Below are 72,089 nucleotides of genomic sequence, written 5' to 3'. Positions count from 1 at the left end.
CAAACTCTTTAGAGATGGTTTTGTAATCTTTTCCAGCCTGAAGAGCATCAACAATGCTTTTTTTTTTTCTGAGGTCCTCAGAAATCTCATTTGTTTGTGCCATGATACACTTCCACAAATGTGTGTTGTGAAGATCAGACTTTGATAGATCCCTGTTCTTTAAATAAAACAGGGTGCCCACTCAGACCTGATTGTCATCCTATTGATTGAAAACACCTGATTCTAATTTCACCTTCAAATTAACTGCTAATCCAAGAGGTTCACATTCTTTTGCCACTCACAGATATGTAATATTGGATCATTTTCTTCAATAAATAAATGACCAAGTATAATATTTTTGTCTCATTTGTTTAACTGGGCTCTCTTTATCTACTTTTAGGAGTTATGTGAAAATCTGATGATGTTTAGGTCATATTTATGCAGAAATATAGAAAATTCTAAAGGGTTCACAAACTTTCAAGCACCACTGTATATATATATAATATTCCCACACTGATTTTTCTTCTTCTTCTTCTTCTTCTTCTCTTCTTCTTCTCCTTCTTATTATTATTAGTCATAGTCCATAGTTGTCGTAGTAGTAGTGTTTTGGATCCAAGCAACCAAGCTGCTGTTTTTGTATTGATGTTTTCTGTATTTTCTGTTTTGCTTTTGTAATAATGAGTAGGGGTTCCAATAGCCAAGCTATTGGAACCCATTAGGACTTCTAAGGATTATTATTCATGTTTCCATTTTTCTTTTGGAAAAGGGTATTGTCAACAAATACTATAAGTTGTACAGGCATCAAATTTGGTATATAGGTTCCTGAACTAGGAGAGATCTCACAAAAGTGTAATTAACAGTGCATGGCTCCATGAGATGCAATAATATGGGTATTTATATTTTTGCTCATATCTCTGGAAATCTCAGATATCCATTTCAAAGTTATGTCCCCATAAAATTTGAAGGTGTGGGCCATAATAATTGGCTCGCCAACATTTTGTGATTTTGGCACACCAAATTTTGTGAAATTTCCAGCCACGAACCTGCTGGAGTATCTGGACCTGAAGCAGGCCATTCTGGATTGAGTCAGCCACACCGCAGAACAACACTGTCAGTGCTTCTGTGTGCTGGCATGCATTGAGATTGACCATCCTTTCCCCTTTGCCTAACAGCTCTGAAATGCCTGCCAGCAATGGCTGCAGACAGAAGAGTGCAACTTTGATGACATCACTGACCAAGAGATACTGGAGCAGTTCATGGTTTGGCTGCTGGAAGGAATAGCATCCAGGGTTCAATGCCACCATGGAGCATCACTAGAGGAGGCAGTCCAGCTAGTGGAAGACCATCTGGCAGTGTTTCTGGAAGCAGGCACACCTGCCCCTTATCTCTGTCTCTTTCTCCCTTTGTGTTTTTTTTTCACCCCTACCTTTCCATGCACCACAGAAGCAAGGGCCAATTCCACCAAAGCCTGCTCCCTGAACCCATGTTCCTCCCCTTTTTCCCCTCACTCTTTGTGCCTCAATGCCAATGTTGCCATTAACTCCCTCACTTTCTCCACAGGTGGAATGGTTCATGCTCACCAGGACTGGGACAAAGTCTGGGCAGGTTTGCAGGTGTGGTGGGAAAGCTGGGCATTTCTGGAATCAGCATCCCCTTAAGGAGATCTGTTTTCCTGATGTGGCTTGGGTCTCCTACAATCAAGCAGGAATGTACAGAGTGGCAGTGCATATTCAGGGCAATACACATGGTGGACTCAGGTTGTCATCAGACCACAGTTCATCAAAGGTTGATTCAATGCAGGGAAATGCACAATTGGTGCAGGTGAGGTGTGTACACGGGAATGTTCATGAATATCCGCTGGTGTCATCACTATTCAATTTAAGGGCAAACAGCATAGTGTTGTGGTAGCAGTTGCCTCAACCATCCACTAATTCTGGGGATAAATTGGACAGGGGTTGAAGTTTTAAGAAAGCATTTATTTGTGGATGGGTCCCACTGCAGCAAAACTTGGAGGAATTCCAGTGCAGCATTATCTGGGGAGGCAGTACCAGGAGCATTTTTGTCAGCTCCACATCAGGTGGACATGGTGGGGGGGTGAGGAGGGCTCTGCCCCTCCTCTCTCCACAGGGATTTCCCTTTGGGATTTCTCTTTGGAGCAGTTGTGAGACGAAACACTGATGCACACTTTTGACCAAGTGAGAGTAACTGATGGTCAAAACCTCGAGCCTAATGTTGTACTCCCAGAATCAGAACTGAGTTTATTGCCAAGTACATTCTGACATACAAAGAATTTGATTTGGTGGTTAGTGCATGAAAATTTAAGATAAAATAATTTTCATAAGAGACAATAGAATTATTATATATCTCTCTCTCTGTGTATATATAAATGTGTGTGTGTGTGTGTGTGTGTGTGTGTGTGTGTGTGTGTGTGTGTGTGTAGAAATCTAAAATATACAATTCAAAAAACAGACATATTTAAAGAGTATGTGCATCGATTATTTAAAAGTCCAAGTGGTAAAGTATGTCCCGGAATGTGCAATAACAGGTCACAGGATGAAGATGAAGAGTCATGACATGAAATGCGCAAGAAGAAGACAATAGGTGCAGTGGGTTATTTAAATATCCAAGCTGTACAGTGTGTGCTGGAATGTGTAACATTAGTTCACAGAAAGAAGATGGTATGACATGACCATGAAATGTCCAAACAGCAGGCAAGAGAGGAAGTGCATGAATGCTACACATTGACAGTGTGAGTTTAGAGTTGGGGGGAGGGGGGTCTCTGACGTTATTGATAAGGCCCACTGCATCTAAAAATACCCGGATGTTTTTATTTATTAAATAGAGATTACAACCCCAATTCAAAAAAGTTGGAACGCTCTGCAAACTGTAATTAAAAACAGAATGCAAGAATTTGTAAATGATGGAAACCCTGTATTTAATTGAAAATAGTATAAAGACAACATATCAAATGTTGAAACTGAGAAATTTATTTATTTTTATTTATTTTTTTAAATCTATGCTTATTTTGAATTCGATGTCAGCAACATCTTTCAAAAAGTTGGGACAGGGGCATGTTTACCATTGTGTTGCATCATCTCTACTTTTAACAGCACTCTGTAAACGTCTGGGAACTGAGTCAACCAATTGGTGTAGTTTTTAAAGAGAAATATTGTCCCATTCTTGCCTGATATACAATTTCAGTTGCTCAACAGTTCAGGGTCTCCTTTGTGGTATTTTGCACTTCATAATGTGCCAAATGTTTTAAATGGGAGACATGTCTGGACTGCAGGCAGGTCAGTTTAGCACCTGGACATTTTACTATGGAGCATGCAGTTTTAATATGTGCATAACACGGTTTGGCATTATCTTGGTGAAAGAAGGAAGGCCTTCCCTGAAAAAGATTTTGTCTGAATGGCAGCATATTGCTCTGAAACGTGTATATCACATTCAGCATTAATGATGCCTTCCCAGATGTACAAGTTACCCTCTGTCATGTGCACTAATGCACCCTCATACCATCACAGATGCTGGCTTTTGAACTGTGCATTGATAACAAGCCGGATGGTCCCTCTCCTCTTTATCCTGGAGGACGTGGTGTCCATGATTTCTAAAATGAATTCCTACTTTTGATTCATCAGTCCTTGGACAATTTTCCACTTTGCCTCACTCCATTGTAAAAGATCTTGAGCCCAGAGAAGATGGCAATATTTGTGCATATTGTTTATATTTGGTTTTAACTTGCATTTGCGGATGGAGTGATTAACTGTTTTCACAGTCAATGGCTTTCTGTAGTGTTCCTGAGCCCATATAGTGATTTCCACAACAGACACATGTCTGCTTTTAATGCAGTGTCGCCTCAGGGCCTGAAGATCATAAGCATCCAATGTCAGTTTTCAGCCTTGTCTCTTGCATACAGCGATTTCTCCAGATTCTCTGAATCTTTTAAAGACAATATGTACAATAGATGATGTGATCCCCAAATTCTTTGCAGTTTTACATTGAGAAACATTCTTAAATTGCATTCTTAAATTGTTGCACTCTTTGCCCATGCAGTCTTTCACAGAGCGGTGAACCTCTCCCCATCTTTACTCCTGTGAGCCTCTGCCTCTCTGGGACACTTTTTTTATACCCATACTCATCTTACTGACCTGTTGCCAATTAACCAAATAATAATAATAATTATTATTATTATTATTATTATTATTATAATTATTATTATTATTATTAGTTTGTTTGTTTGTTTGTAGCATTACAAAAATTTTTCTGTCTTTTCTTGGCCCTGTTCCCACATTTCTGAAGAATGTTGTGTGACATCAAATTCAAAATGAGCATACATTTTTCAAAAAAACAATTAAATTTCTCACTTTCAAAATTTAGTGTTGTTTTTGTACTACAGTGGTGCTTGAAAGTTTGTGAACCCTTTAGAATTTTCTATATTTCTGCATAAATATGACCTAAAACATCATCAGATTTTCACACAAGTCCTAAAAGTAGATAAAGAGAACCCAGTTAAACAAATGAGACAAAATATTATACTTGGTCATTTATGTATTGAGGAAAATGATCCAATATTGCATATCTGTGAGTGGCAAAAGTATGTGAACCTCTAGGATTAGCAGTTAATTTGAAGGTGAAATTAGAGTCAGGTGTTTTCAATCAATGGGATGACAATCAGGTGTGAGTGGGCACCCTGTTTTATTTAAAGAACAGGGATCTATCAAAGTCTGATCTTCACAACACGTTTGTGGAAGTGTATCATGGCACGAACAAAGGAGATTTCTGAGGACCTCAGAAAAATCGTTGTTGATGCTCATCAGGCTGGAAAAGGTTACAAAACCATCTCTAAAGAGTTTGGACTCCACCAATCCACAGTCAGACAGATTGTGTACAAATGGAGGAAATTCAAGACCATTGTTACCCTCCCCAGGAGTGGTCGACCAACAAAGATCACTCCAAAAGCAAGGTGTGTAATAGTTGGTGAGGTCACAAAGGACCCCAGGATAACTTCTAAGCAACTGAAGGCCTTTCTCACATTGGCTAATGTTAATGTTCATGAGTCCACCATCAGGAGAACACTGAACAACAATGGTGTGCATGGCAGGGTTGCAAGGAGAAAGCCACTGCTCTCCAAAAAGAACATTGCTGATCATCTGCAGTTTGCTAAAGATCACGTGGACAAGCCAGAAGGCTATTGAAAAAATGTTTTGTGGACGGATGAGACCAAAGTAGGACTTTTTGGTTTAAATGAGAAGCGTTATGTTTGGAGAAAGGAAAACACTGCATTCCAGCATAAGAACCTGATCCCATCTGTGAAACATGGTGGTGGTAGTATCATGGTTTGGGCCTGTTTTGCTGCATCTGGGCCAGGACGGCTTGCCATCATTGATGGAACAATGAATTCTGAATTATACCAGTGAATTCTAAAGGAAAATATCAGGACATCTGTCCATGAACTGAATCTCAAGAGAAGGTGGGTCATGCAGCAAGACAACAACCCTAAGCACACAAGTCGTTCTACCAAAGAATGGTTAAAGAAGAATAAAGTTAAATGTTTTGGAATGGCCAAGTCAAAGTCCTGACCTTAATCCAATCAAAATGTTGTGGAAGGACCTGAAGTGAGCAGTTCATGTGAGGAAACCCACCAACATCCCAGAGTTGAAGCTGTTCTGTACGGAGGAACGGGCTAAAATTCCTCCAAGCCGGTGTGCAGGACTGATCAACAGTTACCGGAAATGTTTAGTTGCAGTTATTGCTGCACAAGGGGGTCACACCAGATAATGAAAGCAAAGGTTCACATACTTTTGCCACTCACAGATATGTAATATTGGATCATTTTCCTCAATAAATAAATGACCAAGTATAATATTTTTGTTGTGTTTAACTGGGTTCTCTTTATCTACTTTTAGGACTTGTGTGAAAATCTGATGTTTTAGGTCATATTTATGCAGAAATATAGAAAATTCTAAAGGGTTCACAAACTTTCAAGCACCACTGTATTTTCAATTAAATATAGGGTTTCCGGCGGCATGGTGGTGTAGTGGTTAGCGCTGTCGCCTCACAGCAAGAAGGTCCGGGTTCGAGCCCCGTGGCTGGCAAGGGCCTTTCTGTGTGGAGTTTGCATGTTCTCCCCTTGTCTGCATGGGTTTCCTCCAGGTGCTCCAGTTTCCCCCACAGTCCAAAGACATGCAGGTTAGGTGAGGTTAACTGGTGACTCTAAATTGACTGTAGGTGTGAATGTGAGTGTGAATGGTTGTCTGTGTCTGTGTCAGCCCTGTGATGACCTGGTGACTTGTCCAGGGTGTACCCTGCCTTTCACCCGTAGTCAGCTGGGATAGGCTCCAGCTTGCCTGCGACCCTGTAGAACAAGATAAAGCGGCTAGAGATAATGAGATGAGATGAGATATAGGGTCTCCATGATCTGCAAATCTTCACATTCTGTGAAGCGAACCGCCATCATGGAGTATTACCCATTCAAGGAGTTGGTCCATGCCCTTGCCACAACCCAGCAGAACCAGCACCAGGCACTGGCCATGATGTGCAATGAACAGGACCAGTGCTTCGAGGTCCTGTCGCAGGCCCAGCAGGAGGACTGCCATGCACTTCTACATCTCATCACGCTTGCACGTGCACCAACCACAGAGTCAGTAGGATTCCCCCACATCACCCTCATGAAAATTGGGCCACCTGATGACTCCAATGCCTTCATAGCACACTTTTAGTGAGCCACAGAGGTGTGGGGATGGCCAGAGGAGCAGCAAGTGGCTCACCTACTGCCGCTACTCACCAGCAAAGCACAGCTTGCAGCCCAGCAACTGCCCATTTACAACAGGCTGGTCTATGCAGATCTGAAGCATGCTATCCTACAGCGAGTTGGCCATATCCCCAAGCAACTCTGTCAATGCTTCTGGGCACTGATGCTGGAGGAAGTCAGATGGTCATTCACCTGTGGCCAGCAGCTGTAGGATGCCTGCTGCTGGTGGCTGGGGCAGAGGACTGTGACATTGAGAGGATCATTGATGTGGTGGAACTCAAGCAGTTCATCACTTGACTGCTGAGGGGAGTGGGTCCAGTGCCACCGGCCAGCATTGCTGGATCGAGCAATCGAGCTGGAGGAGGACCATCTGGCAGTGGTTCCAATGTCAGGTGGACATCTGCCTCTTCTTTCTCTCTCTCGTCCTGCCCCTCCTCCCATTCTGTCCTCCCTCCTCTTCTCTCCCTGTACCATGGAAGTGGGGGCCAATTCCCCATGGACCCAGCTCCCCAAACCTGTGGTTCCCCTTCCCCTTATGCTTCTGTGTCTTCCCCTCAAGTGAGTGATCCTCATCCCAGCAGTGCAGAGGTGAGGCCTGGGCTGGTGTGCTGGTATTGCTTGGAGCCTGGGCACTTCCAGGACCAGTGCCATGTCATGGAGGTGGGAGCAGTGGTCTGTATCCCTGATGCACCAGAAACTACCCCCAATTGAGCTGGAATGTACCGCATACTGGTGAGTATCCAAGGGGGTACATATCATGCATTGGTGGATTCAGGCTGTAATCAGATCTCCATCTGTCAAAGCTTGGTACAAGGTGAGGTATTGGGTACAGCATGTTTGGTGAAGGTCCTGTGTGTGCATGGAGATGTTCATGAGTATCCACTGGTGGCTATCCAGATCCAATTTTTGGGGAAAAAGCAAAATGTAGATGTGGAGGTTAGTCCACAAATCACCTACCCACTAATTCTGGAAACCGATTAGCTGGGGTTTAAGTATTTAATAGAGCAAGTAATGGTGGGTGAGTCCTGCAGTAATGTGTCACGGGTGGATACTGTCATAGCGTTGTCTGGAGAGGCTGTCCCAGGGCCATCTGCTTCATCTCCATGTCATAGTGATATGGAGAGTGGGGAGTGCTCCAGCCATCCTCTCTCACTCTGCGATTTCCCAGGGGATTCTCTTCTTGAGCAGGGGTGGCATGGGCCTTTGCAACATGCTTTTGACCAAGCGAGAGTAGTCAATGGTCAAACCCTCCAGCCCAACGTTGCGCTTGCCTGCCCGTACTTTTCAATAATTACTTTTAGACTGTATCAAATGATGGAGGACATGCAGATTGGCAAAAAAGTGACACAGTTGTTGGTCACAAAGAGCCACAGGGAACACATATTCATGCGGCTCATTATAATCTTCTGACAGGACACCTAGGGCAAGATAAAACATTAGCCTGCCTCATGGCTCATTTCTACTGGCCAGAGATTCGTGGGGATGTCCGCAGTTGGTGTGCAGCATGTTGTGAATGCTAGCTGGTGAATCCAGTGGCCACCCTAAAAGTGCAATTGTGCACTCTACCCCAAATTGAGACCCCATTTGAAACCCGAGATGGTGGTAGTAGACTACTTCTCCCATACTCCGTGGGAGTATGTGGCAGTGGGGGCATGGTCGAATGCTGTGAATGGAAAGCAAAGCCAGGGAAGGTTAGTGACAGAGTGAGTGCACCTGTCTGTAATTAATGTGCTGTGTGTGCATTTCCCCAGTGACAGAGAGTAGATAAAAGGGTGGAGAGGAGAGAAGGAGGAGAGAGCTTCCTTGCATGCTGTTTTGTGTGTGCACATATGTGTGAGTGAGTATTTTTGAAAGCTGAAAAGCTAAAATAAAAGGTGCCAAAGTACAGAACCCACCTGTCTGATTGCTTTAGTGTCCCACCACTCCCGAAAAGAGTGGTACACAGATATAGCAGCCCTGCCAAGAACAGCCAGTAGACGGAGATTTAATTTTTTTTTTGCATACTTTATTAATCCCTGAGGGAAAATTAGGCTTTCATTTAACCTATCTGAAGCAGTGAACACACACACACACACAAGTGAACAGTGAGCACACACATACTCAGAGAAGTGGGCAGCTATTTTGCTGCCTATAAACACTACGTACAGAAAAGTGATGTTTTTAGATGGCAAGAATCGTGTTTGTGCAAAGACAATGGAAATTGTTTCTTAGTATCTGTGTCAGTACTGTGCATGCATTACCTAGCCAAGTTAGGGTTATATTTCATAAAAGTGAAGTCTGTTGATTCCTGTATTTTGTTGCTTGTCAAAATCACATGGGTACAGAAAATTTCTGATTAGACTTTTAGAATTAGAAGCCTTTATTAGTCACATATACATTACAGCAAGGGGAAATTATTTCTCTGTATCTCACCCATCTGAAGTAGTGAAAACACACACACACACACACACACACACAAGTGAACAGTGAGCATTTATTTATTTTTTCATTCATTCATTATTAGAATTAGAAGCCTTATTTTGATGGCTCTGTCTTATGAAGGTATACAGTGTACTCATGAGTAAGCTATATCACAAGCAGATATCAACTTTCAGTGCAAATGTCTGTGCACAGGGACACCTATTTTTAGCAATATCACAATGTTTAAAATGGATAAATTGTTGTGATAAAGTCTCATCTCATGCTCATTATCTCTAGCCGCTTTATCCTGTTCTACAGGGTCACAGTCAAGCTGGAGCCTATCCCAGCTGACTACGGGCGAAAGGCGGGGTACACCCTGGACAAGTTGCCAGGTCATCACAGGGCTGACACATAGACACAGACAACCATTCACACTCACATTCACACCTACGGTCAATTTAGAGTCACCAGTTAACCTAACCTGCATGTCTTTGGACTGTGGGGGAAACCGGAGCACCCAGAAGAAACCCACACAGACACAGGGAGAACATGCAAACTCCACACAGAAAGGCCCTCGCTGGCCACAGGGCTTGAACCTGGACCTTCCTACTGTGAGGCGACAGCGCTAACCACTACACCACCGTGCCGCCCCTGTGATAAAGTGATATTATTATTATTATTATTATTATTATTATTCTAAACATGCAGGGGTATCAGTGTACTTGCTGTGATCAGCAAACAGATTATTTTTTTAAAGAAACCTTTATTTGTCAGATGCACACTCAAGCACAGTGAGATTCATCCTCTGCATTTAACCCATCTGAATCAGTGAACACATGCACCCAGAGTAGTGGGCAGCCATACTACAGCATCCAGGGTTAGGTACCTTGTTCAAGGGCACTTCAACCCAAGGTCACCACATGTTAACCTAACTGCATGTCTTTGAACTGTGGGGGAAATCGAAGTACCTGGAGGAAACCCACACAGAGCGAACATGCAAACTCCACACAGAAAGGCCCCCAGACTTGAACCCAGAACCTTCTTGCTGTGAGGCAATAGCGCTAACCACTACACCACCTTGCCACCCATGGTTTTAAGGCTTGGTTTGGCTTTGAACATCTAAAAAGTGAGATGTGATGGGAGATTGCATGATAGAACAGCCAAAGGATTTTCTGCCGTAATTTTTTTTTTTAAGGTCAAAGTGGGCATTATCAAGTTATAATCAGCTCCCCAAAATTAATGGACTGATTAATTTTGGCTGTTGAGTCAGGACATCCAGTGGCCAGTGATATCAATTTTTTTCAGGGGGTTCTCACTTCGATGGAAAGATGGAACATTCTGTACTATCACATGATTCCTTGTCATTAGATTTGTAAAACTAAGCAAGCATTCTTTAGCTTGCTTTCAGATATCACATGATTGACTTAGCATATTTGTATCTAGAATTTGTATGTACAGGGGGCATGGTGCTGTAGTGGTTAGCACTGTCGCCTCACAGCAAGAAGGTCCTGGGTTTGAGCCCAGCAACTGATGAGGGCATTTCTGTGTGGAGTTTGCATGTTCTCCCTGTGTCTGCCCGGGTTTTCTCCAGGTGCTCCGGTTTCCCCCACAGTCCAAAGATATGCAGGTTAGGCAAATTGGTGGCTCTAAATTGACTAATGGGTGAATGGTTGTTTATCTCTATGTGTCAGCCCTGCGATGACCAGGCAACTTGTCCAGGCTGTACCCTGCCTTTCTCCCATAGTCAGCTGGGATAGGCTCCAACTTGTCTGCGACCCTATACAGAATAAGGGGCTACAGATAATGGCTGGATGGATGGAATTTGTATGTACACTTAAAACTGAGCCCTGTGATGACCTGGCGACTTGTCCAGGGTGTACCCTACCTATCTCCCATAGTCAGCTGGGATAGGCTCCAGCTTGCCTGCGACCCTGTAGAACAGGATAAAGTGGCTAGAGATAATGAGATGAGATATTTTATATATATATATATATATATATATATATATATATATATATATATATATGCATATGCTAAGCTTGGGTCTAAAATGTTATATAGCTGACGTTAATTGTAAGAGTCACATGCTTGAAAAGGATAAAAGGGCATACTAAAACAAATAAGGCTACTCCTTCAAATAACTTTGCCCATCTTTTGCTTTTTAGTATTTTTCTCAGGTTTTAGTATTATGATTTAGCTTTCTTTCAGCTCAGAAATACTGCTAAGATAAGAAATTTAATGTTACTACATGACGCAGAAAAACTAGTTCGTGCTTTCGTTACCTCCAGGTTGGATTATTGTAATGCCTTACTGTCTGGATGTTCCAATAAATGCAGAAAAATGCTCCAGATAGTTCAAAATGCAGCAGCAAGTGTCCTTACTAGAACTAGAAAATATGACCACATCACCCTTGTCTTATCCACACTGCATTGGCTCCCAATCAAATTTCGTATTGATTATAAAGTATTACTATTGACCTTTAAAGCACTGAATGGTCTGACACCACAGTACCTGAGTGAACTTCTGCTCCTCTATGACCCGACATGCATACTTAGTTCAAATGGTGCAGGCTATCTGCTGGTACCTCGTATAGTGGAGGCTACATCAGGGGGCAAAGCCTTTTCTTACAAAGCCCCACAGTTATGGAACAGCCTTCCAAGTAGTGTTTGGGAATCAAACACAGTCTCAGTGTTTAAGTCTAGGCTGAAAACATATATTTTTAGTCAAGCCTTTTGTTAATGGTGTTTATGAGGTAAAGGTGTAGATCTGGAGGGTCCTCAGACAAAGAGTGTTTTGGTAAACTGGGATGTATGGATGCTGTCAGTCCCCACTCGTTTGCTCACACAAGTTTGTTGATGGTGTTGTGGCTGGCTGCTTTATGTCCCGGGGCTCCCTCATGCCTGTGTTAACTTCTGGCTCTCCCCTTTTAGTTATGCTGTCATAGTTAGTTGCCGGAGTCCCTGCTTATACTCAGTGCAATATGTATTGCATATGACACACTTCCTACTTATTCAGGTGACATTGGGCATACCTAACAACCTGTGTTTTCTCCCCCCCCCCCCAAATCTGTCCCTCTGAGTTACATGCTGGTCCTGGGATCGAGCTGCTGATCTCTTCTGCTCCTCGAACCTGCCTGATCCATCCTGGTGCCTTGTGTCTGGTTGGAGTCTCATTGCATCACTCCTGTGGAGGGTGGCCCCATGTGGACAGTTGGGGGTCGCGCCTTGAGGATGCTCTGGAGTCTTGCAGTGGTGCTTTTGTGGCTGGGGACTGCAGTTGACTTGCTGACTTTGGGACGATGGTTGTCGTGAATGGTTTTGCGCTCAGGTTTCCATCGGTGGGGGGTTTATAGCATCAATGAAGCTGACTTTATGTTAGAACTGTTAATGTTATAGTCATATTGTCTGTTGTTGCCCAGATGGGGATGGGTTCCCTTTTGAGTCTGGTTCCTCTCGAGGTTTCTTCCTTGTGTCATCTGGGGGGGGGGGGGTCCTTGCCACCGTCACCACAGGCATGCTCATTGGGGATAGATTAAGGATAAAATTAGCTCATATTTTAAGTTGTTCAAATTCTGTAAAGCTGCTTTGCGAAAATGTTTATTGTTAAAAGTGCTATACAAATAAACTTGACTTGACTTGACATTACATGACATCACACTTTGGAAGAAATATACAGAATAATAAGCCAATGCTTGATGCTAAAATGGCAAATATATCTACAGCTACAGAGAATTTTCCAGGAGAGCTGACATAAGCTGGAACGAAAGTCAGCCAAACTGCACAGAAGATCAGCATACTAAATGTGATAAATTTGGCTTAATTAAAATTATCAGGCAACTTCCTAGCCAGAAAAGCCAAAATAAAACATAAGAGCCAAAAAAACTTATATAACTCAGCACAGCCTAGAAACCTAGGTTTGAACCCAAGTGATATTCGAGAATGATTTTTTTCCTGATAGCTCCTGAGGTTTTTAAAAGGGAATGGAGGAGATATTGTCAACCAAATCACACAAATAAGGGCCTGTATGAGACTGAAAAAAGAACACTGAATCTCTGTTGTGGGGGCCCAAACTGTTTCATGACATTACTGCCTGGAAGTGTAGCCCTGAAAGCCATCAACACCACTAATGCTTTTCCCAGTACACAGGAGATGCAGATGATGAAGGTGATCCCAAACATTGTGTGCCGCAGCATACAGGACCACTCAGAGGGCTGACCAATGAAAGTAATTGAACAATGAAAACACAGTCAGAGAGAAGAGCAGTAGGAAGCTCAGCTCAGAGTTGTTGGCCTTGACAATTGGGGTATTGTTATGTCTAAAGAATATGATAGCTATTACCGTTGTCGTAAATGCCCCAACAATAGAAAAAGTTGTTAGCAAAATTCCCATAGTTTCTTTGTAAGACAACTATTCAATTTCCTTCTTCACACATTCATCTCTCTGAGGATTTGACCAGTTGTCTTGATAGCATTGTTTACATTCAATGGAATGTCACAAAATAAAAGAGGAAATAATCAGCAGGAAAAGAGATGTTTATTGTATGTATACTGCATGTAGGCAAAATAATCAACATATACTAGTGCATCTCAAACAATTAGAATATTGTGAAAATGTTCAATATTTTCCATCATTCATTTCAGAAAGAGAGAATTTAATATATTCTTGACTAATTACACAAACTAAAATATTTCAAGCATTTTTCTTTTTTAATTTTGCTAATTATAGCCTTCAGTAAAAAAAAAAATCTAAAAATATTGGAATATTTAATTTCGAGTTTGAGTAAAACAGTATAAATACCATGTTTCTTTTGGTTTAGTTCACTACACATAACCACAATCATGGTGAAGACTGCTGACTTGATAGTTGTCCAGAAGACGATGATCGACACACAGAGTCAGTGGGGGTGTCTGACCTTATTGATGAGGCCAACTGTAGCAGGAAAAAAAATCTGACCTTTTGGCGTGAGGTTTTGTTCCTGATGGACTGCAACCTCTTACCAGAGGGGAGTGTCTTAAAAGTTTGTGTTTGGGGTGGGAGGGGTTGGCCATAATCCTTTCTGCCCTCCTTAGGGTCCTGGAATAATACAGGTCCTGAAGTGATCAAAGATCACAGCTAATCACCTTCATGGTAGAGTGAATGATATGCTGAAATCTGCCGTTATCCTAGGCAGTGAAAGCAGTGTATCTGACGGTGATGGAGGAAGTGAGGATGGACCCAATAATTGCAGTGTAAAAGTGCACCATCATTGACTTTGGCAGGTTGAACTTCAACTGCCACAGGAAGTCCATCCTCTGCTGTGCTTTCTTGGTGAAAGAGAGCTAATGTTCATCTCCCACATGAGGTCCTGTGTGATGGTCATGCTCAAGAAGTGGAAACACTCCACAGAGGTCACTGGGAAACAGGGTGATAGGGCAGGTGTGGCAGAGCTCTTCCTGAAGTCGACAGTCATCTCCACTGTCTTTAGAGCACTGCACTCCAAGTTGTTCTGCCTGCACCAGGTCATAAGATGGTCAATTTTCCATCCACAGGCAAACTTATCCTCATCAGAGATGAGTCCAATGAGGATAGTGTTGTCTGTGAACTTCAGGAGCTTGACAGACTGATGACTGCAGGTGCAGCTGTCACTGTACAGGGAGAGGAGAAGAGGAGAGGGGGTGCAGCTTTGGGGGATCTGGTGCTGATAGTCTGGTAGTCAGAGACATGCTTCCCCAGCTTCACATGCTGCTTCCTGTCAGACAGAAAGTCAGTGAGCCACCTGCAGGTGGAATCAGGCACACTCAGATGGGAGAGCTTGTCCTGCAGAAGATCTGGGATGATAGTGTTGAAGGCAGAGCTACAACCCCGATTCCAAAAAAGTTGGGACAAAGTACACATTGTACATAAAAACAGAATGCAATGATGTGGAAGTTTCAAAATTCCATATTTTATTCAGAATAGAACATAGATGACATATCAAATGTTTAAACTGAGAAAATGTATCATTTAAAGAGAAAAATTAGGTGATTTTAAATTTCATGACAACAACACATCTCAAAAAAGTTGGGACAAGGCCATGTTTGCCACTGTGAGACATCCCCTTTTCTCTTTACAACAGTCTGTAAACATCTGGGGACTGAGGAGACAAGTTGCTCAAGTTTAGGGATAGGAATGCAAACGCATTCTTGTCTAATGTAGGATTCTAGTTGCTCAACTGTCTTAGGTCTTTTTTGTCGTATCTTCCGTTTTATGATGCGCCAAATGTTTTCCATGGATGAAAGATCTGGACTGCAGGCTGGCCAGTTCAGTACCCGGACCCTTCTTCTACGCAGCCATGATGCTGTAATTGATGCAGTATGTGGTTTGGCATTGTCATGTTGGAAAATGCAAGGTCTTCCCTGAAAGAGACATCGTCTGGATGGGAGCATATGTTGCTCTAGAACCTGGATATACCTTTCAGCATTGATGGTGTCTTTCCAGATGTGTAAGCTACCCATGCCACACGCACTAATGCAACCCCATACCATCAGAGATGCAGGCTTTTGAAGTGAGCGCTGATAACAACTTGGGTCGTCCTTCTCCTCTTTAGTCCGCATGACACGGCGTCCCTGATTTCCATAAAGAACTTCAAATTTTGATTCGTCTGACCAGAGAACAGTTTTCCACTTTCCCACAGTCCATTTTAAATGAGCCTTGGCCCAGAGAAGATGTCTGCGCTTCTGGATCATGTTTATATATGGCTTCTTCTTTGAACTATAGAGTTTTAGCTGGCAACGGTGGATGGCACAGTGAACTGTGTTCACAGATAATGTTCTCTGGAAATATTCCTGAGCCCATTTTGTGATTTCCAATACAGAAGCATGCCTGTATGTGATGCAGTGTCATCTAAGGGCCCGAAGATCATGGGCACCCAGTATGGTTTTCTGGCCTTGACCCTTACGCACAGAGATTCTTCCAGATTCTCTGAATCTTTTGATGATATTGTGCACTGTAGATGATGATATGTTCAAACTCTTTGCAATTTTACACTGTCGAACTCCTTTCTGATATTGCTCCACTATTTGTCGGCACAGAATTAGGGGGATTGGTGATCCTCTTCCCATCTTTACTTCTGAGAGCCGCTGCCACTCCAAGATGCTCTTTTTATACCCAGTCATGTTAATGACCTATTGCCAATTGACCTAATGAGTTGCAATTTGGTCCTCCAGCTGTTCCTTTTTTGTACCTTTAACTTTTCCAGCCTCTTATTGCTCCGTCCCAACTTTGAGATGTGTTGCTGTCATGAAATTTCAAATGAGCCAATATTTGGCATGAAATTTCAAAATGTCTCACTTTCGACATTTGATATATTGTCTATGTTCTATTGTGAATACAATATCAGTTTTTGAGATTTGTAAATTATTGCATTCCTTTTTTATTTACAATTTGTACTTTGTCCCAACTTTTTTGGAATTGGGGTTGTAAAATCCACAAATAGGATCCTAGCGTAGGTTCCTGGTGAGTCCAAGTCCTGGAGAAATGCAGAGCCATGTTGACAGCATTGTCTACAGACCTGTTGTCTCCATAGGTGAACTGCAAGGGATCCAGGAGCAGGTCAGTGATGTATTTAAGATGAGAAAGCACAAGGTGCTAAAATGACTGCATAACCACAGAGGTCAGGGCAGTGCATCTGTAGTCATTAAATCCTGTGATCCTTGGGGTTTGTTTTGGGGGGGGGGACAGGGATAATAGTGGAGGCTTTGAAGCAGGCTGGCACATGGCATACCTCCAGGGAGGTGTTAAAGATGTCTGTGAATGCTGAAGACCACTGATCAGCACAGTGCTTCACGGTGGATGGATAGACAGTCAGGACCTGCTGCTTTGCAGGGTTTCAGCCTCTTGAAGCACGTGCTAAGGATTTTCTCCAGAATGGAGAGAGTTCTGGCTTTGGTGGGGAGGAAATGGCCTCCAAGGTGTGAAGTTGCAGAGAGGCCCTGGCTGCAGCTGAGGAGAAGGGTGGGGGTGGTGGACAGGAATTCGTGTATAGACCCTTTTCAGTCACGTGACCTTTGTAAACGCGACCGCCATTTTGGACATGTAGTGGACTTCGGCTCGAATCGGTTTGAATGCGAGGAAGGTGACAAACATAAAAGAAAAAGGAGCGAGATGCAGAAAACTGTATTTACTAGTTTACTGTAATTATGATCTGGCAGCTACTTACACCGGATCCAGTGTAAATAGCTGCTGGAGCCGCCGGCCGCGAGCTAGCGCGCGCGCGCGCTCCCCGGCCGGCCGCGAGCTAGCGCGCGCTCCGGAACCTCGGACGTTGGCTCCGGCAGCTATTTACACTGGATCCAGTGTAAATAGCTGCCAGATCATAATTACAGTAAACTAGAATGGAATGTTAACAGCAATGTAATGCCTTTTCTGGCTAATTTTATTCGTCTTACCGCCAACAAAGTGGTCACTACACAAGCGTTGGTATGCCGCTATCCATCTTCTCCGTCGGTCAGCATCTACCGGGATCCGACAAAATGATAACCCTTGCCTTGTTTGTTGATGGTTACTACATCCAGGTACACAACAATATAGTGGCATGATGGAAGTCTTGCTGAAAATAAACACTTTCTTTGCTGCCGTTCCTCAATGTTGGCTGTGGTAAACTACTGGTAGTACATGTCCAAAATGGCAGCCGCGTTTGTCGTGATGTCACGTGAAAAGGGTCCATAGAATCACAGGGTGACAGTGTCAGGTCAGTCCCATTGCCTTTCAAAGTGACAATAGAACTCTTTCAGTTGGTTGGCAAGGTGCAAGTCATTAATAGAGTAGGGGGCTGTAGGTTTGTAGTTTGTGATCTGTTTGAGCTTTTTCCAGACAGATGCAGAGTCGTTGGCTGAGAACTGGTCTTGGAGTTTCTCGGAGTACAGTTGTGTATTTTCTCTCACCACCTTGCTAAACCTATTCCTTGACACTTTAAAGCAGGGGTGTCAAACCTGATCCATAAAGGGCCGTGTGGCTGCAGGTTTTCATTCCAGCCATGCAGCAGCACCCTGATTTGGCTTATTCAATCAACTGACACACCCACCCTTTAATCAACGGTGGGTGTGGCTGCAAGTATTTGACTGTGTGAAGACAGTTCAGTTGATTGAATGAGCCAAGTCAGGTGTGCTGCTGCATGGCTGGAATGAAAACCTGCAGCCACACGGCCCTTTACGGATCAGGTTTGACACCCCTGCTTTAAAGGGTACATGCACTGAAAAATAAACAAAGGCAAGAAATGTGATCTATTTTGCATAAATGAAATTTGATGAGCTCTATTGTCATATTGTGTCGCATAAAGCAGTGCTTTAAAGTTCTTTTGTATTCCTCTTCATGTAAGTTCCACTTCAGGTTGTAGCAATATTACCATTTTGTGGACAGTGTCAAAGGTCAGCATGATGTAGAAATGTTGATAGGTTTCTTGCATCTTGATTTTATTGCTGCTCTAGACACCACAATGAAGCTGGCTGTATAAAACTTTGTTGAAAAATGGTGGAGTGCAAAGTCTATGATTGCAAAAACAATAAACATGAGAATAAGAGAAAGCTTTTTCTGTTTTCTGGGTGGCACAGTGGTAAAGAGGTTTGTACTGTTGCCTCATAGCAATAAAGTTCTGGGTTCATATCTCATCACTTACAGGGGCCTTTCTACATGGAGTTTGCATGTTGTTTGCACTGATTTCAATTGGTTTCCTCCCGCAGTTCAAAGACATGCAGATTCGGTAAAAATACCCAGCCACTGGGGTTGCACAAGCCAGTGCATACGCAGTGCTGGTCTCAAACCCAGAAAGATTGGGGAGGGTTGTGTTAGGAACCTCCAGAAGGCTTTTTTCTTTGTCCATGTGGTCAGCTTCAAACTTTAGTTAAGCTGCATGGAGCAAGGGGTTATTTCTTGGATGGCAGCCTCTTCGTCCATGGTGATGTAAAACTCACTGAACTGTAGATAGTGATCCATCAGCTTCCAGTTCATGGCAGGGCTGTGCCATGGTGGTTCACAGGTTGTTCCTGACCATCCAAACCAATTTCCTTTCAGCTGAGGGTGACAGTTTGGGTTTTCTTGAAGCAAAGTGGCTTGGCAAAGTGACTACACAATAACTTGCATACAATTGTTTGAACTGTCCTTGGAATTTGCAGTTATTTAGAAATGGCTCCAAGACAGTCTGGAGTTGTGTACATCTGTGATCCTCTTTCTCAGATCTGCACTAAGCTCCTTGGACTTTCCCACTGTATTGAGTGTTGGTCAATCCAATGAGTGCTGTAAACAAACCCTTTTTATGAAGGCACAGAGAAGCTACCAGCTGTAGTCAATCATGATCACTAACAGGAAGTTAAGAGACCTCGGCAAGATAAAAGACATTTTGGAAGTTTTAGCACCTCTGAATTAATAATCTAAGTGAGCATATGTAAACTTTTGGCCTTGTATGTATAATTTTGACTTTGCCTGTGTTGATTTCAGAAAACCTAAAGAAAATTATAACTTGGGCACCAAACTCTCATGTTTTTATTTTATTTATTTAATTATTTATTTATTTTTAATTAAAGATGTATGCTGTATAATCATTCTGCCACAGAAAAAGAATAGTTCAAAGAAATTAGTGAAAGCTCAAATATTGCCATGACATTCGTATCCAAGATGATATTCATGTCACTGTATGTAAACTTCTGACCACAACTGTACGCTCTGCGTGCTTCGCATTTGGGGAACTCACAAGAACTCACACTCGGCTTCGAGCTATCACTTGCCTATATTTAGAACATATAAACTATTGTGGCACCTGTCATGTCAATATCTGTATTCATAGCGGAGCTCCATACTTAAGAAAATATGGTAACCCATCGAGTTGATTTTTCATGGACACACAGGGATCCCAGCCGTGTACGTCTGTCCATCCATGCCCCTCGCGATTCTAATTGGTTGTTTGATTTTGGCGGGAACTAGATGCGCAAGCACACCTACATAACTTATTTTTGTCTACAGATAATTTCATATTTATCGGGTTTTTCCACCAAGAACAACTCAAACAGCGCAACAAAATAATGATCATTTTTACAGGTGCTGAAAGGAACTTCCGAGAAGATTTTCTACATGCAGAATAATTCTGCATGTAACCTAGGTCTTAAATTACCCAAATGAGATTTTAGACCAACAGTGCAAAATCTCTGTATTTTAGACTTTTTTTAGGCCTAAAATTGAAAGTGTAATTTTAGACTTTTTTTAGACTCTGCGGACACCCTGATTAAAGTTTGTAAAAATGATCATTATTTTGTTGCGCTGTTTGAGTTGTTCTCTGTGGAAAAAAAACGATAAATATGAAATTATCTGTAGACAAAAATAAGTTATGTAGGTGCACTCGCGCTTCTAGTTCCCACCAAAATCAAACAACCAATCAGAATCGTGAAGGGCACGGATGGACGGACGTACACGGCTGGTATCCCTGTGTGTCCATGAAAAATCAACTCAATGGGTTACCATATTTTCTTAAGTATGGAGCTCCGCTGTAATCAGTACAAAACCGATGGGTTCCATCAGTTTTATTCACCAACAAGCACGGCAACACCCAGCTAGAAAACAACTGCTCCACAAGATTATGATCCAATAAATATTGCCCTTCTGTTTCCAAAATTTTCTGTCTTTCACCAAAAACTCTGTAAAAGCATTGGCGAATGGGGGAAGCATCCCCGACATCAATGTCATGGCTAATTACATGAGTTTGGGTAGGTGTATCAGAAAACCGGGTTGGAAATTCCTTTATCAGAGCCCCGAACTCAGACTCCTGGTCTGGAGACAGATGGTTCAATAGCAACAGTAGATTAGCTAGAGATTCAGAATTTTTAAGTCTTCCTAATAAGACCACATCATCAGGTTCACACACGTCTACCTCTTCCAGCGCTACCACCACAAGTGGAGAAGAGGCTGATGCTGCAAACCAATTTGAAAAGCATTGAGCACCATCCTCAGCCATTGCTGCCACCAACAGGCTGAGGGCAGAGCTCACCTCAGAGATTACAGTTGCAGCACACATTTCATCTTTGTCCACTACACTATCACATTCAAAATAGGGTTTAAGCAGATTGGCATGACAATTGCGTCCGGCTTTTCCCATCAGGCATAGCCACCACATAATTGTCATTTTTCTCTTTGCTCATCATTTTATAAGGACCTACAAATTTCACTTGAGACAGTGAGTGTATTGCAGGCAAAATGACCATCATCTGATCACCAGGACTAAAAGCGTGACACACAGCTTTCCGATCATACACTCATTTCATTTTCGCTTGTGCGTTTTGCAGTTTTTTCACAAGCTAATCTCCCAGCCACATACAATTGTCACCTGAAGTCACTGACATAAGTCAAAGACAGCAGCAGCTTGCTGGCTACACCATCATCTGTCAGGGTTTTGGTTGAGATGGGGATTGAACATCTTAAACCTCAAGGCCACCCTCGGAAGGAGACAGAGATTCAGGACAGAGATGCAGAGAGTTAGCGGTTTCAAAAAGGAAGTCTTTACTGAGAGCACCAGATCAAAAATCAAAATAAATCTTTAGCATGTATACTCCAGATCCAAAAAGGTCAGTCATTAAAATGCACAAAAAAAAGGAGAAAACCCAAAAATGGCAAAACAGTACTTGGCACAAAAGTTCAAAGTTCAAAAATAATATCCACTCGAGAAAGTCAAAAGCAAAACAATCCTCTTCTTAGAAAACAGAGGGAGTGGTCAAAAGGCAGTTCAGAACAGTGGCGCAAACAGCTATAGTGAAAAACCCAGGACAAGTACTCACACGGTGGCTCACAGGAGAACTCAGCAAAGTGGAAAGAAAACAAACTCATATATATATAGGCCAACCAATCAACTACTTGCCATCAATGATTCGCTTAGCCAATAGCATGAAGACAAGTGTAACCCAAGAAAAACAAAAGAAAATATAATGCTGAATAGTGGCATCTAGTGGCCAAGTAGATGAACAGCAGGCTGAAAAGTCCACAGAACCTGACATCATCCAACAACGATCCTACTGGCCCACGTACTGTATGGCCAAAAATGAAAGCATTCAGGCTAAACCCGGTGCTTTCTTGCGTCACCTCCCTGGCTGCCAACAGCAGCCAGGGAAGGCTGTCTTCCCAGTCCCTGCCTAATTCCACACAATATGCCCTCAACATTGACTTGAGCATCTGATGGAAGCACTCCAAAACACCTTGACTTTGAGGGTGATATGCAGAAGCTTTATTATACTGGATCTTTAATAAGCGCAACACCTGAGAGAACATCTTAGATATGAAATTCGTGCCCCAATCAGATTGTATTATTTTCGGCGTTGCAAATATCGAAATGAACTGGGATAAAGCTTTAACAATGGAATTGGCCATAATTGAACGAAGGGAATATGCTGCAGGATAACGGGTTGTCTGAGAAATCACTGTAAGCAGATAAAAACAAGCTGTTTTCAAATGGGGCAGCGGACCCATACAGTCAATCACAAGAGGTTTGAAGGGTTTAGGCACAGGGGCTATTGGATGAAGAAAGACAGGTTTTGGCATCTGATTTGGTTTATCAGTCAACTGGCAAACGTGACAGGTTCTCACATGTGAAACTACATCTCTTTTCACTCGAGGACAGTAACAGGAACACAAGATTCTCTCATATGTTTTCTTGACTCCCATATGACCAGCGCCATCATGGGCAGTCTTCAAAACCAATGGGCGCAATGACGTTGGCACCACCACCTGTCATACATGCTCATTGGGAACTTTGCTATGTGGTGGGCATTTATGCATTAGAACACCATCCTTCACTAGATAACCTTGAGTTATATCACCATTTTTAATGTCACATACTTTATTGAATAGAGCCTGCAGCGAGGAATCAGACTGTTGCGCATCAATCAACTGCTTATGCGGGACTGAATCCAGCAAACCAACCAATGGTGGCAGCACAACACGCTCACCATCAGCTGCTTTGGAGAAGCACAACTGGCAGAGCGCATTACAGCAGACACAGGACACACATAGGGAATATCACTCATGTCAGAGAAAGATAGAGCATCATGTCCCATGTCAGAAGTGCCACATGCAAAGCCACAGTCAACACTAGGTGACACATTAGCCCACACCCTGTCCTCAGCCAATCCAGTTCCCAAAATCATGGAGACATTGTGTATTGGGAGTGCAGGGTGCACCCCAAGCAACACTTCTCCACCGACCAATTCAAAATCTAAGTGCACTTTATGCAGTGACACAGACAAAACAGTTAGGTTGATTCCACGAACAAAAATAGTCTGACCAGAATCAGACAAAGCCGAGAAGGGTAAAACTGATTGCAAAATGAACGATTCCATTGAACCAGTGTCTCAGAGTATTTTAATCAGCACTTTTTCTCCATCAGCGCTTAGTTACACAAACCCATTGAAAATAAAAGGAGAAAAATTCAAATCAACCCATTGAAAATAAAAGGAGAAAAATTCAAATCAAAACGGCTTGTTCACATCACTAGGCTGACTAGGGAGAGACAGGGCCAAGACGGAGCCCTGGGCGGCATCTTTAGTCAGAGCATGGGACTTGTTTTTACCTTTTAACACCAGACACTTGAATTTCCAATGTCCCTTACCCAAACAATAATTGCAAACTCTATTTGGGTCTAATTTACTCTGAGCACTAGGCTCAGGCTTGCTAGAAAGGTTAAAAGGCACTTCTGACATGGGTTTATGGGGTGATTGACTACTCTGAAATGCATGATAATAACAAAATGACCATGTTCCAATGTACTTAGTTTTTGAATCAAAGCATAGTCATCAGCCAAGGTCACGGCTTCAGACACAGTCGAAACATCTCATCTCATTATCTCTAGCCGCTTTATCCTGCCCTACAGGGTCGCAGGCAAGCCGGAGCCCATCCCAGCTGACTATGGGCGAGAGGGGGGGTACACCCTGGACAAGTCGCCAGGTCATCACAGGGCTGACACATAGACACAGACAACCATTCACACTCACATCTACAGTCAATTTAGAGTCACCAGTTAGCCTAACCTGCATGTCTTTGGGGGAAACCGGAGCACCCGGAGGAAACCCACGCGGACACGGGGAGAACATGCAAACTCTGCACAGAAAGGCCCTCGCCGGCCACGGGGCTCAAACCCAGGACCTTCTTGCTGTGAGGCGACAGCGCTAACCACTACACCACCGTGCCACCCAGTCAAAACATGGTGTTCACTAATATAAGTCGCAATTTGTTTGGGAAGACAATTTTTAAATTGCTCGACAAAGATCAAGTTAGCCAAACCCTCATGTGACTCAATTTCTGATGCAGAACACCAGTGATTAAACTGAACAGACAGCTCTTTGGCAAATTCACTATAATTTTGACCGGGGTGTTTACACATTCCATGAAACTTTTGGCGATATGCCTCTGGCACAAGCTCATAAGCGTCCAGTACTGCTATTTTCATGCACGAATACATACTCTCAGGCACATCAATAAGTGAGTAAGCCTCATGGGCGTGGCCAGTCAGGGTACACTGGAGCATCAATGTGTGCATTGAGTCAGGCCAATTATAAACTTCAGCTACACGTTCGAACAAATTGAAAAACATTTCCACATTAGACTCCCCGAATTTAGGTAGAAGTCTCATGTTTTTAGCCACATCAAAATTGTCAGGGTTAACATGCCCAGAAGGACCAAATCTCCCCTCTTCATTTAATTTTAAGTGCATGTGCTCAAGCTTCAACTTTTCAGGTTCCAGCTCTTGTCTTTCAAGCTTAGTATTGCGTTCAATTTTGCACTTTTCAATTGCAGTCTGATGCTCGAGTTTGCTTTTTTTTTTACAGCTTTTTTTTTTTTTACAGCTGTGTGCTGTAGCTGATGATGTCATGGTGCCCCTCAAGGCAGATGTGTTTGCTCACTCCACTCTTGAATGCTGTCTTTTTCTTCTTTTTTGTGTATTTTTTTTCTTTCTGCAATGCACAAATGTCATGCACTGCTAACATATAACAGACAGGCACTGCTGGACATCACTAACACACACAGCCATTTGGAATTTACTGGCTTTATACCACCAGAGCTACAACTCATTGTTTGCTCCCACAATCATCACCACCAGCCCCAGGAAGGCCCTGAAGCACCAGGCCAGAGTGAGCATGCTGACCCCAGGAGAGTGCTCTGGAGACAGCGACGCAAGTGAGGCTGGGGGGCTCCATGCTAGGCTAAAAGCTTGCGCTAGCTGACCACCGCTACCCAGCCTCCTGCTAGCCAATGTGCGGTCTCTGGAAAACAAACTGAATGAATTAAGAGCCAGAATCACAGCTCAGCGGGAAATAAGAGAGTGCTGCACTCTAATTTTCACCAAGACCTGGCTCTCAGACAAAATCCCAGAATGCGCCATTCAGCTCCAGACTCACTCTGTACACCGAGGAGACCGGACTGCAGCCTCTGGTAAGGCTAAAGGGGGAGGTGTGTCTGTGTTTATTAACAACTCTTGGTGTGGAGATATACAGACTGTTTATAAGCACTGTTCACCAGATGTGGAGCTGTTATTGCTGAAATGCTGCCCCGTTATCTACCAAGGAAATTCACTGCTGTGTTTTTGGCTGCTGTTTAGTCAAGTCATGTTTATTTGTATAGCGTTTTTAACAATAAACATTGTCACAAAGCAGCTTTACACAATTTCTCATCTCATTATCTCTAGCCGCTTTATCCTTCTAGAATGACTTAAAACATGAGCTAAGTTTATCCCTAATCTATCCCCAATAAGCAAGCCTGTGGCGATGGTGGCAAGGAAAAACTCCCTCAGACGACATGAGGAAGAAACCTTGAGAGGAACCAGACTCAAAAGGGAACCAATCCTCATTTGGGCAACAACAGACAGCATGACTATAATATTAACAGTTTTAACAAGAAGTCAGTTTTGTTGATGTTATAAACTCTTCATTGATGGAAACTTGAGTGCAAAACTGTTCATGACAACTGCAGTCCTAAAGTTAGTAAGTCAACTGTAGTCCTCAGCCATAAAACACTACTGTAAGAGTCCAGAGCATCCTCCAAGTGTGACTTTCAACTGTCCTCATGGGGTCATCCTCCACAGGAGCGATGCGATGAGACTCCAATCAGACACAGGGCACCAGGATGGATCAGGCAGGTCTGAGGAGCAGAAGAGGTCAGCATCTCGATCCCAGGACCAACATGTAACTCAGAGGGACAGATTTGGGGGGAGGGGGGAGGGGGAGAGAGGGATAGAGGGAGAGAAAACACAGGTTTTTAGGTATGCCCAATGTCACCTGAATAAGTAGGAACAGTATACATATTGCACTGAGTACAAGCAGGAACTCTGGCAACTAACTATGACAGTATAACTAAAAGGAGGGAGCCAGAAGGTAACACAGGCATGAGGGAGCCCCAGGACATAAAGCTGCCAGCCACGACACCATCAACAAACTTGTGTGAGCAAACGAGTGGGGACTGACAGCATCCATACATCCCAGTTTACCAAAACACTCTATGTCTGAGGACCCTCCAGATCTACACCTTTACCTCATAAACACCATTAACAAAAGGCTTGAATAAACAGATATGTTTTCAGCCTAGACTTAAACACTGAGACTGTGTCTGATTCTCAAACACTACTCGGAAGGCTGTTCCATAACTGTGGGGCTTTGTCAGAAAAGGCCCTGCCCCCTGATGTAGCCTTCACTATACAAGGTACCAGCAGATAGCCTGCACCTTTTGATCTAAGTAGGCATGGCAGGTTTACATCCCCCCGCAAGCTAACTCCACGGCAGCACTCAGCAAACTCCATGATGACATCAGTGTGTCAGAGACGTCTCATCCCAATGCTGTTTTTATCATCACTGGCAACTTTAATCAGTGTAATTTACGGACTGTATTCCCTAAATATTATCAACATGTGGACACCCCCACCTGTGATAAGACCACACTGGACCATGTTTACAGCAACATACAGTATGCGGTGCATACAGGGCTGCCCCCCGCCCCCACTTCAGACACTCAGACCATCTCTCTTTGTTTCTGTATCCGGCCTACAGACAAAGACTAAAACAAACAAATCCTGTCACCATACAAGTCAAACTCTGGAGCTCAGAGACTCAGAGCACCCTTTAGGACTGTTTTGCTCGGAGAGATTGGGATGTGTTTAAAGCTGCAGCCACTTTGGAAGACTCTTCTGTCAGTATACAGTACTATGCTGAGTATGTGACTGGGTACATCAGCACATGTGTCTGCAACATCGTGCCTACCATATAGATCAGGAAGTTTCCCAACCAAAAGCCCTGGGTAAACAGTCAGGTACGACGCATGCTGTGTGCTCACTCTCTTGCATTTAGATCAGGCAATGAGACGGAGTACGAACTGAGGAAAGCCATTACAGCAGCCGAGAGGCAGTACAGAGAGAAGCTGGATGGCATATATTCTACTGCTGACCCCGGGCAGATCTGGCAAGGCCTGCAGCACATCACAGACTACAGGACCACCACCAGCACCATCAGCTCCACAGACAGCCTGCCGGATGACCTCAACACTTTCTACACCCACTTTGAAACCTCCAGCTTCAGCACAGAGAGGAGGCAAACACACACCTGGACCACCCAACCCCCCTCCCCTCCACCAACAGTCTCATCAGGCCAGGTACACAAAGCTCTGAGGAGGATCAACTCCAGGAAGGCAGCAGGACCAGACAACATCCCTGGGTGGGCCCTCAGAGTATGTGCCAATGAGCTAGCTGATATTTTCACCACCATCTTCAACTATTCCCTCAGCCAGAGCACCATTCCCTCCTGCTTCAAGACCACAACCATTGTCCCTCTTCTCAAGAAGAGCCCACCCACCTGCCTGAATGATTACAGGCCGATAGCACTCACTCCAATCATCTCAAAGTGCTTTGAGAGAGTGGTACTGGCCCACATTCAGAACAGCATACCGGAAACCCTGAACCCCCTGCAGTATGCCTACAGGCCCAACAAGTCCACCTCAGATGCCATCGCTGCTGCCCTCCCTTATGCCCTATCCCACCTGGAAAACAAAGACTCTTACATCAGGATGCTCTTTGTTGACTATAGCTCTGCCTTCAACATGGTCATCCCCCACAAACTCATCCATAAACTGTCCACACTTGGTTTGCACCCTCAACTTCCTGAATGGCAGGCCCCAGACTGTCAGGATTGGTAATAGGACTTCATCCAGCATCATCACAAACATTGGCACCCCACAGGGATGCATCCTCAGCCCCATCCTCTACACTCTATTCACCCACGACTGTGTCGCCTCCCACAAAGTCAACATCACCCTGAAGTTCGCGAATGACACCGCAGTGATAGCACGCATCACTGGTGGTGACGAAATGGCCTACAGGAGGGAGCTGGCCAGTCTGGTGTCATGGTGTGAGGACAACAACCTCACCCTCAACAAGGACAAGATGAAGGAGATGATAGTGGACATGAGGAAGGAGAGGAGACCTCATCGGCCACTGTTTATCTGGGAGCTTGAGGTGAAGAGGGTGAGCAGCTTCAAATACCTGGGTGTTCACATCAGTGAGGACCTCACATGGACACAACACCGCACAACTGGTTAGGAAGGCTCAACAGCTACTGCACTTTCTGAAGAGGCTGAGAAAGTTTGGTATGTCACCCAAGATCCTCAGCAACTTCTACAGCTGCGTGATTGAGAGCATCCTAACCAACTGCATCACTGTGTGGTATAGCAGCACTACAGCTATGAACCACAAATGTCTGCAGAGGGTGGTGAAGACTGCTGAGAGGATCACCAAACCTCCACTGCCCTCTCTACAGAGCATCTACCACCACAGAGTCCACAGGAGAGCTGCCTCCATCCTCAAAGACCCCACCCACCCCCAGCATGGACTGTTCACACTTCTACCCTCAGGCCAGAGGTACAGAAGTGTGAAATGTAAGACTGTCAGACTAAAGAACTCTTTCTTTCCCACCACCATTAGACTCCTGAACAGCTGACAGGAGTCTATAACCATGGACTACCTCCCTGTAAACTGTTCTTGACTGTTTACATCTGTAGGTGCAATAGGTTTATCAAATCAGTCTCATGTAAAAAGGAATCTCATCTCATTATCTCTAGCCGCTTTATCCTGTTCTACAGGGTCGCAGGCAAGCTGGAGCTTATCCCAGCTGACGATGGGTGAAAGGCGGGGTACACCCTGGACAAGTCGCAAGGTCATCACAGGGCTTAAAAAGGAATCTCATCTCATCTCATCTCATTATCTCTAGCCGCTTTATCCTGTTCTACAGGGTCGCAGGCAAGCTGGAGCTTATCCCAGCTGACGACGGGCGAAAGGCGGGGTACACCCTGGACAAGTCGCCAGGTCATCACAGGGCTTAAAAAGGAATCAGTCTCATAAATTCATTAATCATTAATTCAAGTGTCTAATAGTTTATAGCTAAACTGTTAAAATCACTGTAATAACTTGGTGGTGATGAGCAAGTTTAGTGAGTATTGTAGCTCTGATGTAATACATTTACTCTAGATCTATAACATTCATACAACCAAATGGGTGAAGGCAGTTAGAATACTTTTCTTGGCAGAGGTTGGCACTTCAGTGAATATTGTAACAATAAACAGGACACAGTTTATTCCAAAGATACAATTTATTGAAATAGCTGACATGAATTAGCGAACTAATACTGATCAGATATAGCAAGAATAGCAGCCAAGGAATAATTCAATATAAATGGGGATACAATATATACAAATAAGAATCAGTAGTGTATATGATAATTAAGGTGCTAGTGATGATCAAGAGTAATAAGTTATAGCCAGTGTTACAGTGGAGGGGCGAGTGGATGTTAAAATGTGATAGGGAAACCATGTGTTTGTGTGTGTGTGTGTGTGTGTGTGTGTGTGTGTGTGTGTGTGTGTGTGTGTGTGTGTGTGAGAGAGAGAGAGAGTGTGTGTGTGGAATGCGAATGGAGTGCAGCCGTGCCCAAAAGGGGGACGGTCAGCACAGCGTGTGAAAATGAATAAAGGGATCTGTGGTTTAAACTTGTCTCGGCTAGGCCTTAAACCCAAAGTCCTGAAATCCCAGTACAATAGAGGGAGTTAAAAAGAGAGAGAGAGAAAGAATGCATGCACAATCTAACTAAATACAGATAGTAAACAAAGTAAATCAACAACACGCGGTCTAAGACAGACCTTCATGTGAATCAAAATGCATACATTTAAATCATGAATGAATTCAAATAAACAACACTCTTCACATTAACTAGTTACAAGTAAAACTAACAATTTTGCCCAGACGCTAGCCTTACTTGGGGTTCACTCTTGTTAGCAATTGAAAATGAGCCTTCTGTTCCGAAGATAGCGTGGAACACAGATCCAGGAAGAAGACGGTTTTGTTCCTTACAGCTCATCAGCTGAAGATCCTCGGTGTCCCCTCGGTTATCCGATGATCTAGAAGGAATCTTGTTTATAATTCATCAATGTTGTGAAAGGGAAAAAGGATCTGGTCGCCTTTTCTCTTTGAAACACTGTGTGGGCTGCAGTAACTAACCAGTTCAATTATTATTATAAATCTGCGAAGGTCAAATACATTGAACTTTGGCTAAAGTCCAGTATCAATAGCTGGTTCTTTGTTCTCTGTCCTTCTGTAGTGCCAATGCATGGCTTCTCTCTTTCACGTGTGGAATCCACCGCCAGAGAGGCAGAATTTCGGTTCTGCAGCTGGTTTAAAGCAGTCGTGACATCACTGTATTTGGTATCTGGTATCCTCTGTATCCAATACCATTACAGGGATTCAGAAGAATGGGCGGAGATAGAACATGGTGTCGAGTACAGAGATTGGTGTGTTCAAACTGTACTGTGAAAGGGTTACTATGGTTACGGGCATGACAATCCATCCCTACACATCTGTTTACATTTGTTTGCACATTACTGCCCTTTTTGCTGCTGTTCCTTGACTGTTTACATCTGGTTACATGGTTTTCACATGTTTGCACATTACTGCCCCTCTTGCTGCTGTTCCTTGACTGTTTACATCTGTGTAGAAATAGTTGAAGGTGGATGGAGCACAGAAGCACGGCAGGCCAGAACTGAGTTCTTATAAAAAACTTTTATTTGCGCTTTTCAGCGGCTTACTTTGCTCGCCCACACACATGCACACAAGTGTCCAGGTTGGGGAGAGTCCCCTTTCTCTGCTCTCTCTTTCCTTTTATAGGGTGCAGTCACTGGGGGAGACACACAAACACAGGTTAATTCACATCAGGTGTAGTGATTCTGCCACTTACCTTCCTTGACTCCGCCCTCCATTCACAGACCGACGCTTGACCATGCCCCCACTGCCACAATCTGGTTACATTGTTTGCATATATTTGCACATTACTGCCATTTTGCTGCTGTTTCCTTGATTGTTTACATCTGGTTACATTATTTGCACATTCGCACATTACTGCCCTTCTGCTGCTATGTCTGATCATTGCTTTATTTTTGTATTACACTACCTATTTTGCACTACATTTACCTTTATTTTCTACTATACTGGGTGGTTGTTTTTTGTTTTTGTTGCTTTTGCTTTTCTTTACTTTCATTTTTGCACTATATTGCCTGTACTTTGTATTACTTCTTTTGCCTATTTATTTATTTGTAATTGACATTCATGGTGGACAGCAAACTAAGAATTTCATTGTGCAAGAGGACATGTTCTTACTGTCCATATGACAATTAACACTTTGAACTTGAACTTTTGTGTAATTGGAGAAGCAAGAGCTCCTTCTGCTGCTCAAATTTTAAGCCACTAGGAGGATCACCAGGAAGAGATCCTACCAGAGGTTCTAAATCTACAGGCAAAATCTCTTTTCTCACTAGGGCCATCTTAATAAAAGCTTTCATAACTCTTTTTATCCAAGCTAGTCAATGTAATGTCATATTGCTCTGCAAGTAACGATAGTTGGTCTTTAGTAAACGCATACAAGGTCTCCACTGAGGGAGCCTGGACAAAGTTGTCGATCGCAGACATCATTACCAACCAAGACTCAAATTTAACACACTGCATTTCAATGTTGTTTACCAATAACAGGCAAGCCAATTAAGCTGTTCAAACAATAGGCTCACAAGTACACAACCTCGTCCGAACTAACTCAAAAATATTTAACTAAACTATGTAAATCCCAAGTTTCTTTGAACAGCTAATGATGGGGGGTTGTTAAGCACCTAAAACCAGGGGCACAAGAGGCTCCAAATTGAAGAAACCTGAAGCCCCGGACGTTCTCCTGAGACAACCGCTACTACCCACCTTCACCGTTCAAAAACAATAAACTAAAATAATAAAGGGTGTGTCCAAAGATGCACCCTTGCCTAATGGAGAAGTTACTTGTAAGTCTGTATCATGAACAGCAATTCAAGTTATGACCTGATATTGGATATCACTATCAATCAAAGCAATAAGCATACAGCACCACAAAAACACTTTAACGTTACAAATGCACTTCTTGTAATTAAAAATACCAAATCTTGCCTCTCGCCCCCTCCACAAAAAAAAAAGGACAATCGAATTTGGCTGTATTCCAAATTAAGTGAGGTAGCGTAAACAAATTTACTTATGTATTGAGTCCAGTTTGTTTGGTGACAAACAAAGAAATACAAAAACAAACAAAAGTATGGTTTGCCGATCCCCCATATTGTAAAGGCCTAGGGTGCCTGAACAATAAAGAGGGCAGAGGTGAGCAAATAGCAATAATAATAATAATGAAAGTTTATTTAACAAGCATGCTGGATCGCAAGTACAAAAATATAAGTAGGTCAGCAGAGAAACAGTCAGTTATCGGCAGTGTTGGGGGATGTTGGAATGCATAGAGTGCGCTGTGTGCATGTTGCATGTTCCAAAGTCAAAAATGAAATAAAGAGAGAGAGAGCCCCTCTCAGCCCACGGGAACCGCTTCTAATAAGCCTTCGCTACACCTGCACGCTGGGATAGCCAATCAGTTGGAAAGGGGTGGCCCCACCCACAATCACACCTAGGCATTGGGGAGCAGACACAACAAAAGCATGACAGAAAAGGCCCAGTGGCTGTCACAAAAACGTTAGGGAAAATTTGAGTAACAAAACCAAACAAAACTTAAACAGTCATCAAACAGAAACATTAAACTAGTCATTAACCAGAGCTAGAAACAAATGTGATCATACAAATAAAAATAGTGACAGAGAAAATACTTCATAAAGTCTGTGAGTAAATAGCATCCTTATAAGTGCGCACTGATTGTATCCCAAATAAGTAACAGGTGTGTCCAATGATACATCTAAGGGTGCACGCAATGCGCTACTTGCGTGAGGATGCAAGCTGTCACTCAAGCTACTCAAGGTGCATGAGAGAAAACACCCCCCCCCCCCCAAATAGCTCCCTCCAGGAGCTAAAATCCTCCTTGGGCTGCTTCACTGTAAAGGGCCTGGCATGAGAAAATGTCCCTTCAGAGCTCCACTCTTGCTCTGAGCAGATGTGGTACCAGAAGCTAGGCTTAGGCAGGGGCTTGGGCTTGGGTCGGGCCTTGAACAGGGGCATGAGGATGGTTGGGGGCTCGGGGATAAAAAAGGGCTTGGGTGTGGACTCAGACATGAATTCAGGTATGGACATGATTTCAGACATAGGCCCGGATGAGGGCTCCAGTCTAGACATAGTTTAAGGCTCTGGACAGGACATGGACTTGGGCTTGGAGTCTAGACAGGACATGGGCTTGGGCTCCAGACTGTTCAAGTTCAAGTTCAGGTTTATTATAAAGCCCTTTAAAAACAACAACAGTTGACCAAAGTGCTGTACAGTCCATCTAAGATGAGAGTAATTAAATAAATAAATAAAAATAAGTAAGAATGAAGTGAATATACATAAAAATCATATATAAAACCTAAAAGCAGATAAAGGACAGAGACATAAAATCACACATGGATCCTAAAAGCAAATCATGGACAACAGACATGGATCTTCACTATACCAAGTCACATAACATCACACCACTCATAGAGAGTCAAATGCCAGGGAGAAAAAGTGTGTTTTCAGGTGGGACTTGAAGATGGGCACTGAGGGGGCAAGCCTTACATGCAGTGGGAGTTCATTCCATAGTTTGGGGCCTATAACTGCAAAAGCACAATCCCCCCTACTCTTTAGTCTAGAGGGTGGGACAGTTAGCAGTAGTTGGTCAGAGGACCTCAGTGATCTCAGGGGTGTATGATGATGAAGGAGGTCTGCTATGTAGGATGGGGCTAAATGTTTCAGAGACTTAAAAACAAACAACAGAATTTTAAAATGTATCCTAAAACACACAGGGAGCCAATGGAGAGCCTTCAGAACAGGTGTGATGTGCTCACGCTTGCGTGTTCTGGTCAGGAACCGTGCCGCAGCGTTCTGAACAAGTTGGAGCCTTGACAAGGAAGAGCAGCTAAGACCAGCATACAAAGCATTACAGTAATCAAGGCGGGACATAATAAAAGCATGTATAGCAGTCTCCAGATTACTAGGAGATAAAAAAGGTTTGACCTTTGATAGGAGTCTTAAATGGAAGAAACTACATTTGACAACAGTATTTATTTGTTTCTCCATTTTGAAGTCTGAGTCAAAAATAACACCTACATTTCTTACTGAATCTTTGACAAAAAGACTCAGAGGGCCAAGGTCCAAGTTATTTTTGCAGGCCTTGCTGGGTTTGCAGAGTAAAACCTCAGTTTTGTTTTCATTTAAACTTAAAAAATTCAAGGACATCCAGGCTTTAATGTCCTCAAGACAATCAATGAGCTTAAAAACTGACTGGGAGTTAGTGGGCTTCAGTGGCATATAAATCTGGGTATCGTCAGCATAACAATGAAAGGAGATGTTATATTTCTTTAAAATGGAACCTAATGGCAAAAGGTAGAGGGAGAAGAGGATAGGGCCAAGAATTGACCCCTGGGGGACCCCATAGGGGAGGGGTGCAGAGGAAGAGGTGTGTTCTCCAATGCTGACAGAAAAACTTCTGTCAACAAGATATAACTTGAACCATTCCAAGGCTGTTCCCTTTAAGCCAACCCACTGTTCTAAGCGATCAATAAGGATGCTATGATCTACTGTGTCAAATGCAGCTGTAAGGTCAAGGAGTACCAGAATCACAAAATCACCACTATCAGTAATTTGCAGCAAATCATTAAAGACTTTAAGGAGTGCTGACTCTGTGCTATGCCGAGCTTTAAAACCAGATTGAAAAGGCTCTAAAAGATTATTTGCATCTAAATGAGATTGAAGCTGTTTAAATACAATTTTTTCCAACAGTTTAGATAAAAATGGGAGCTTAGATATAGGCCTGTAATTAGAGAAGACTGAGGTATCCAGGTTTGGCTTCTTAATTAAAGGCTGCACAACAGCGTGCTTAAAGTGCATGGGTATAATGCCTGATGTAAGACTGGAGTTTATTATGGCTAAAATACTGGCTCCAGTAGTGTCAATAGTGTCTTTAATGAGACGTGGAGGAATAGTGTCTGTGGGCCCAGGTGTGGATTTCAGCTGCCCAATGGTTTCCAGGAGGAGAGAGAGAGACACAGGTTCAAATTCACTAAACACCTTGTGGCATGTAACAGAGGAGGATGGATCAGCCACGGGAGGAGATATAATAGATCTGATATTAGAGATATTTTCCACAAAATAATGTAAAAATCCTTCACATCTTAAGGGAGTAGCATCACTCCCGGTAGGTTGAGGTGCAGTTAAGGCACTGTCAATAGTTTTGAATAACGTGCATGGATTGTTGCTGTTCTGTTGGATGACATTAGAGAAATATTTTGTTTTCTCACTTTTGACAACTCTTTGATATTTGACCCAGCTGCTTTGTAAGATATCAAAAGAAATTTGCAGCTTATCTTTTTTCCACTTGCGTTCAGCTATTCTGCATTCCCGTCTGCACGCGCAAGTAACATCATTTAACCAGGGCTCTATTTTATTTCTTGGCCGCAGTTTTTTGACTGGAGCTATTGCATCGAGAATGTTGAGACAAGCAGAGTAGATTAGGTTATCTGGACTTGAGTGTTCTGTAAGATTATCAGCGGCAGGAGAAAAAGCCGCCAAGAACCGAGCGGCAGTGGTGGAATTTAAAATGCGGCAGTAGCGCACGGGGGCACAACGCTCAGCTTCACAAGATAGGGAGTCATCAAATAATACAGGCCTATGGTCAGAAAAAACAGCATCGCACATATTAACGTTACACACAGATAACCCACAGGAGAGTACCAAATCTAATGTGTGACCGTGCACTTGATTGTATTCAGTCACAGACTGTATAAGACCAAACGAATCAATAACGTTCAGAAAGACATTAACCATTTGCTTTGATGGACAGCATGCATGTATGTTAAAGTCACCCACTATTAGAACTTGATCATACTTTGGCAAAATTTCTGACAGGAAATTGGAAAAGTCACTGATAAAGTCCTTATTGTAGTTCGGTGGCCGATAGATCACAGCACAAAAAACTGGCTGAGAGTGCTTGAGTTCAAATGCCATTAGCTCAAAACTAGAGAAATTCTGGACTGATGTTTGCGTACATTTCAGGCTGTTTTTAAACACAGAGGCTATGCCTCCACCTCTTCCTGTAGTCCTAGGTGAACTAAAATACGTGCAATCAGGCGGCAGCAGTTCAGTGAAAGGGCCAGACTCACTCACATTCAGCCACGTCTCCGTTACACAAAGCAGATCCAGTCCATGAGTTCTAAAAAAGTCATTCAATATGAAAGTCTTGTTGACAATCGATCTTGCATTGACCAAGGCAATCTTGGCTGAAATCGAGCCACATGCCTTCCGGGGTGCCCGACCAAGGGGCCGAATGTTACCGAGGTTAATCCCTCCTTTCCGGGATCAGAGTGAGCGCAGGAGCCAGGGATGGTAGTCCACTGGTCCAACAACGAGCCGCAGCCATGACTGCACAGGTTCCAAGCAACAGAGGGTTTGGAAACAGCAGTAATCCGGTCCGAGCGCGGACAGAGCCTGATGAGGTGTCCTCGATGATCGTGACCGGCCATAGATCTTAAGTTTTACCAGGAGACCGCTGCGCTTTCCCCGGCGGCGTTTGCGCTTATGGCTTAGCAGTGCAGGAGCGCGCAGGAGGTATGCAGGTATATCCGAGAGGAATGGAGGGGAATGAAAGGTCTTTCTGCCCAATTCATGAAAGGCCAACCTCTCGGTAGACCATCGGATGTCAAGCAGAGTTTGGCGATCGTATATCCGTAGAGCAAATGCATTGTCAACGATAACAAATAGCAAGAGCAGGAACATGAGCAGATGAAGAGACGCACAAACAGAGGCCAACGCTGACAACAGCGGACAGCAAGCTGGAAACACTGGCGCCATCACCACAGGCACAGGAACACATGCACTGAACTGACTGAACATGGATTCAGGCGTAGTCATGGATTCTGGCATAAATATGGGCTTGAGCATGGGCATGGACCCTGGCATCAGCATGAATTCAAACATGGGCATGGACTGAGGCATGACTCTGGGCTTGAGCTTGGGAATGGACCCTGGCATCAGCATGGGCATGGATTCAAACACAGGCATAGACTCAGGCATCAGTATGAGCATTGACTCAGGCATGAATCTGGGCTTGGTCTTTGACCTTGGCATGAGCATGGGCTTAAATCTTTTCAAGATTCAAGATTCAATATGTCTTTATTGATACATCAAAGTGAATTAACACTGAATTGCAATTAATTTACATTAAAATCAATATTAAGAACAAATTTAATCATTAAAAGTGTCGATAGCAATCGTTATGTCATAAAATAACTTATTGCAACATCACTACAATGATTTTAAACTTGGCATGGGTACCAGTGTTAACATGGGCATGGACTTGGATCTTGGCATGGGTACCAGTATTAACATGGGCATGGACTTGGACATTAGATTAGATTCAACTTTATTGTACAGGTTCAAAGCCAAAGAAAAGTAGTCTTTGTATCTAGGCATAGGCACCGGAGTTACGATGTCCTTCCAGAAGCTTGGAGGTGGAGCAAAGAGCTTGTCCACCCTCAAGCCCAGAGGTGGAGTGAAGAGCTCATCCCCACTGAATCCAGGCAGCGAAATGAAAAGCTCATGCCAGTCGAAGCCTGGTGGAAGAGTGACAATATCTTTAAAGCCAGGCGGCCGAGCTAGTAGTGGACCAGAGGCCACCCCTTCAGCCCCTGGAGTGAGCAGTGGAGTGGAGGCTGCCCTGTTGGCCTCTGGCACTAGCTCTGGAGTGGAGACAAAATCTTTTGCCAGATAACAGAGGGTTGAACAGTCCATGGGAGGAGTGGTAGGGGTCTGCCACTATGCTGGTTGCATGGTGGATAGAGTGTTTATTGTACAGTTCTTGTAAGTGATGGGAGGGGGACACTGATGAGCCTCTCAGCAGTCCTCACAATCTGCTGCAGGGACTTGCTGTCAGTGACACTGCAGTTCCCATACCAGTCAAGGACACATGTGCAGATGATGCTCTCAATAGTCCCCCAGTAGAAGGTGGTAAGAATGGGAGGGGGAGGCTGGCCTTTTTGAGCCTCCACAGGAAGTGGAGAGGCTGCTGGGCTTTTCTGGATATGGTGGTGATGTTGAGTGTCCAGGTGAGGTTACCCGCCATGTACACCCCCAGGAACTTCACACTGCTGACTGACTTGACAGCAGATCTGTTGATGTGGAGTGGAGTGTGGGTGGCTGGGCTCCTCCTGAAGTCAACAACCATCCTTTTTTTACAACATTCAAAGACAAGTTGTTGTCTTGACACCAATCCACCAGCTGTCTGACTTCCTCTCTGTATGCAGACTCATCACTGTTACTGATGAGTTCCACCACTGTTATGTGATTTGCAATCTTGATGATATGCTTTGAACTGTGCTTGCCAGTGGGGTCATGTGTCAGTAGGGTGAACAGTAGTGGGCGGAGCACACAACCCTGGGGTGCATCAGTGCACAGTCTGATGACCCTGGAGACATTGGCCCTGTTGCTGACAGATTGGGGCTTGTCAGTGAGAAAATCCAGAAACCAGTTAAAGAGGGAGGTGTTCATGCCCAGTCAGCTCAGCTTCCCTAGCAGTCTCTGCAGAATTACTGTATTGAATGCTGAGCTAAAATCTCTGAATAGCATTCTGGCATAACTGTCATTTTAACCAAGATGAGACAGTGTGAGTTGGAGGGCAGTTGAGATGGCATCATTTTTTGTTCAGTTGGACTTGTATTCAAATTGTAGTGGGTCTGGTTGTTCTGGCCTTCATGTGCCTTAGTACCAGCCTCTTGAAGCACTTTGTGATGATGGGTATGAGTGCTACAGATTGGTAGCCATTTTGACAGGACACAGTTGACTTCTTGGGTAATGGGATTATATTAGTGCTTTTGAGGCAGGTAGGAACCACTGCTATGCTCAGATATGTGTTGATACTGTGAGTTAGAATGTCTGTCAATTAGTCAGGACATTCTCTGAGAACAGACAGGTATTTTGTCTGGTCCAGCAGCTTTCCATGGTTTGACTCTACATAGAATCTTCTTAACATCAGCTCTGGTCAGATACAGGATCTGGTCATCAGAGGGAGGGATGGTTTTCCTCACAGGTTCTTTATTTTGTGCCTCAAAACATGCATAGATGTCATTTAGCATGTCCAGCAAGGAGGCATCACAGCTACAAGCCTAAGGTGTTGGCTTGGATTCCATGAAGTGACTGTGAATGGATTTTGCATGCATAAGCATGCTTTGCCTTCTTGATATCCTGGGACGGTTTTGCTCCATGCCAGCCCTGTGATGACCTGGCGACTTGTCCAGGGTGTACCCCGCCTTTCGCCTGTAGTCAGCTGGGATAGGCTCCAGCTTGCCTGCAACCCTGTAGAACAGGATAAAGTGGCTAGAGATAATGATATGAGAGATAAGTTTTGCCCCAGCCCTACTGTGAACATCTACTGTATGTCACCAGATTTAAAGTCAGCATTTCTGGCCTTTGCCAGGGCATGCACTTCAGAGGTGAGCCAGGGTTTATGATTTGCCTGGGTGATGACAGTTTTGCAGCAAGTAACATAATGCATTTTCCAATGTTGCCAGTCACTAAAGCTGTGTACTCCTTCAGGTCCACTGTGCTGCCATAGGTGGGACTGAAACATCTTTGAAGTCACTCAGTTTTTTTTTTCCATGGTCTCTTTAAATTTCTCCTATGCCTAAACTTTATCTTGTGCAATGGCTTTTGCTACAGCCTCCAGATTATTCTATACCTCTCAAATGAATCAGGACATCCCTTCATGACCATCCTCTTTCTTCAAGAGGCCTTCCAAGTAATGCTCATGGCATCCCTAACCACTGCTGTCCACCAGCACACAGTTTGACTTATTGCCATAACAGGCATTGACTTACTGCCACAACTTATGGCAGCTGCCTCTATAATTGAGGAATTGAACATGATCCATTTGGTCCAAAATTACAGGTAAAAACTATTGTTAAATTCATCTCTAATATAAGCTTCTGCCAGATGTTGCCAAGAAACCCAAAAATAATTCCTGGGTTTACCACTGTAGGTATCATGCCGCCATCTTGGTCTAAGAACTACAACTCCCAGCCGACTTCCGCGTTGACTACGTCACGCCTGGGCGGGATCACGTACACATTCCTCAGGTTTCAACAAAAGGACTTGGAACCCAGCCATCTTGGCTCTCTCGTGTTGGACTCCAACCGAGACTGACCAGAAGAAGGGTACTCACCATCAGACGTCTGAACCGCGCGTTTCCTCCTCTATCTAACTCTGATCAAGTTAGATTTCAGAAACACGCGATCATCAACTCAAGTGAGTTATTAAACCGGTTTTTGCAAGTATTATTTTCTTTTAAAGGCATACGCAACGGCAAGTGAAAGCAATTTTATTTTTGCTTAGAAAAGTGGCTGCCCCCCCTTTTCTCTTCTTAATTCCGCGCGCGCAGCACTGCTGAAAAGACTTTCGTCATCATCCACGAAGATCTTCAAAGCAACCTCTCTCTCTTCCTCTCCAAGATCTACTTCTCCAGTGAGACGGTGCTTCCTACAAAGGCGAGACTTTTTGCAGTAAGAAAAGGCACTGGGCGAAAGATTAGTTTTAGTAATTAATTCACTAAGTGTGAAGTTAGATTCAGGAATAAGTGTGCACACTGTATTATTGTTGATTTTCTATTACATAGGTGGCCAACCCGCGGCTCGCGAGCCGCATGCGGCTTTTTGCCTGGTGTCATGCGGCTCTCACCTTCATGTCCAAGTTGGTGTTCGTTTGTGGTTTTATGTGCGTTTTTGCTTCACTGCAGTTAATTATGGTTATTTTATTAAAGGTGCTTCACTTGGTTTCATTACGGTATTTTCACATCATGACAAATGCGCAGGTGCGTGAGATGATATGCTAAATTTCAGATCTCAAAATGGCAGGGAAAAAATGCACTTCAAAAAGAAAATATGAAGATGAAAACAGGACGTTTTTAACAGAGTGGGAGGATTTATATTTTTTCGTTGAACGTTATGGCAAGCCATTCTGCCTTCTATGTCAGTCGTCATTGTCGCATTTCAAGTCTTCAAATCTTCAGCGTCACTTCAGCTCACTACATGCTAAAATCGACCAGGACTTTCCGAAAGGGAGTGAACTTCGTAAACACAAGTTAATCACATTAAAAAGTCAATCACAAAAGCAGGTACAGCTCCTCAAAAAATTTACAAAACAATCAGAGACAGTAACACATGCATCGTATAAACTGGCTTGGAACATTGCTCGGGCTAAAAAGCCATACAATGAAGGGGAATGAGATTGTGTGAGATTGTGTGACATTGAATGAGAAGGTGTGTCCAAACTTTTGGCATGTAGTGTATATACATTATGTATTTGTTCATTTGTTTTCCAGTTATCAATTTGTGTGTGTGCGTGTGTTCTTCTTTCAAAAATTTGAGCATTGTATTATATTTTATCTATATTTGCACTTGCACTGATCACTGTTCCCAGTGCCTATGGAGCTTGTACTGTTTGAGGAAATTAAATTAGCACTTTGTAATTTCCATTTTCCGACTGACTGTATTTATTTGAATACTTATTTATTTGAATGCAGGTCTTGTGCAGGTCATGCAATTGAGAATTCAAGCTGAATCAAAATGGCTTTTGCATTTTCGATGTTAAACAGGTAACTCCAAAATGCACTAGAATACAGGAAATTGCATCTAAGAAATCCAAAATTTTTCGGGGGAGGCCCCCCGGAACCCCCCCAATGGGGGGAATCCCCACATGTAAACAATGTCTGCCTTTGTGCCCCACCTACAATTTTCTTCACCAGTCGCCACTGTTGAAAATGACTGGCCTGTGGTCTTGGTACTGCAGTAAATGTATCATTATCATGTTGGTGTGGGGCATTGGTTAAGTTGGAGTGTGACATCAATGTGGCTGTGTGTGTGTGTCCGTGCGCGCAGAAGGAAGGATAATATTTGTGTGCCCATGTTCATGTGCCAATATGGCTCTTACACAGTAAGAATTGTGGCTCTTGGGCTCCGACTGGTTGGCCTCCCCTGTTCTATTATTTGGTACTATTGATTTTAATTTGGTTAATCAATGAGTTTTGCATGTACTCACTCTCTCTCCTTTTAACATTTTAATTTCGTTACTCACCCATATTTTGACCTCATTAAGATTTCAGTAGATTAAATAATATTAAAACTATGGGTTTTAGCTGTTTGAAAAGTCTCTGTCTCCAAGGAGGGCTTTCAACACGTGTTCACAGGCCCAAATAGGCCCTGACCGCATGTTTAAGCTAGCAGGGCAGAGCTAAACTCTTTGTTCTAGAAAGGAAACACGTGGCAAACCCCTCCTCCTTCCCCTTTGTTCCAAGAGGTCCTGTATCTCATCTTTGAATTAAATATCATAAGTCCTAAGTTTAATTCAACCTTGATAGCAATTCTCCTGTTTACGTTTAAAGCCATATGAACTACAGATGACTGTTTGAATGTATTTTAACCATTAATTTCTGGTTTTTGACACACATAGTTTACTAGGCCTGAAGAAAACACATGGTGTTGCTAGCCTTTTCTTTGTCTGTTAGCCACATATAGCTAATCACTTGGCTACACACACACACACACACACACACACACACACACACGTGCTCACTAAACTTTGAGGATTCACCTCCTCCAAGATTTGCAGATAACATTCCACACACACTCTGGCTCGTCCTGGTACGGACACACACATACCAAGATTGCAGATAACAAAGTTCCCGTGTCCCACATAGCTCACAAGCTAAAACTGCTTATACACACACACACACACACACTCTGTTTACAGAAGATTTCAATTCTGCTGCTATTAAATTGTTCAATTTTTCCTTTTCTTTTTATTAAAATTTTTATTATCTTTTTATAATAAACTCCATTATTATTGAAATTGTGTGGTGTCTATCTGCTGTTCTAATACTTTTGAAGTTGCCCAATCGCAAAAGAACTCCTAAGGTGTATGAATAATTAGATGCAGTTTGGTAAGTGATAAATTTGAATTATCAAATTTTAAACGATTCTTCAATTGATTCTTTAAATGATTCACTAAATGATTCACTAAATGATTCATTGAACGATTCACTAAATGATTCCCTGATTTGATTCACTGACTCGATTCATTGAATAATTCACTTCACACGATTCAAATGAGACTGATTCTGTGGTATGATTCAATTCAAATGAGTCAAATTAAACTATTCAATAGGATTGATTCATTTTAACTATTAACCTTCAAATTTAATGAGACTGATTTCATGTAATTATTAAAGAGTGATCACTTATCCAATCCTAAATACACAAAATCATTAATTACACCTACACCACATAGGTCCACGCCTTATGTCCTGACCACTGACCACTTATGTCCAACTTACCACCAAGTAGTGATTAATTGACAGCTCCACATCACTCTTTATCTGGGTGTCCAAACCATATGGTTTCAAATTGGATGATACAATCAGAAAAATAAGTCACTGAACTTTAGCTCAAAGTATTCTGGTACACTTACATACAGGCTTGTGTTCAAAGTGTTTGTTTTTTACTACATGGCTTGTAAAGGAGTCTAATAAAACTTTACTGCTTAGTTTCACACCCAGAAGGCTTCCGGTCAAATATCTCCATAATTTCTAACATGATTACTGAAGTCCCCAAGCCTCTTTTCTATTTTCTCCACCTTCAAGTGGCATACACACAACAGTTACACTTTCCCTGTGTCTGAAATCGCTCCCTACTCACTATATAGGCCACGAAATAGTGATGACACCATTTTGTAGTGCTGTCCGAAATGACAGTGAGGATTATTACACCTTATATAGTGTACTCAAAGTATCCCTCAATGCATCACAAAAAGTAGTGTAGAACTGATGGTCACTAACCAAGCAAAATATTCCATCATGCATTGTGGTCGCACTGAAAGAAATCAAATTAAAGTCTTAAATTTGATTTAATAAAAGGCAGCAGCAAAAAAGAAAGTATTCAGCCTTGATTTAAAAAAAAATGAAAGCTGCAGATACTTTGTATTGATTAATGTGGGAAATGCGCTCAGTATAATATGTATTTATCACAAAAATACATGCATGCATTTATTATTTGGAAAACCCACCAGCCGGTTGATCTGGCACGTTTTAATTGTGCGACAGTAATGATGTAAATAACAGCATGACAGACTAGTGTCTGAAAACATTTTTTCATTTTACGAATGAACTCAATATATAGTCCTCTATATAGTAATTCTCTATATAGAGAGTAGGGAGTAATGAATGAGTGAGCGATTTTGGACACAGGGTTTGTCTTCATGAGACATAAAACCTCACTGAGGTAATCCTCTTGTTCAACATGAGGCCCATGGCCATGGACTAATGATTATTTCCTAGACCTGCCTTAGGCCTATTTACCTGTTGGAAATCCAGAAGAGGAGAGACAGACAACCCCACAATACGAGAGAGCCCATACTCTGTGCAAGGCCAATTATATCTATTCCATACTTTTTCTTCTCAAAAAAATGACTTTTTCTCAATAAGAGTATCATTCTATATCTGTAACGCCAATTTACACTGTAAAGGTCTAGCCCATGTTTTATTTGATTTATTAGGTTAAAATGCAGTCCATACAAAATACAGTATGAACATGGCATAAAAAACAGGATTACACAAAAATGTGTGAACACTTGTTTCCACTGTGGTCCCAGAGACTTATCACAGACAGCCATGGTTACTATACTAAGTACAACCCCGATTCCAAAAAAGTTGGGATAAAGTACACATTGTAAATAAAAATGGAATGCAATAATTTACAAATCTCAAAAACTGATATTGTATTCACAATAGAACATAGACAACATATCAAATGTCGAAAGTGAGACATTTTGAAATTTCATGCCAAATACTGGCTCATTTGAAATTTCATGACAGCAACACATCTCAAAAAAGTTGGGACAGGGGCAATAAGAGGCTGGAAAAGTTAAAGGTACAAAAAAGGAACAGCTGGAGGACCAAATTGCAACTCATTAGGTCAATTGGCAATAGGTCATTAACATGACTGGGTATAAAAAGAGCATCTTGGAGTGGCAGCGGCTCTCAGAAGTAAAGATGGGAAGAGGATCACCAATCCCCCTAATTCTGTGCCGACAAATAGTGGAGCAATATCAGAAAGGAGTTCGACAGTGTAAAATTGCAAAGAGTTTGAACATATCATCATCTACAGTGCACAATATCATCAAAAGATTCAGAGAATCTGGAAGAATCTCTGTGCGTAAGGGTCAAGGCTGGAAAATCATACTGGGTGCCTGTGATCTTTGGGCCCTTAGATGGCACTGCATCACATACGGGCATGCTTCTGTATTGGAAATCACAAAATGGGCTCAGGAATATTTCTAGAGAACATTATCTGTGAACACAATTCACCGTGCCATCCGCCATTGCCAGCTAAAACTCTGTAGTTCAAAGAAGAAGCCATATCTAAATATGATCCAGAAGCGCAGACATCTTCTCTGGGCCAAGGCTCATTTAAAATGGACTGTGGGAAAGTGGAAAACTGTTCTGTGGTCAGACAAATCAAAATTTGAAGTTCTTTATGGAAATCAGGGATGCCGTGTCATTCGGACTAAAGAGGAGAAGGATGACCCAAGTTGTTATCAGCACTCAGTTCAGAAGCCTGCATCTCTGATGGTATGGGGTTGCATTAGTGCATGTGGCATGGGCAGCTTACACATCTGGAAAGACACCATCAATGCTGAAAGGTATATCCAGGTTCTAGAGCAACATATGCTCCCATCCAGATGACGTCTCTTTCAGGGAAGACCTTGCATTTTCCAACATGACAATGCCAAACCACATACTGCATCAATTACAGCATCATGGCCGCGTAGAAGAAGGGTCCGGGTACTGAACTGGCCAGCCTGCAGTCCAGATCTTTCACCCATAGAAAACATTTGGCACATCATAAAATGGAAGATAAGACAAAAAAGACCTAAGACAGTTGAACAACTAGAATCCTACATTAGACAAGAATGGGTTAACATTCCTATCCCTAAACTTGAGCAACTTGTCTCCTCAGTCCCCAGACATTTACAGACTGTTGTAAAGAGAAAAGGGGATGTCTCACAGTGGTAAACATGGCCTTGTCCCAAATTTTTGAGATGTGTTGTTGTCATGAAATTTAAAATCACCTAATTTTTCTCTTTAAATGATACATTTTCTCAGTTTAAACATTTGATATGTCATCTATGTCCTATTCTGAATAAAATATGGAATTTTGAAACTTCCACATCATTGCATTCTGTTTTTATTTACAATTTGTACTTTGTCCCAACTTTTTTGGAATCAGGGTCCAAACTATAAGTAATAAAGTTAATAATAATAATAATAATAATAATAATAATAATAATAATAATAATGTTATGGTAACAAAAAGGACATAGCGTCAGAGTAAAAAACTAGAATAAAGACCGACTTAGACAACCTTTATTGTCATTCAGTATGCAACAAGTGTACACCGAACGGAATTTCATTGCAATTTGGCTCAGCACAGAATTAAATATGAAGTGTATTAAATTAAATTATGCAGCAGCAAAAATATTATAAAGTGCAATAGTATAAAGTGGCCTGTGGAATTAGGAAATAATCAAGTTATAAATAGATGTTTAGAGTTTGGGTTTGGAGTTCAGCAGTCTGGTGACCTCGGGTCATTGACCTCGGGTCATTGAATTGTTATCCTGCGCCTAATGTTGCAGAACCTCTTTCCAGAGGCCAGAGGTGAGTACAGTCTGTAGTGAGGGTGTGAGGGGTCACTGATGATGTTTCTGGCTCGAGACATGCAACGCCTTGGTGCAATGTCCTGAATGGAGGGAAGAGAATTCCCAATGATTTTTTCTGCTGTCCTCACAACTCTCCTCACATTCTTCCAGTCAGAGGCACTGCAGCCTCCAAACCACACAGAGATGCAGCTGGTTAGAACACTCTCTATGGTGCTTCTGTAGACTGTAGTGAGGATGGGCAGGGGCAGGTGGGCTCTCCTCATCCTACACAGGAACTGCAGACATTGTTGTGCTTTCTTGACCAGTGATGCAGTGTTCACAGACCAGGTGACGTTATCTGTGATGTGCACCCCCAGGAACTTGGTGCTATTGACCACCTCCACGGCCGTGTTGTTGATGAGAAGTGGAGCGTGGCTGGGTTGTTTTTCCTGAAGTCAACAATGATCTCTTTAGTTTTGTGCACATTCAGGATCAGGTTGTTTTCCCTGCACCAGCCCACCAACTGCTCTACCTCCTCTCTATAGGCCAGGTCGTTATTGCCCCTGATGAGGCCCACCACTGTTGTGTCATCCGCAAACTTCACAATGTGGTTGCTAATAGCCCTGGGGACACAGTCATGTGTCATCAGAGTGAACAGCAGAGGGCTCAGGACACAGCCCTGAGGGGAGCCTGTGCTGAGGGTGATGGCACTGGAGGTGTTCTGTCTGACCCGCACTGACTGTGGTCTTTCAGTAAGGAAGTCCAACAGCCAGTTGCACAGGGGGGTGCTGAAGCCCAGGGGACCCAGTTTGTTCACCAGATGCTGTGGAATGATAGTATTGAATGCTGAAGTCCAGGAACAGCATCCACACATGAGTGTTCCTCTCCTCCAGATGTGCAAGGCTCAGGTGAAGAGCGGAGGAGATGGCGTCTTCAGTGGAGCGGTTTGGCTGGTAGGCAAACTGGAAGGGGTTGAATGTGGGAGGGAGCCTGGAGGTGATGTACTTGTAACCCTAGAGAGTTACTGAGGTTGTCTGTGTATTCACAATATTGTAGAAGTGTTATGCTTATTATTAAGAGTTAATAAGTGAAATTAATTTGATGCTAATTAAACTAAGAGCAGGTAAATGATATTCTGATAGTCCGTGAAGTAAACAGGGTGTGAGCTCCACCCCGTTGTGTTTGCTGGGAGGCAGCTGCGGAGATCAGAAAGGAAAAAGAAAAAAAAATATTCCAATACTCCAAGTCGGGAAAAGTGGACGATTTTCTTCAGTAGGATTTGTCAAGAAAAACATTGCAAATGAACTGTCAGGTGAACGTTGTTCTGTTGGAGTAAACTTTTGGATTTGTTGGAACTCTTCTTGGTGAGTTAATTCAATTCTGAATGAGAAAATGCTAAGCTAAACTCACAAGGATGATATGCTAATGGCTACCGCTGTTATCCATGTGTTTGTTACATGTGTGATTGTAAAAGTTTAATTTTCTACTGGCTAGCTGCCTGTAACATTGTATGTAAAGATTACATGTTATATGTGTGCTGTAAAGTGTGTGTACATTTGTGTACCCAGCATAGCTACATTTATTGTGCAATGAATGCACTCAAAAAAAAGGGGGTTTTGTTTTCTGTAGTTGCTCCACGACACCATGCGGTCATCCTTTTGAGGCTTCAGGAGAGCCCTGTTTCTTAATCCCTTTGGTAAGAAAGGATCTTTATCAATGATTTTGGGTTTTGTAATTGTTTGTGTACACTGTAAAAAGTGATTAATGAAAATTTGCTAGTATGCATGAAATGGTAAAGTGATGGCAGTGGAAAATGTCCAAAACATCATCATAAATTGAAATGGAGCCATGTGGAACACAGTTATTTTCAGTGTTTAGAATTATCTCTAGTCTAAAGTCTTGCTTGAACATGAGAAATGTGCACAGGATGGAGTTTACCCAAAAAAGATGAGTAGATTAGATATTTGTGATTCTGACTATCAGGGATGTGATTTTTCTGCGAATTCGCGGAATTCCGCTTTTTTCACCTCAAAACTTGAAGAAAATCTTTTTTTCCGATTTTTCCCTCATCCACATTCGTATCCTATTAGTTCCGACTTTGTTTGAAAGATGGCAGCCTCAGATTTGCATCTTTACGCTCGATCACGGAGGCTGCCATCTTTCAACTCTTTGTTTGAAGCGAGCTTACGTACAGCTATCTAACAAGCGCGTTCATTGGTTGTTACAGAGCGATGAGCCAATCACGTACCTCGTTTCATCTCAATGACGTAATTGCGTAATTTTAATTGAGTTAAAGAAATCAACAGAATAGTGAAAAAAAAGTTCCGCTGGGAATGGTTGGAGAAAAACGGCGGCTCGCCTCAGGGCGAATTACGTCACAAGGCGCGGGGCTAGCGGGCCCTGCTCGCGCTGGTTCTTTGGGGTGTGTGTGTGTGTGTGTGTGTGTGTGTGAGAGAGAGAGTGAGTGAGAGTGTGTGAGCGAGAGAGTGTGTGTGTGTGTGTGTGTGTGTGTGTGTGTGTGTGTGAGCGAGAGTGTGTGTGTGTGTGAGCGAGCGAGAGTGTGTGTGTGAGAGTTGCATGTTGACCATTAAATTGGCTTGAATTTGTTAATCATGACAAGTTTTTTCTTGTGTGTTTGCTTGCCATTTTAGTACAATTTTTAAGTCAGAAAACCCCAGAACCCAGGAGCTTCAGGGGGCTTCCCCCCTTGTCCCCCCACCAGGCCGCTGCCCTGGACCAGCTGGGGGCCTGCGGCCCCCAGACCCCCGGCTAAAATTTTCAGATAATTTCACCAGCCCCAAATCACATCCCTGGACTATGAACATAATCAGAATTTTTGCATATATTTTGCATATCAGACTTTTTGCATGTTGGACTCTGGCCAGGCTCAATGCATACCAATGTCTGTCAGTTTGTTTTATTACAGTATTTTACTCTAACATTCACAATTTAGGCAGCATAGTTTAAAAAATGGAATGCCATTTCAAGACATTACTGGTGAAATAAACAATCATATGATTCATCCAAGGGTCAGCTAAAAAGATATTTTCCTCTAAGCTTCATGCTGATTGTATGACATTTTAGTAAATATAATATAGATCATGGACTATATGAGGAAACTATACATATATGAAAGCCTGCAAAGGTTTATTTGAATATTTGCTTTCATATCATTGTTATATTAGACCCTATTAGATTAAACTGGTTAAAAATAAAAATAAATACAAATTAAAAATTAAAAAACCTCCACAAGATTATTTCTTGCATTGATTTTTATAGTTATTGGTTATATTTTTCCATGCCAAAATTCCAATGTAGATAGTCACTTTTTAACATCGAATAGGGCGTTTTCCAAATCAGACAAAAATTGTAGGTTTTTTGTTGTACGAACATCCAGTGCTTACAGAACTGATAAAGTGCAATTCATGTCATGTTCATCAATAGTGAGTAAATATATATTTCTAGCTATGTCAAAGCACATAGATGTTTCACAAATTGTTATTTAAAAATTGTCACTGCATAGTAAATAAAATTAAACTATATTGTTCAGTGACTCCTATAAAAAAAAACCTCAGTAATTACATTAAAGCTAATCAAAAAGGTATGTAGATAAAAGAGTGAGGAATATGAGTATGGAACAAACTTTGTGAGTTTAAAGTGTTATTAATCTAAGAATTTTGTCAAACATTTGTTGTAGCACCTAAATTTTGCAGCATAAATAAATAAATAAATACTTTATATTTTGGGCGGCACGGTGGTGTAGTGGTTAGCGCTGTCGCCTCACAGCAAGAAGGTCCTGGGTTCGATCCCCGTGGCCGGCGAGGGCCTTTCTGTGTGGAGTTTGCATGTTCTCCCCGTGTCCGCGTGGGTTTCCTCCGGGTGCTCCGGTTTCCCCCACAGTCCAAAGACATGCAGGTTAGGTTAACTGGTGACTCTAAATTGACCGTAGGTGTGAATGTGAGTGTGAATGGTTGTCTGTGTCTATGTGTCAGCCCTGTGATGACCTGGCGACTTGTCCAGGGTGTACCCCGCCTTTCGCCCGTAGTCAGCTGGGATAGGCTCCAGCTTGCCTGCGACCCTGTAGAAGGATAAAGCGGCTAGAGATAATGAGATGAATGAGATGAGAAATAAATAAATACTTTATATTTTGGGCGGCATGGTGGTGTAGTGGTTAGCGCTGTCGCCTCACAGCAAGAAGGTCCTGGGTTCGATCCCCGTGGCCGGTGAGGGCCTTTCTGTGTGGAGTTTGCATGTTCTCCCCGTGTCCGCGTGGGTTTCCTCCGGGTGCTCCGGTTTCCCCCACAGTCCAAAGACATGCAGGTTAGGTTAACTGGTGACTCTAAATTGACCATAGGTGTGAATGTGAGTGTGAATGGTTGTCTGTGTCTATGTGTCAGCCCTGTGATGACCTGGCGACTTGTCCAGGGTGTACCCCGCCTTTCGCCCATAGTCAGCTGGGATAGGCTCCAGCTTGCCTGCGACCCTGTAGAAGGATAAAGCGGCTAGAGATAATGAGATGAGACTTTATATTTTGGTTGTGGCATATCTTTACTCTGGGAGAACAAGCTTTTCCAATCACAAAAATATTTGAGTTACTTCATGCTCATATAAATTACTTCCCTGAATTCAAGCAAATGTTTTATTTGTCCTGTCCCCAGTTGTGGTAGTAGTCTGAGACATTATGATTCTCCCTTCATAGAAGGAAGAAGTCAGAATGGTCATACTTTGTATGGAGGCTGTTATTAGTGCCAAATACAAATATTCAGGTTCATATTACAATATAAAAATTCATACCTACATACGGGCTACTAGTTCATGTAAATTACACTTTGCCCATAAGCTGCTTTTTAGTATTCTTCTCAGGTTTAAGTATTATTATGTAACACTTTGGAAGAAATATACAGAATAATAAACCAAAACTTGATGCTAAAATGGCAAATATCTCTACAGCTACAGTGAATTTTCCAGGAGAGCTGACATAAGCTGGAATAAAAGTGATCCAAACTGCACAGAATATTATCATACTAAATGTAATAAATTTGGCTTCATTAAAATTATCAGGCAACTTTCGTGCCAGGAAAGCCAACACAAAGCAGAAAATAGCCAAAAACCCTATATAACCCAACACAGCCCAGAAACCAATAATTGAACCCAAATGACATTCTAGAATGATTTTTTCCTTGTAGCTCTTTAAGTTTTTAAAGGAAAAAGGAGGGGATATTGTCAACCAAAGCACACAAATAAGGACCTGTATGAGAGTAAAAGTTATAACACTAAGCCTTTGTTGTGGAGGCCCAAACCATTTCATGACATTACTGCCTGGAAGTGTAGCCCTGAAGGCCATTAACACCACTATTGTTTTCCCCAGGACACAGGAAATGCAGATGACGAAGGTGATCCCAAACGCTGTGTGTTGTAGCATACAGGACCAATCAGAGGGCTGACCAATGAAAGTAAGTGAACAAAGGAAACACAGAGTCAGAGAGAAGAGCAGCAGGAAGCTCAGCTCAGAGTTGTTGGCCTTGACAATTGGGGTATTTTTATGTCTAAATAATATGATTGCTATTACCATTGTCATAAATGCCCCAACAATAGAAACAGCTGTCAGCAAAATTCCCATAGTTTCTTCATAGGACAGATATTCAATTTCCTTCTTGATACATTGATCTCTCTGAGAATTTGACCAGTAATCTTGATAGCATTGCTGACATTCAATGGAATCTGTCACAGAGTGGGAGAGAAAATAAATGGCAAAAAAGGAAGTTTAGATACATTGGGAAGTAATTGGCATTATAAAATTCAAATAAAATTTTATCTTTAAAAAAATGTTGTTCCTGTTACAAACAAAAAAAACACCTACATTCTCTTTACCCATTTCTTAAAACAATCAGACACAAGTTTTGCTTGGTTTAAAATTTTTGTTCCTTATCTATTGGAATATTCATGAGAAATAATTTTCTACTTTCTTTCCCTTTTAAAAAGTTTCAGTACCTGTCATATTACTGATCTCTCCTTCTGCACATGGTATACAGTCAAAGCAGCAGATAGGTTTTCCTTTCTGTGCAGCTTTCCTTGTACCAGGAGGACAGCTCTCACTGCACACTGATACTGGTACCTATAATTGAGGATGGTATTTATGTATTTCAGTGCTTTCATATATTAAGAAACATTTGTTGTGGCAAATTCACTTGCAATTTGCAATTCACTTGTACTCACCTGGTTGGTATTTTGTGCCCATGCAATTGAGGCCATGTTTACTGCTAATCGATCATGACCATTTATAGATGAGTCATAATGTCCAACAGTAATAAATTTATATTCTTCATTCACTTGCCAATTTATTATATCATACTTTGCTGCAGGATCACCATTTTTATCAAAAAACACTTCTTCACCCTCTTTGGTTTTAAAGTGCACACTTTTGAGATTTTCTAGAAACTGAAGAAATAGAAATGAGTATTTTTACATTAAAAATGCTTTACAATATTGCAATGTATGTTCTCAGTTAAAGAGTAGTATGTGTTTATTTGATTAAGCTGCAGTGCTAAAATGGTGTCTGAGTAGCTCTGTTAACTCACTGTGAAAGGATCAGGCTGCTTCTTTGTAGGACATGTTTGTTTGCAGCTCAGAAGTTCATGTAGTGTATGGGCAATGGCGTATACTGCTTTATACACATTACTGAAAATAGGCATCAGGGACATGTCAGTGAAGGTGTTTTCCATCTCAGAGAGTTTCTCATCACCCGTACACAAAGGAGAGTCCATTGAATTATTTTGCACTGCATATTTACACTTAAACAGTGCTTCCCAAAATTTAATAAAAATGTCACTGCCAACAGCTTTTAGTGGTTTTACATCTAGAATGAAGTCCTTTAGACCTGTCACTTTTGTTTTAGGGATAGCTAGTCCTATGGCTCCTTGCAGTATATGGTGTTTATCTTTTGCAGCTAGTTCTGAATCAGAGATCCAGCCCTCAGTTCCCACCCACTGGTATCCAGTGATGTTGTGTTCAAAAAAGACATGGAGCAAAATTTCCAAGTCCCAGTGAGCAAGAAAGGCAACTATCACTCGTGAAGTGGAGCTTTTGATTTGCGCAATGATTTTCATCACTTTTGCATATGAGTAAGTTCTAAAATATGGAAGGGAATATTCTAAGCAGATGCCCAACTGCTTTGCAGCTTCAGTAAATGCAGCCATCCCGCTGTTACCATAATCATCATCTCTTCTTATTGCTCCCACCCAGGTCCAGCCAAAGTGCTTGATCATCTCTGCTAAGGCTCTGGTCTGGTGGTAATCACTGGGAATAGTGCGTAGAAATGAGGGATATTTCCTTTTGTCACTGAGACACTCACAGGTGGAGTAATGACTGATCTAAATTTATATTTACAAAAATTATATCATATGGTAAATTGTTGGTTTCTTCAGTTTGTTAAATTTTGGAAAATTGTACAGTAAAATAAAATTAAACAGTTCTTACTAAGGGAATGCTGAATGGTCCTATACTCTTTGCAATAGCCATGGACACAGAAGAGTATGTTTCACCAATTATGGCTTGCACCTGGGCTGACTTTTTGCAGTGCTCATGCAAGATTGACTTCTCATTTCCATTAATGAGTGTCATGGCTACTTTAATTCCAAGTGCTGCTGAACTGCAGGTGTCATAAATCTTATAACCCAGTGATATCCCAGGAAGTAAAGAAGAACTGTTGTTGATCTCTTCTATTGCAAAGATCAAGGACTGTGAATACTGAAAGGCTCTGAAATCAAGACTGTTAAATAAAAATAAAATAAATAATAATAATATTTATTTTAGGATTAGATATGTAAATATATACCACTCTCTCATTGTGAGCCATATAATGCTGTTTAACATCATAGATTATCAATATCTGGCATGCTCAAGTTCTTACCTCACACATTTCATTTGTTGTGGCATGGCCAAATAAGACATGTCTCTGATCTCCCAATTACTATGAAAAGGAAACGCACCCCCAACAATGATATCACCATCCTTCCATATCTGTGGATATGCAGGTTCTCCTTGCAGTATACAGGTAGTCCCATTTCCTCTGGAAAAATTTATTACGGTCATTACCATATGTAAAATAGTAAAGAGTAAAGTCTCCATCTCCCCTTTCAGCTACAGAATGGTGATATCAGTTATGTCTGCTTGGTCTGTTGTCCAACCTGAATGAATCAGAATAATTTTGTGGCATTTATACAAATGGAAAATAATTCTCTATGGGAACATTACACTGATGGGACAAAGGAGGTGTGACTAAATAGCTAGGCCTCTATTTTAGTTTGTATTTTTTTCATCGTGGCCTAATACTAAATATTAATTTTCTCTTTGTCTTTAGTGTAGTTTTTCTTATCACGTACAATGCATTTTTTAATTTTATTTTATTGTTTCAGTGCTATTTTTTGGAATGTCTCTGGATATTTATCAGTCCAGGACATCAAGCCTGTTTTGCAGTCCTTTTCAACAATCTCATCTCATCTCATTATCTCTAGCCGCTTTATCCTTCTACAGGGTCGCAGGCAAGCTGGAGCCTATCCCAGCTGACTACGGGCGAAAGGCGGGGTACACCCTGGACAAGTCGCCAGGTCATCACAGGGCTGACACACAGACACAGACAACCATTCACACTCACATTCACACCTACGGTCAATTTAGAGTCACCAGTTAACCTAACCTGCATGTCTTTGGACTGTGGGGGAAACCGGAGCACCCGGAGGAAACCCACGCGGACACGGGGAGAACATGCAAACTCCGCACAGAAAGGCCCTCGCCGGCCACGGGGCTCGAACCCAGACCTTCTTGCTGTGAGGCGACAGCGCTAACCACTACACCACCGTGCTGCCCCCTTTTCAACAATAATATAGAAAATTTCATGAACAGGACTACTTCTCCCAGGAGAATATATTGCTAATATTTTAATAACAAATGTAAATAAGCTTATGAGAGTTGTCTTGTGAGAAAACAAACATTTATTGTGGATAAATAATAATAAATAATAATAAATAATTCCTTCCTGCACACAGACCATAGTTTTATAGACTAAATTTCAATGATAATGTCTAAATAAAAAAGAATTTTAATAATAAGAACTGTAAGATAAACTTAAAAAAATAAAACATGGATAAAAAAACATTAAGAAACAAAATAAGAAATATGTGCAAATTTCAAATGACATACTACAGTCAAATAAAAGAAAAGATTAAAAAAATATAAAGATGTACAGATATAAAGATCTCATTCATCTCATCTCATTATCTCTAGCCGCTTTATCCTGTTCTACAGGGTCGCAGGCAAGCTGGAGCCTATCCCAGCTGACTACGGGCGAAAGGCAGGGTACACCCTGGACAAGTCGCCAGGTCATCACAGGGCTGACACATAGACACAGACAACCATTCACACTCACACCTACGGTCAATTTAGAGTCACCAGTTAACCTAACCTGCATGTCTTTGGACTGTGGGGGAAACCGGAGCACCCGGAGGAAACCCACGCGGACACGGGGAGAACATGCAAACTCCACACAGAAAGGCCCTCGCCGGCCACGGGCTCGAACCCAGACCTTCTTGCTGTGAGGCGACAGCGCTAACCACTACACCACCGTGCCGCCCCAGATATAAAGATAAGGTGTAAGAATTTAAAATCTCATCTCATCTCATCTCATTATCTCTAGCCGCTTTATCCTGTTCTACAGGGTCGCAGGCAAGCTGGAGCCTATCCCAGCTGACTACGGGCGAAAGGCAGGGTACACCCTGGACAAGTCGCCAGGTCATCACAGTCCAAAGACATGCAGGTTAGGTTAACTGGTAACTCTAAATTGACCGTAGGTGTGAATGTGAGTGTGAATAGTTGTCTGTGTCTATGTGTCAGCCCTGTGATGACCTGGCGACTTGTCCAGGGTGTACCCCGCCTTTCACCCATAGTCAGCTGGGATAGGCTCCAGCTTGCCTGCGACCCTATAGAAGTATAAAGTGGCTAGAGATAATGAGATGAGATGAGATGAGATGAGATTTGACTGGTTGCCAGTGAAGTGGAGCCAATATTGGGGTAATATGCTCATGAACCCTTGATCTTGTAAGTAGTCCTGCTGCAGCATTTTGTACCAACTGGAGATAAACAATGGAAGTGCTGTTCATTGTTGCAAATAAAGCATTATAATAGTCTGGGAAAGAAGTAATAAAAGCAAGTATGACTTGTTCTGTGTTTTTAAAGTATAAAAAAAATCATCTAACCTTCACAATGTTTCTCAACTGATAAAAGCCCAATTGTAGCAGTTTCTTAAAATGACTTTCAAAGTCTAAGCTGGAGTCAAAGAGCACCCCTAAATACAGGTTTAATATTATGTTACAATGAACCCAAGACCTGCTTCACAGGAGCTGAATTCTGTTGTGGGCCAATTACTAAAATCTCTTTTTTGTCAATGTTCAGCTGAAGAAAGTCAGAGAACATCCAATTTTTCACGTCTTTAATACAGGCTAGAAGAACCGACACATTAGCTATCCAGGACTCAACACACTCAGGTCATAAACTGTTTGTCCCCCTCTCATTGGGCAAGAGATACAGAACCATCAGAAGACGCACAAGTAGACTGAGGAACAGCTTCTTCCCCAGAGCTGGAGCCTCCCCCACACACACACACAAGTTGCTGCTAACTCAATCACTACGTTTACATGCACATCCAAATCGAGCTACTGTCAGTAATCGAGCAAAGGGTCCCAGCAGGGGTGCCAGAGAAATCCAATCCTACATGTACAGTGTTTAAATCAAGCTATTGTTATGAGGTGCATTGTGCACCCGAGCCACAGGTGGCGCTACACGCCCCATCGTGTTGGTACACTTCCGGTTGTCGTCATGAAGAAGAGCTATTCAAGAGTATAAACAAAGGGACTACAGGTGGAAATTAGCATGTACTGCTATAACCTGGTACAGACATCTGTCCCTACCACAAGGATAATGTTTAATTTGTACACTGTCCCTTTTAAAAATAAACTCTAAACTCTAAGAAGAGTGTTTGTAGTTTCTATGTACGAACAGAAGTGTTCCTAATAAAGTGGGTGGCTAAGGTGAAGTGTCATGCCGACCGAGGCTGTTTTTTTTTTTTTTCGACCGAGGCTGTTGTGTTTCCCGCTTGTGGTCTCGTCACTTGTCACTTCCAGAAGGGGCAGTGCTGAAGTAAGTAGCTGGACTACATGGCTCGATAGGGTATACATGCACTAAGTAGCTCGGCAAAAATCGCATAATCTAGGTCGTGTAGCTCGATTGCGAGAAATCAAGTTCGATTCAATTTCAGCCTAGCTAAGGTGTTTACATGCCATTTAGAGCTTCGATTTCAGACGAGCTACGGCAGAAATTCGATTTTCTCTATGTGCATGTAAACGCACTGACTGATCGCTTTATATTCAGGATTGGAAATACAATTATTACAATCTGTGCAATATCTGCTCATGCTGCACTTTATTTAACTAACTTGATCACTTTACACATAGGTACATAAATACACCTAGTACAATTGTGCCATATCCGCCTACACTGCAATTCTCCCACTTACTTTATATTGTATTTTATTGATTTTATTTATATTCTTTTTTACTGCTGCTGTTTTGTCTGAGTGCTACCAAACTAAGTTTTATTGTATAACTACAATTACAATAAAGTCTTATCTCATGGTATTAGCTAGACACAGATAGAGTTGAAAATCATTGGCATAAAAGTGGAAGTTAATGTCATATTGCCAGATGACATGTCCAAGAGGAATTTTTAGTTATGTTAGGAACAGACAAACAAACAAATGGAGATGAAAACATAACCTCCTCCAATAAACTTGGTGCAGGTAATTAACACAAAGGTATTTCTAGCATCATTCATTAAAATGCCATTTGTAACTGTTTCTGGACTTTTTTTTTTCTGAAACCAGATGTAAATTTTTCAAAAATACGATTGTCCTCAACTACCTTCAGTGCCTGCATTGCAATAACTATCACTTTAGATAGAAATGGGAGTTTGGAGATGGGCCAATAATTATTTGGATCTGACTGGTCAAGGTTAGGTTTCTTGAGCAAAGGAAGTTTTAAAATAGCCAGGAATCACACCAGTAGCTGAGGAACTATTCAGAATAAATAAAAGAGTTAGGGCCATTACATGACTGACTGGTTTGTGCAGTCTAGTGGGTATGACATCTACAGAATTAGATGTTGTTTTAAGCAGATGCAATAGTTCAGTGAGCTCATGCTCAGAAATAACCAAACGAAAACAAAACAAAACCCAAAAAATAAAATCCAAACAAAACCCAAAGAATAAACTCCTTTATACTGACAGATAATATCCATAGAAGACATTTAATAGTTATTCCATGAAATCAAGTTGTACAGGAGCTGATGGCCAATGACGCGTGGCGACGTCTGAAAAGTTAGGCACAAACCGCCTATAGACCCTTTTCACGTGACGTCACGACAAACGCGGCCGCCATTTTGGACATGTACTACCAGTAGTTTACCACAGCCAACATTGAGGAACGGCAGCAAAGAAAGTTTTTACTTTCAGCAAGACTTCCATCATGCCACTATATTGTTGTGCACCTGGATGTAGTAACCATCAACAAACAAGGCAAGGTTTATCATTTTATCGGATCCCGACGGAGAAGATGGATAGCGGCCATTAACAGGAAAGATTGGCAGCCCTCGGCATACCAACGCTTGTGTAGTGACCACTTTGTTGGAGGTAAGACGAATAAAATTAGCCAGAAAAGGCATTACATTGCTGTTAACATTCTGTGGCGGCGAGTGTGTAACCAAATAGGTTAAAATAACCCATTGTAACCTCTTTGTTCTTCTGTAGTAGCTATTGTTGACTAGCTAATGTCAACAACATAGTAGCTAGTATGTTACTGTAGCAATGTTTACGTTCAGTCATTTGGATGACTGTTAAAACCTTTCAGTCTCAAGTTTTTCCTTTACTGTATTTACTAGTTTACTGTAATTATGATCCGGCAGCTATTTACACCAGATCCAGTGTAAATAGCTGCCGGAGCCAACGTCTGAAGTTCCGGAGCGCGCTCCGGAACCTCGGACTTTGGCTCCGGCAGCTATTTACCTGTACAGGGCTTAATTTGAGGGAGAGCAAGCCGGAGCGCGCTCCGAAACCTCGGACATTGGCTCCGGCAGCTATTTACCTGTACAGGGCTTAATTTGAGGGGAGCAAGCCGGAGTGCGCTCCGGAACCTCGGATGTTGGCTCCGGCAGCTATTTACACTGGATCCGGTGTAAATAGCTGCCAGATCATAATTACAGTAAACTAGTAAATACAGTAAAGGGAAAAACTTGAGACTGAAAGGTTTTAACAGTCATCCAAATGACTGAACGTAAACATTGCTACAGTAACATACTAGCTACTATGTTGTTGACATTAGCTAGTGCTAACAGCTAGCTGCTAGTACACTGCTACAACACAGACACCGACCCTAATAATACAGTTCTTGGTCATTGTCTGGTAACAGCAAATTTATAACGGGCCATGTCTCAACAGACTAAGAAGTTATTTCAATGACATTTAATAACATTTTGTTTATCCTGAGGACCGAAAGTAAATGAAAATGTGAACAAACCTTAGCTGTAATAAGATGGCGACCACCGGCTCCAGGGACAACCCGCTGATGTAGGCATGTTACCCAGCCTGACACAAAATATTTGTAGGCATCCAAACTCTTATACGCTTTCAGATCAATACCTGTGTATGGCGATGGGTTTTTAACGACATAGGTATACAGATCATGTGGGCCGAAGTCAGGTAAAGACGAGGGCTTCGTGTACTTCCGTACGTCAGTGAGCAATCCTGGTGGAAGCAGGTAAACGTCGTTCTCTAAGCCTGCTAACCTCAATTTTTGCAAATACCTCTCCCTCTGCTCACCCTGTAAATGCCCTACGTCGCTGGATAGTGAAGGTGTTTTCTGCATCTCGCTCCTTTTTCTTTTACGTTTTTCGTTTGTCGCCTTCCTCGCATTCAAACTGATTCGAGCCGAAGTCCACTACATGTCCAAAATGGCGGTCGCATTTACGAAGGTCACGTGACTGAAAAGGGTCTATAATACCCAGCCATCCCCAAGAACAGCCTTACCCTCTTTTTGGTCTTAGGTCTCAAACAGGCCACAATCAATGCAGTCTTATCAATTTGGGGACACACCTGCTCATGACCCAAATGGAAGCCCAGATACCATACTTCCACCCATCCAATTGTACACTTTTTCTGGTTTGCTGTGAGCCCAGCACACGTCAGCGACCTCAGGACCACCATGAGATGTTGTAGATGCTGCTCCTAATCATGACTATTTATGATTATGCCATCTAAGTAGGCTGCCACATACGCATTGTGGGGACAGGGAATTTGGTCCATGAGATGCTGACACGTTGCTGGGGCCCCAAACAACCTGAAAAGAATGGTGACAAATTGGTGTAAACCAAAAAGAGTGGAAAAGGCAATTTTCTTGCAGAATAATGGAGTCAAGGGGATCTGCCAATATCCCTTTGTTAAATCCAGTGTTGAGTAAAAGCGAGTTGCACCTAACCAATCGAGCAATTCATCAATGTGAGGCATCAGATATGCATCAAATTTAGACACCACGTTGACTTTCCTATAGTCCACACAGAACCAAACTGACCCATCGGTCTTGGGAACCAAGACCACCAGGCTGCTCCAGTTCCTGTGTGAATCCTCAATTACTCCCATCTTAAGCATAGCTTGGAGTTCATCCCAAACCACATTTTTCTTGTGTTTGGGGAGCCCATACTGGTGGCTGTGCACCACCACCCCTGGGGGAGTCTCAATGTGATGTTCTGTGAGGTCAGTGCAACTAGAGAGGGGCAAGAAAACATTGCAGAATTCTTCCTGCAACCTAATAACCTGTGCTCTCTGGTACAGTGAGAGGTGGTCTTCACAGGGGACTGGGGTGAATTGAGCTGCACTTTTTAGACTTACCTCTGGTCCCAGCTCTGCCCTTTCTGGAACTACCATCACCAGAGCCACAAGAACCTCCTCTATCCATGGTTTCAGGAGATTAAGGTGGTAAATTCGATGTGTTGCCTCTATCTGGACATTTGACCTCATAGTTGACCTCCCCAATTTGCTGTGTGACCTCAAAGGGCCCTTGCCACTTAGCAAGTAATTTTGAGCTTGAGGTGGGCAGTAAAATGAGGACTTTATCTCCCAGTGAAAATTCTCTTAGCCATGCCCCTCTGTTGTACAGGCAAGATTGATGTTCTTGTGCCTGTAGCAAATTCTCCTGGGTTATGTGACTCATTGTGTGGAGTTTTTCTCTCGGGTTAAGACTATATTGAATTTCATTTTTGCTTTGAGATGGCCCCTCCTCCCAATGTTCTCTAACAATATCTAAGACACCATGAGGCTTGCACCCATACAGCAATTCAAACAGGGGAAACCCAGTGGAGGCTTGTGGGACCTTGCACACTTTTGTGTGTGACATAAAAGTAGTGCCTTGATCAGTCAGAATTTCTTTCAGAATCCTGACTTGGGAGATAATGCGGAAGAGTACCTCCGCAGCCCTGCATGCTGACAGCATTTTGAAACTCATGTCCGAGCATAAAACTATCAAACGTATTGTTGTGCATGTGGGAGCAAATGATGTTTTCAGAGAACAGCTGTTTGTCCAAGATGATTTCAGAAAACTTTTTTCTGATCTCTATAAGACTGGAATACAATCTTTTATCAGTGGCCCACTCCCTGCAAGGGGAAGCTTTGCATTTACTCGACTCTTCAGTCTTAACACCTGGCTTGGAAAAACTTGTTTTTTATTTGGTATGAACTTCATAGACAATTTTAACCTTTTGTGGAATCGCAGAGAATTCTTCAAGCCAAACAGCACTGAACTCAGCCGGATTGGGACCAAAGTTTTAGCACATCACTATAACCTCGCTTTACAACATGCAATTTTCTCTCAGCCAACATTGAGGAAAACAGTTGATAAGATATCGCAGACTGACTTTGCAAAGCCAAAACAATCATCCATGCAAGTCTTCACCAAGGACACACAGCCATCTGGGGCAGACTGCCAAGGACATCAACAATCACATGAAAAATGTGAGCATGTGATTCCATCATGCGATTCCATCCAGATTCCATCATCCACATCTCGACCCCATGCAAGTATCACAGAGACTGTCAGGGAGACAGTCACCACAGATACAGTCATGAAGACACTCACAAAGACCTCACCAAAGTTCCAATCTCAGTCTCGCTCTTCTGACTTTATTGTACCATCTCCGTCTCCCCCCTGCATGGATTTCCCTGAAAGTATGCAGAGATTGTTCCCAATGGCTACACTCTCTTTTTCCAGTCCAAATCAGTCGCGACAAGCAGTGTACCCAGTTCATCAAAAATCAACTAACAGACTGAACTGTGTTCGCCCAGGACTTTCAGCTGGCTACCAATCTTTTTCACCATCTAAAAAATGCATGACATCTCCAATCCTTCCCTCATCCAACCATATGGAACATACAGAGAGTCTTGTATGATGTGCTGTGGGTCCCTGCATTGGGTGTAGTTTTGAAAACAAGCTGGGACCCAATATGCCTATGCCATTCTCTATTCCTGTGTTGATAAGAAATAGAAAACATAGAGCATATTTAACCCAGGGGGTAAACCAGTCTAGTCTCCTTCCTGTTTCAAAACAACATCAGAGTGCCCAAGTGGATATTACTTCTAGACTTTCTGTAAAGCTAGCTCTTCTGAACGTTAGATCACTTTCAAACAAGTCATTTTTAATTAATGATCTTATCTGCAAACACAATCTTGATTTTTTGCTTCTAACTGAAACTTGGCTGGATCAAGCAAATAGTGCTACCACCCTTATTGAAGCAGCCCCCCCAAATTTTAATTTCATGAATGCTACCCGACAGGGGAAAGGTGGAGGGATCGTAAATATATTCAAAGCCTCTTTTCAATGTAAACAGTCCTCACTTGGTGATTTTACATCCTTTGAACATTTATGTGCACTTGTTACATGCTCTCCTAACATATTGTTATTAACTATTTACAGGCCTCTGAGACATTCAGCTAAAGTTTTTCTAGAAGAGTTTGGTGAACTGTTGTCAGTCACTTGCTTAGAGTTTGACTGTCTTATTATATCTGGGGATTTTAACTTGCATGTAGATAATCCTGAAAACACTTATGCCAGAGAACTACTTGCATTTATTGACAACTTCAACCTAGTACAACATGTACAGGGGCCGACCCACTCTCGTGGTCATACCCTTGACCTTGTCATCACAAAGGGTCTTACTGTTTCTACTACTGTTGTTGACCTGGCCTTATCTGATCATTTCTGTGTTTTCTCTGATGTTTCTATGTCTCCTCACATTCAGAACAGCTCAACGACTATGGGTAGGAGAGTCATAAACGACAACATGTGTTCTCTTTGAGCAAGCTCTCTCTCGGATCTCAACTAAAATGTCAGACTCTGTAGATGATTTACTGGAAATTTTTAATTTAAATATGACCCAAATTATGGATGATATTGCTCCATTCAAAATCAAAAGAATTAATGACAAGCAGAAAGCACCATGGAAGCAATACCCAGCTGGTAAATTGCTTAAGAGAGAATGTAGAAAGACTGAAAGAAAATGGCGTAAATTTAAACTTCACATCCATTATCAAATCCATAAAGAGATGCTTTGTAAATATAAGTATGAAATTCGTAAAGCAAGACAGTCTTTCTTCTCCAACATCATCAACAGGAATATGAACAATGCCCGTGTGCTATTTTCAACAGTAGAGAAGCTAACTAATCCCCCACCACAATTAGCACCTGAACTTCTCTCAGTTAATAAATGCAAAGAGTTTGCATCCTTCTTCAAAGGTAAAATTGATAAAATACAGCAGAATATTGCTCATAATATATCTCAGTTGCAAATAATTGAAAAGCTGCAATCACCAGTGACACAGACAGACAACTTCAACACAATGTCAGAATTTTGTTTGATTGATTACGAGACTCTTGAAAAAACTGTACAAAATCTCAGTTCCTCAACATCTGAATGGGACATTCTGCCCACCAACTTTTTTAAGTCTGTTCTTCACCTTATAATTACAGATGTGCTTCAGATCATAAATACATCCCTAGAGACTGGCATTGTTCCTGTGTCCCTGAAAAAAGCCGTTGTAAAGCCCCTACTTAAAAAGAATAATCTGGATGCTTCAGTATTAAACAACTACAGGCCAATATCAAATCTACCATTCATCGAGAAAATCCTTGAAAAAATTGTCTTTAATCAATTAACTGCCTTCTTGATATCAAACAGCTGTTTTGATAACTTTCAGTCAGGATTTCGTGCCAATCACAGCACTGAAACAGCGCTGATTAAAGTTATAAATGACATACGTCTTAATACTGATGCAGGCAAAACATCGGTCCTGGTGTTACTGGACCTCAGTGCAGCTTTTGATACTGTTGATCACAACATACTGCTATATCGACTTGAACACTGGGTTGGGTTGACTGGTAAAGTTATGATTTTAACCATACTTAAAAGATAGAAGCTTCTTTGTTACCATGGGAAATTGTACCTCAACATCAATGTCCTTGACCTGTGGTGTCCCCCAGGGGTCGATTCTTGGACCATTACTATTCAGCCTTTATATGCTCCCACTTGGACAAATTATCAAGAACAACTCAATTTTGTATCACTGCTATGCAGATGACACCCAAATTTATTTTGCTCTATCACCTAATGATTATGCCCCCCTTGAATGTCTCTACCAGTGTATCGACCAAATCAACAACTGGATGTCAAAAAAATTTCTTCAGCTGAACATAGATAAAACAGAAGTAATTCTATTTGGGGAAAAAAGATGAAAGACTCAGGATTACCACTATTCTTGACACAAAGGGGATTAAAACAAAAGATATGGTTAAAAATCTTGGTGTTTTCATGGACAGCAAGCTAAACTTTGACAGTCACATGAAAGCAATCACTAAAACATCATTTTATCACCTAAAAAACATTTCCAAACTAAGAGGACTTATGTCAAAAAATGATCTGGAAAAACTTATACATGCCTTCATCTCTAGTAGGGTTGACTACTGCAATGGCCTTTTCACAGGCCTACCAAAAAAGACCATCAAACAACTTCAGGTGATTCAAAATGCAGCGGCTAGGGTTCTCACATGAACAAAAAGGACAGAGCACATTACTCCAATTCTAAGGTCCCTTCACTGGCTTCCAGTAAGCTACAGAATTGACTTTAAAGTATTGCTGCTGGTGTACAAATCTCTAAATGGTACAGGGCCCAATTACCTCTCTGATATGTTGCAGCGGCCTAACCCAATTAGATCTACCAGATCGCAGCAGCAAAATTTACTGGTAAAACCTGTTGTTAAAACAAAGTGTGGTGAAGCAGCTTTTAGCTACTATGCAGTACAGCTATGGAACCAACTCCCAGAGGACATCAAAAATGCTCCTGCTGTTGGCAGCTTCAAATCTAGATTAAAGACCAAGCTGTTCTCAGATGCTTTCTGCTAACTGATTAATAGTGTCATCTTTACATGTTTTAAACTTTCTTAACTTTTATAGTCTCTGCATGTTTTAAACTTTACTTAAATTTTATTCTATTTTATTCTGCTGTTTTTTTATTATTTTATTTCTACTATTGTTTAATTCTTATTATTTTTCTTCCCCCCGGGGCGGCACGGTGGTGTAGTGGTTAGCACTGTCGCCTCACAGCAAGAAGGTCCTGGGTTCGAGCCCCGGGGCCGGCGAGGGCCTTTCTGTGCGGAGTTTGCATGTTCTCCCCGTGTCCGCGTGGGTTTCCTCCGGGTGCTCCGGTTTCCCCCACAGTCCAAAGACATGCAGGTTAGGTTAACTGGTGACTCTAAATTGACCGTAGGTGTGAATATGAGTGTGAATGGTTGTCTGTGTCTATGTGTCAGCCCTGTGATGACCTGGCGACTTGTCCAGGGTGTACCCCGCCTTTTGCCCGTAGTCAGCTGGGATAGGCTCCAGCTTGCCTGCGACCCTGTAGAAGGATAAAGCGGCTAGAGATAATGAGATGAGATGAGATTTTTCTTCCCCATTTATTTTATGTAATTTTATTTTCTATTGTTTACTGTTTTGCTTTTACTTCTGTAAAGCACATTGAACTGCCACTGTGTATGAAATGCGCTATATAAATAAACTTGCCTTGCCTTGCCTTGCTGAGATACTGTGAAGGGGCACTGCTTCCAGATATCATGTTAATAATAATAATAATAATAATGTTAAAATTATATAGAGCCTTTCTCATACCCAAGGTTGCTTTACAATTAACAAAAAGGCAAAAAAAAATTACCAAAAGAAGGTCAGGATGTCATTCCAGTGGTGTAGCATCTACAGTCACAGCAAAAGGCGCACAAAAACAAGTCCCATACCACCTGCACAGCCACCGCGATGCCACCAGGCAACACTGCCCGGAACACTGTGCCACGGATCCACAAAGCAAGCACAGACACACCACCACACAGAGTCCTGGTATGTCCCAAACTGCCTGCACAGCCACCACGATGCCACCGAGCAACATCGCTCGGAACACCACGCCAAGCACAGAAGCACCACTGCACAGAGCGCTGGACAACCACAATGTTAAAAAGAGCAAAGAGCTCATTGCAGTCCATAGAGAGGAGCACAGGCATCACCCATGACAAACCAAGGCCTGGAGGGAACTGAGGCCCAAAACTGGGTCCAGAGCTAGACCACAACTGGCAAACAAAACACTCAAACAAAAACAAAAAACAAACATCAAACTACACAAGCATATAAAATAAAAAAAAGAGAAAATAAAATAAAAAGCTCTAGTGAGAAGCATAATTCATTTTGACTAATACACAGCGACACCTGTGTGCAGATCAATCTAATGGCCTGATGAGATCCATGCCAATTCTTTCAAAGGGGATCTCAATGGTAATGGGCACAATGGCACTTTTGGTGTTTCTGCTAGATTTACCAGCTGGCATTCATGACAAGCTGTATACCACCTGCAGACATCGGCATGAATCCTTGGCCAATAGAAATGGGCCATGAGATGATTTAGTGTCTTATCCTGTCCCAAATGCCCAGCCATAGAATTATGATGAGCTGTGTCCTGGATCACTCAATATAGCCAACCCTTAATAAGACAAAATGATGGGAAGGAGAACACAACATTAGGTTGGAGGATTTGGCCATCAATTACTTTCACTTGGTCAAAAGCATGTCTCAGAGACTTGTCACATGTCTGCTCCAATGGGAAATCCCCTCAGGGATTCCCCAGAGAGGGAGGAGAACTCTCCACCCTCTCTGTGTTATCATGACGTGGAGCTGACACAGATGGCCCTGGGACTGCCTCCCCAGCTAAAGTTGTGGCAGGATTCCTCTGTGATGTGCTACTGCAGAACCCACCCATTACTGTTTCATTAATGTTTTAAACCCTGGCCAATCTGTTCCCAGGATCAGTGGGTGGGTGAGGCTTTGACTAACTGCTGGCACTGCTCTTCTGGGCTGCAGCCAACCCACTGTACGATGGCCCACTTCGGGTTGGGGCACTCTAGCATGCTGGTGGCAGGGAGCTGCCAAGCCATGAGCTGCGCTTTCCCCAACAGGAGCGGCAATAGTCAAGCCGCCTACTGTGAGGTTGGCCACAAGCTTGCTCTGTGAGACACTCAAACAGCTCAAAGAAGGCTTTGGGGTCATCCTGCGGCCCCATCTTGATCAGCTGGATGTGCACGCTGGCCGCAGAAACAACTGCTGGAGCACCTGTTGACTGGACCCAGGTCCGGATCACCTGCCAGTTTTCTGCTTGGGCTTCAAGCAGAACCTGGAAGCACCACCCCGATCCACTGGTAGCACAATGAGGGCAGGATGCTGGCACTGGAGGTAGTTGGTGAGCGTTTGGAGGAGCTCTCTCACTGGTTCAGATGACATAGCGGCATTCATTCCTCAGTCTCAGGTTTCAGCACCAGTGTAACACTTTTTGTGGGGGTGGTTAATGAGGAACTGGAAGCAGGCACTGTAGTTCAAGGTAAGCTTCCATTTTATTCACACTTTTCAGTGGTTTTTATGATTTAATAGACACACACACACATACGATGGGGTGTCACAGCTCTCTCGCTTGTTCCTGGCTGTCTGCAAGACACATAGAGACACAGGTTAATAGACAGACAGTAATTAGACACAGGTGCACCTCATTCCATGTTACCTACTGGTTCAACTGAACTCCTCACCATTCACAGCCAATGCTCGACCATACCCCCACTGACACACATACTTACTTATCCATCCATTATCCATGACCACTTATCCTGTGCAGGGTCATTGGCAAGCTGCAGCCTATTCCAGCTGACTATGGGCAAGAGATGGGATACACCCTAGACAAGTCACCAGGTCATCGCAGGGCTCATACATAGAGACAAACAACCATTCACACCTATGGTCAATTTAGAGCCACCAATTAGCCTAACCTGCATGTCTTTGAACTGTGAGGAAAACCGGAGCACCCAGAGGAAACCCACGCAGACACGGGGAGAACATGCAAACTCCACACAGAAAGGACCCCATCAGCCACTGGGCTTGAAACCAGAATCTTCTTGCTGTAAGGCAACAGTGTTAACCATGATATCTTCTTAAAATGGAGTTAGAACCTTTTAGGTAAAGGTTCTGGACCAGTGAGCCCCCCACTATCCTCATTTTCATTTGCACAACTTACAGCATTTTCATTTACATTTGAAAGCCTCCTGTAGGGCTGGGGGATCATTGCTAGTGGCATACAAGGTAATTAATCAGAGCATACTTTATTATGTAAGGTAAATCTATTCAAGCTACATTTTATGAGTATAAAATTATATGAAGCTTGGTCTATTTATTTACTTGGTCCCCAGAGAGACCTGGAGGTGTACATTTCATCTGTACTGACATTCATTAACTATTGTTTACTCTTAGCAAAACCATCTAAATGTACCCAAATGAGAAATCATGGATGAACAGTGAAATAAAGCAGCTGCTCAAGTCTGGGGACATTGCCTTCAAATCAGGAGACATATCAGCCTACAGTGTTGCCAGAGCAAACCTAAAGAGAGGCATGAAGTCTGCAAAAAACACCTACAGTGGTGCTTGAAAGTTTGTGAACCCTTTAGAATTTTCTATATTTCTGCATAAATATGACCCAAAACATCATCAGATTTTCACACAAGTCCTAAAAGTAGATAAAGAGAACCCAGTTAAACAAATGAGACAAAAATATTATACTTGGTCATTTATTTATTGAGGAAAAGGATCCAATATTACATATCTGTGAGTGGCAAAAGTATGTGAACCTCTAGGATTAGCAGTTAATTTGAAGGTGAAATTAGAGTCCGGTGTTTTCAATCAATGGGATGACAATCAGGTGTGAGTGGGCACCCTGTTTTATTTAAAGAACAGGGATCTATCAAAGTCTGATCTTCACAACACATGTTTGTGGAAGTGGATCATGGCATGAACAAAGGAGATTTCTGAGGACCTCAGAAAAAGCGTTGTTGATGCTCATCAGGCTGGAAAAGGTTACAAAACCATCTCTAAAGAGTTTGGACTCCACCAATCCACAGTCAGACAGATTGTGTACAAATGGAGGAGATTAAAGACCACTGTTACCCTCCCCAGGAGTGGTCAACCAACAAAGATCACTCCAAGAGCAAGGTGTGTAATAGTCGGCGAGGTCACAAAGGACCCCAGGGTAACTTCTAAGCAACTGAAGGCCTCTCTCACATTGGCTAAGGTTAATGTTTATGAGTCCATCATCAGGAGAACACTGAACAACAATGGTGTGCATGGCAGGGTTGCAAGGAGAAAGCCACTGCTCTCCAAAAGAACATTGCTGCTCATCTGCAGTTTGCTAAAGATCATGTGGACAAGCCAGAAGGCTATTAGAAAAATATTTTGTGGATGGATGAGATCAAAATAGAAATTTTTGGTTTAAATGAGAAGCATTATATTTGGAGAAAGGAAAACACTGCATTCCAGCATAAGAACCTTATCCCATCTGTGAAACATGGTGGTGGTAGTATCATGGTTTGGGCCTGTTTTGCTGCATCTGGGCCAGGACGGCTTGCCATCATTGATGGAACAATAAATTCTGAATTATACCAGCGAATTCTAAAGGAAAATGTCAGGACATCTGTCGATGAACTGAATCTCAAGAGAAGATGAGTCATGCAGCAAGACAATGACCCTAAGCACACAAGTCATTCTACCAAAGAATGATTAAAGAAGAATAAAGTTAATGTTTTGGAATGGCCAAGTCAAAGTCCTGACCTTAATCCAATTGAAATGTTGTGGAAGGACCTGAAGCGAGCAGTTCATGTGAGGAAACCCACCAACATCCCAGAGTTGAAGCTGTTCTGTACGGAGGAATGGGCTAAAATTCCTCCAAGCCGGTGTGCAGGACTGATCGACAGTTACCTCAAACGTTGAGTTGCAGTTATTGCTGCACAAGAGGGTCACACCAGACACTGAAAGCAAAGGTTCACATACTTTTGCCACTCACAGATATGTAATATTGGATCATTTTTCTCAATAAATAAATGATCAAGTATAATATTTTTGTCTCATTTGTTTAACTGGGTTCTCTTTATCTACTTTTAGGACTTGTGTGAAAATCTGATGATGTTTTTGATCATATTTATGCAGAAATATAGAAAATTCTAAAGGGTTCACAAACTTTCAAGCACCACTGTACAAACTCTGATGAGAGT

General features: G+C 42.4%; 1 protein-coding gene, 1 long non-coding RNA gene and 1 pseudogene across 2 annotated transcripts; 1 reads left to right on the top strand and 2 right to left on the bottom strand.

Annotated features, from left to right (window-relative positions):
• LOC132888382 (extracellular calcium-sensing receptor-like) overlaps positions 1–6,833 on the bottom strand; it is a 44,392-nt pseudogene extending 37,559 nt beyond the window's left edge.
• Positions 6,834–40,736: 33,903 nt separating this feature from the next.
• Positions 40,737–42,111, top strand: LOC132888150 (uncharacterized). The gene is made up of 2 exons (XR_009654908.1): positions 40,737–40,888; positions 40,976–42,111. It is a non-coding gene; the product is annotated as an uncharacterized LOC132888150 (long non-coding RNA).
• A 10,040-nt stretch (positions 42,112–52,151) lies between these two features.
• LOC132888148 (extracellular calcium-sensing receptor-like) lies at positions 52,152–55,456 on the bottom strand. Its single transcript, XM_060924174.1, has 6 exons — positions 55,239–55,456; positions 54,806–55,097; positions 53,908–54,699; positions 53,546–53,767; positions 53,321–53,444; positions 52,152–53,050 (listed from the first exon to the last, which is right to left on the bottom strand). Exons 1-6 carry the CDS (start codon positions 55,454–55,456, stop codon positions 52,152–52,154), a joined length of 2,547 nt encoding a protein of 848 aa, XP_060780157.1.
• Between the last annotated feature and the right edge of the window lie 16,633 nt (positions 55,457–72,089).

Source organism: Neoarius graeffei, chromosome 6, assembly GCF_027579695.1.
Source record: "Neoarius graeffei isolate fNeoGra1 chromosome 6, fNeoGra1.pri, whole genome shotgun sequence".
NCBI classification, from domain to species: domain Eukaryota; kingdom Metazoa; phylum Chordata; class Actinopteri; order Siluriformes; family Ariidae; genus Neoarius; species Neoarius graeffei.
This window is presented reverse-complemented; position numbering and strand designations above follow the sequence as displayed.

Bases quoted from the DNA above. Each gene is read 5' to 3' on its own strand.
- LOC132888148 (XM_060924174.1), bottom strand. From the start codon at position 55,456: ATGGAGACTTTACTCTTTACTATTTTACATATGGTAATGACCGTAATA. The intron at 55,098-55,238 runs GTAAGAACTTGA...TTTATTTAACAG, and splicing joins CAACAAATGAAATGTGTGAG to TCTTGATTTCAGAGCCTTTC. The intron at 53,768-53,907 runs GTGAGTTAACAG...CTATTTCTTCAG, and splicing joins AGCAGCCTGATCCTTTCACA to TTTCTAGAAAATCTCAAAAG.